The sequence below is a fragment of the Ischnura elegans genome, chromosome 2, assembly GCF_921293095.1.
Source record: "Ischnura elegans chromosome 2, ioIscEleg1.1, whole genome shotgun sequence".
Lineage (NCBI taxonomy): Eukaryota > Metazoa > Arthropoda > Insecta > Odonata > Coenagrionidae > Ischnura > Ischnura elegans.
The window spans coordinates 5,284,750-5,356,838 of record NC_060247.1 but is presented as its reverse complement, the minus strand read 5'-3'; the positions used below and the strand labels follow the sequence as shown (position 1 = coordinate 5,356,838).

General features: G+C 40.0%; 1 protein-coding gene and 1 long non-coding RNA gene across 2 annotated transcripts; one reads left to right on the top strand and one right to left on the bottom strand.

Annotated features, from left to right (window-relative positions):
- Nucleotides 1-7,069: 7,069 nt before the first annotated feature.
- On the bottom strand, nt 7,070-15,911 carry LOC124173991. The gene is made up of 3 exons (XR_006868820.1): nt 15,831-15,911; nt 7,506-7,685; nt 7,070-7,148 (listed from the first exon to the last, which is right to left on the bottom strand). It is a non-coding gene; the product is annotated as an uncharacterized LOC124173991 (long non-coding RNA).
- Nucleotides 15,912-42,339: 26,428 nt separating this feature from the next.
- On the top strand, nt 42,340-48,135 carry LOC124153342. Its single transcript, XM_046526448.1, has 2 exons — nt 42,340-43,381; nt 48,003-48,135. The coding sequence occupies exon 1, from the start codon at nt 42,429-42,431 to the stop codon at nt 43,353-43,355; it is 927 nt and encodes a 308-aa protein (XP_046382404.1). The 5' UTR covers nt 42,340-42,428; the 3' UTR covers nt 43,356-43,381; nt 48,003-48,135.
- Nucleotides 48,136-72,089: the final 23,954 nt, after the last annotated feature.

Here is a 72,089-nt window from a genome sequence, read left to right as displayed (position 1 = left end):
TGTTGCCACAGATAAGGGACGTACGGGATCAGAATGGTCACTGTACTGGGTGTAGTTATACGATTTTAATTTTTAATTACTTGTAGGTATTGCTACAGTAAATAAATTATTCCATTATGCTTGCGTTTTTTGGTATTTGAATTCCGGAACACATAAAATCCAACCAGTTAAAGGCCGTACTGACGAAGGAAAACTATTCTCGAGTATTTGACACAGTTCTGTTATGATTACGAATTTCAAGAACCTTGGGGAAATTAATATTATAATATTTAGGCCTTAACAATGTATTCATATCTTCCCGATGATAAGAAATGCGGTACCTATTTTTCAAATAAATTTATCAAAAGACCTGCAGTATTAGGAAAAATCAGTTAACATTCCCCACTGATTTATAATTTAAGAAATAGTTGCGTGCGTGATAGGGTGAAGGATTAAATATGATTTAAATCGTTAAGCGCGACTTTAAATAGAGTCATTCAATTAATGTCATGAAGTGCCGCGTACAATGCACCTTTTGTGTGTAGGTTCATCATTTTTCTAGCCGTCCTTGTTGTATTAGTTCATGTTCACCTAATTCCCCAGCGGCAGAGCGGTAGCTGTCTGATGGAAAATGCTCACTTCTGTCTGATTTAAGTGGCCTCGAAGAGTTCATATCAGTGCGGAAATCCTTACAGCTCCCATCTGTGGCTCAGTCGAGTCGTCTTCTTTTACGATCTAGAACTTATTTTCTATTATATCATGGCAATGATTTCGAAGACACAGTTAATCCAAATGCGACCCGTTGGCGTCTCGTGTGTTTACCACATATGAATCTTAGACTCAAGGAGATGGTCCGTGACGTCCTTTGTTTGCTTGAATGCCTTTGCTGACCTTAAATTCGTCCCTCAGCTGAATCAGCATTAGTGGACCACGACTTCTATCTCCCTTGAGTCGTCCTGATAGTAACGGCAAGACTCTCGGAAAGAACGGAGTGAAATGAGTTCAGACATCATTTTCGAGGAGTTAATTGTGCGCAATTGCCGATTACGAAGTTTCTTAGTGCTGTGTGTACATTCAAGAAGACAATTTTGAATTAATCAACAGTGCTCGTTTTTTTAAGGGAAATATAGGGAAAAATTGTCCCAATTCTGTGTCCAGGCACCTTGTTCTTTTTGGTCGTATTTTTCGTCGGCCTATTTTGTGTCGTCCCTTGTTTATTTATAGACTAGTGCCCATGCCATGTGTTCAATCAGAAAGAAATTGTTGTCCAGCGCTGATTTCAACGAACGTGTAATTGATCACTTCGCTGGACAAAATGAAAAGAAGGATGGACTTTTGCAATATAACTAAAGGCCTGTGAGTATTTCATATTTTGTTAAAAATGTGTAAGAAATGTTTAATTGTTGATTTTAAATCATACTGTATTCAAGAAGCAACGCGAACACCGACATCGAAGTTTACATCTGCAATAGCAAAGCGCGCGCATTCTAGTAGTGTTTGTTGCCTAGTGGAAGTCAGTGACACTCTCCTCCCCTCCTCAGGTGTTACAAGTGTCATTGCTACCTAAATCATTGCAAATTTTGTATAGATTTGACAAATAACGCATTATGATTGCAAAACGAATAACAGAAGTGTATTGCGGGCATATCCGCACGAAGAATGTAGACGCTAAAACCTAAAGTTACGTGTTTTCGTTTGTATTTGCAAAATATCGCAGCAAATATGTTTTTATTCTTCAAGATCATTGATCAGTATCATCGAGAGTCCGGACTAAGCCGATCCGTATGACCGAGAGTCTACTGCATTTAGTATTTATTAATCAAGCTTTATTAGGAAAACTAGGTATTTTTGTTGAAAAAAACGGAACGTATGGCATCAAGGAATTTAATTCCTAGATTGCCGTAAAAACTTAATAAAATACACGAAATATTAAAAAATTATGACCCCCCCCGGTGGAGTGCGCCCCCCCTAGCATTTGACTCACGAGCCGCCACTGGTTAACTCCTCGAAAATGATGTCTGAACTCATTTCACTCCGTTCCTTCCGAGAGTCTTGCCGTTACTATAAGGACGACTCAAGGGAGATAGAAGTCGTGGTCCACTAATGCTGATTCAGCTGACGGACGAATTTAAGGTCAGCAAAGGCATTCAAACAAACAAGGACGTCACGGACCATCTCCTTGAGTCTAAGATTCATATGTGGCAAACACACGAGACGCCAACGGGTCGCATTTGGAATAACCATGTCTTCGAAATCATTGCCATGATATAATAGAATATAAATTCTAGATCGTAAAAGACGACGACTCTGAGCCACAGATAGGAGTTGTAAGGATCTCCGCACTGATATGAACTCTTCGAAGCCATTTAAATCAGACCGAAGTGGACATTTTCCGTCAGACAGCTACCGCTCTGCCGCTGAGGATTTAGGTGAACATGAACTAAAAAAACAAGGACGGCTAGAAAAATGATGAACCTACACACAAAAGGTGCGTTGTACGCGGCACTTCTTGACAGTCATCGAATGACTCTATTTAAAGTCACGTTTTACGGGTTAAATCATGTTTAATCCTTCACCCTATCACGCACGTGCCTATTTCTTAAATTATAAATCAGTGGGGAATGTTAACTGATTTTTTCTAATACTGCAGGTCTTTTGATAAATTTATCTGAAAAATAGGTACCGCATTTATAAACATCGGGAAGATATGAATACATTGTTCAGGCCTAAACATTATAATATTAGTTTCCCCAAGGTTCTTGAAATCCGTAATCATAATAGAACTGTGGCAAATACTCGAGAATGGTTTTCCTACATCAATACGGCCTTTAACTGGTTGGATTTTATGTGTTCCGGAATTCAAACACCAAAAAACGCAAGCATAATGGGATAATTTATTTTCTGTAGCAATACCTACCAGTAATTAAAAATTAAAATCGTATAACTACACCCAGTACAGTGATCATTCTGATTCCGTACGTCCCTTTTCTGTGGCAACACCAAGTAGACGCCAGATTATACGCCCGCCGCGCCGGCCTGCGCAGCGATGTCAACTCACACGTCGCTCTGCGCATTTTCGGACGACGTCCCAAGACTTCCATAAGACACAACGTTAGACGCGTCATAGCACCAGCGGCCCCCACCACTACCACTCTCCATATAACTGCATGGGGATGGATTGGGACGTTCTGGCCAGCGCCCTACGGCTACAAATACGAACTTCTCGCGCTATTTCTTTTCGTATTTTTCCAACACTTTCGATGTATGGGACTGAAAAAACACTTTGATTAATCAGATGTATAATTATAAATTAATAGATTTTTATTATTTTTACTTTTTCAAATATTTGGGAGGGGCGGCGTCCGAGAGTCCTTATGGGCAAACCGCCACTGCGCTGAGGCAAGAGGTGATCCTGTTGAGGGCGGTTGGTTTATTTTTCATCTGTCTAATCCTAAGAAATAAGTTATTTGAAATCACTCCAAGGTCCGTGAAGGTTAGGCAAGAGAGAGTATGACTCGTTTGTAGTTGGGGTTGAGCAGTGACTGTTGAATTACCAAATGGCGATATGCAAATATATTACACTCTATCATCATTTGTTGGTTCCGTTCGTAAAGAAATAGGATATTTTAAATCCAATATGAGGTTTTCCATCTTGTTATAATTTTCATTCACTTGCAATACCTAAATATATTTCACCCAATCAAAATTGCATTCGCTTTTCACTCATTTAAATTACTCCTTGCTTCATATTTGTATCTCAATTTCTTCACTTTTTCCTCTAATATTGCCTTTAAATTTGGTTTATAATCCTACGTTCATATTCCATGGTAAGTGATTATCGTCTGCAACGAGCTCTGTTGCCAAATTTAGGTTTTCCGTGTGTTACCTCTTTCTCCAAGCGAAACCCATTTTTCTCGCAACCTTTCGTTACTTTGCTTCTCCCTGGAGATATATTCCACGAACGATGGTAGCGAAGATAGCATAAAGAGGTCCTCTCACAGCGGTCAAGAAGTGGAGGGGGAGGGGAGGCGGAGGAACTTGATAAGGAGAAGGAGGGAAAAGTGGAGGGGAGGGATGGAGACGACAATCCAAGTATTCCCCGCCAACCCCCATCCCACACAATCGTCCACAGCCGGCATGCGTCAGTAGGAAGGGGGAGCGCTTGCTACAAGGCACTCTCAGCTATTATCACAGTCAAATGGGATCCGGGCAAGAGAAGTGCGACGCAACAGCGTCCATTTTCCTCAAGTTGTGCTTGCTAATAGCGATTGGCATCTGGAAGGGAATCCAGGTGGCAGCACTAAATTAATTGTCATGGCAGAATAGAGGTGATCGGTTGCCTTAGTACGCTTGTTCGTGTGAAACAACCTTTCCTTCTGCCGCGAGTCATCCTTCACTCCTTTGCCTCCCTTCCGCAGCGCACACGCCCTCCCCTCAACAGTAACACCGCCAGCCGGCTAGTCACACGTTCTCTTAGCTGCTTCATTTTAAGATCTCATCGTCGTACTTTCTACTTGCGTTTTTTTTGCGGTGCGACGAAAGAGTCTAGCAAGCCCCGAGGGGAACGATGCCGTTGAAAAGAACAGAAGCCTTGGAAAAGGAAGACGTGCAACAAACAGTCTTTCTGGCGTGGTATCCAGTCCCCTTAAGTAACCATTGTTTTTCGCATCCAAGTGTGATTTTCAAGCAACCTAGCTGACATATATTGTTAAATTTTATTAACAATTAATTATGTTAGTTGAATATATTTCGCATAAGTAAATATCAAATGAGAAACCTCTCAATTTTTTGTTTGCCACCCGTTCTTCCCTTCTGTTTTGAAAACTGCGAGCGATGATATCTTCATTACGTATCGCCGGGCCCCGCAGACAGCACGTCACCAGCCGGCACAGGTGATAGGGAAGAAGAGAGAAGATTTAGTCCTACTGCCCTCCCAAACCCCCTTGTGGTGGCACCCCTGAAGAACAAGACGCTCTCGGCGAGCACACACCCTGCCCCTTGCCACCGCCCAGATCCCCGTATGCATTGCGATCCCGATGACCACCGAATTTTCCCTCCGTATCAACCGAGGACCAGGGAGAGAGGAGCGATTCCCCCATAGAAGCCGGTTATAATTTGCGCCCCCGCAAGTAGTGTAAGAAGAAGAAGATGGTGTGCTTCACCCTGTTAATTGTGTAGCCTATTGGCTGGGAGCCATCACGGCATACTTGTGGCATTATGGCCTAAGATGGGCATGTGATGGGGGTATCGAGTTGGGGTTGGGGTGTAAAGTGAATGGTTGTGATGGTTATTTTACCTCGTGAAGAACATTGGACTAATGTGTTAATATTGAAATGGCTTTTATTGTGTATTCCTTTTGTATTTTAACTGCAGAAGAAATTGTGGTGATGGTCTGAAAGAGTAATTTTGTGAATTTTGGATAAGGGTACATACGGGATTTATTTTCTTAATACATATTTTGCTGTGGGTGTTCGGTGGGTTTTGTGGGTTCATCGACAATTGACATTTTAAGATTGTTTCATGACTTAGAAAAATTTCCAGTATGTCAATTTTTCTCTTTGGGGGGGTGGGGGTGGGGAGTGATGTAATAACTGCTCTGTATTTTCCCCACCTCTCGCCGACTTCCATTCGTCGCTCGCTGTTGATGACTCGAAATCCCACGGTACGAGTGACCCCTAACCTTTGCGGGTGGGAGTGATGTGTCGGCATGCACGAGGCGACGACGGTTGGACGATCGGGGAGGCGCGTGGAGGAGGCGGCAGTCGGTTTGTAGAGCGGAATAAAGCATGTCGTAGAATGTACTACTGACTCCTTAATTCATCACCCCGTTCCCTTGATGCGTCTCCGACGAACTCCCAATAGTCACTCGATTTACAATAGCTCACTTTGGTAAATATTACTAATGATTATCATACTTTGGCAAACATTACTTAAAACAAGAATGATTAGCTTACTTTCTCAAATATTACATCAAAATAAAGAATGACTTGCTTACTTTAGCAAATAATAAGTAAAAATAAATGATACCTGCTTACCTCTGCAAATGATACATTAAAATAAATATCTATTTCCAAAGATGTGATTTTATCTTGAAAAGAAAAAAGGGCATTAATTAATGAAAATGTTTCCACATTTCCATGAACTACCAAAATGCAGGGATGCCTGGTGTTTTGGGGTATGTTGATGGCACCCATATGGCCAGAAAAGCTCCAAGGGAGGAATAGCACTTATATGTGAACAGAAAGCTATTCCATTTGATTAATGCGCAAATATGTAGTAAGTTACATCCTTTTGGAATAGACAAATGAACATGTTATCGTGCTTGGGTGGCTGACTTATTTCACATGTGGAACATCCCCCACTTTCAGGTTATCAACTCAGATCTCAAAATTTATAATATTTCGGCGAGATACCCGGGTGGCAGCCATGACTATTTTGTGTGGGCTAATTCTGCCATTCGCCGGAAGCGGGCAGAATTTTGTGCTAAGGCTGAGAGATGTTGGTTGTTAGGTTAGTATTTCTCAAATTAAGTTTGTCATGAAAATTTCTCCAAAAATGCATCTCTAATTTCTGTGTAAAATTATTCCATAGGTGATTCTGGCTATCCACATGAGCCATGGCCCCAATTTTGGATGCAGCAGAGGGCACACCGGATGCACTCGTCTTCGTGTGAAGGCACGTTCAGCAGTGGAACGATGCATTGGATTGTTGAAGGGAAGGTTTAAATGCCATCTCGAAGCCAGGGAAATGGAGAATGACCCTGGCAAAGTATGCCAATTCGTCAATGCATTCAGCGCCCTGCACAACATGTGTATGCTGGGTGGAGTTCAGTATGGAGATGATGTATTCCATATGGAGGATGAAAATGAAAGACCACCGCCAGTGGAACAAGGGGCTAGGCCCCTGCTTCTAGAAGCAAGAGCCGTGAGGGGAGACATTAACAGACGCCTTCAACATTAGACCAGCTTTGTTTCTATGAAAGGTTGTTTAGTAGTCTAACTGCACTACTTACATCTCCTTAACAGAAGAGGTGAGGCTCTCCAAGAATTTCCTCGTCTCCTCCGAATTCCTCGCTGCAACCTCTACAGCTGATGCTATTCCCTTCATAGTATCCGCCATCCTCTCCCTTGCAGCCAAGGCCCTCACCTACTCTTCATCGAGATCAGCATCTAAAGAGAAGGAAAATGAAATTCTCACATGAGCAACCTTATCACTGAAGCTGCTGTCAGGCGATTTACCCAAATATTGACTCTAATCAAAGCGTATCAATAAAATGGTTAATGACATAATTTTTAGAAGCCTTCATGCAGATGGTTTCATTTTTACAGAAGGAGGGGTTCCTGAGGTGGAAGGGGTGGAAGCATTTCCTACGTCTCCCTCCTTGATTGCGAAGGGCAAGCTGCCATCAGGCAGAACTGTGACGATCTGTGATGTGATAAAGCAAGCAAACTTAGACCATAAAGTATCAATTGGAATACTTCATATGCCAACCATATTACCTTCACTACTGCAATATAGTACCTCACCTCAAGTGGGTCCATGATTCCAGGAATGCCACAGACTGCCATTTCCCCAATAAAAGCAATTAGCTTCTCCTCTAGGGCAGTCAGTGGCATGACAGAAGGTGGCCCTCCCCCTGTTTCCTGGGCTGACCTCCTTATCTTAACGGCCTTCTGTTTTACATCTCACCACCGGTCCATCCATGACTATGATAAAACAGGAAATATGTATCATTAAATAGGTACCTTTACATGGTGATAGTCGATGTCTTTCCGGGAATTAGCGACCATTTAGTCGTGTGTGCATATCTCAAATGGGAAGAAGCCCAGGGTGAGGACAAACAAAAGAAAATGATAATATGGCAATATGGTCGTGGGGATAGTATTGGATTCCAGTCTTTTTTTAGGAATAGGTACCCTGAGTGGGTGGGCGGTGGTCAAAACGTAGAAGAATTCTGGGGCGATTTCAAGAAGATAATGGAAGAAAGATTAAAACTCTTTGTTCCAAAAAAGCTATCAAAGCAAGTACTGATACCAAATATTACAACAAAACTATCAGATCACTAAAGAGATAAGTTAGGATTATAGTCATAAAAAACGGAATGAAAGCTCGGATTAACTAAAAAAGTACAAAATGCTGATACGCGCATTAAATAGGGAAAAGAAAATTGCCAAAGAAAATTTTTTTGCAAAACACAATTTCTAAAGATAATGGCAACATGTTTTTTAAATACATGAGGAAGAGGAGAGATAATAAGGGAACAAGAGGAGTTTTAAAAAAAGAAAAAGGAACCATAATCACAAATGACAAAGGGAAGGCCAGTGCTCTCAATAATTGGTACGCTAGTGTTTTTTCAAGGATGGAAACCAGAACGGACAAAATTACTGATGTAACCCCAACAACAAGAAAACAGGAAGACAACGATTTAGTTATTTCGAGACTGATTAAAACTTTGAGGCCAGAAATTTTCGGCAACATTAGAAAAATGAGAAAAAATAAGTCAGTGGGACCCGATGGAGTTTCTATTGATTTATTGAAATTGGGTGGCTTAGCCATTTCAAATTACATATACCATTTATTCAATGTTACAATGAACAACAATGACTTACCAAGTAACTGGAAGAAGGCCAGAGTAATACCAATATTCAAAGGAGGAGATAAAGTTCTTGTGGAAAACTATAGACCGGTAAGCCTAACTTGTGTAGTATGCAAATTGTTAGAAAAGATCATAGCAAATTACCTTTTGGATTTATGGGAATGTGAGAACTGGTTGTATAACCGCCAACGTGGACATAGAAAAGGCCACTTGCCTGAAATATCGTGGGCGAAAAGCGCTAACTGAGTTTCGCACGATCTGCTTTTCCTGAATCCATGTTCAGTTCCCATTAATAAGTTTTGCGCGTCTAGGTGTTTCATTACCGAGCTGACTACGATGTGTTCAAGAACTTTTCAAGAGATGGACGTTAAAGATATCGGCCTGAAATTAGATGGCTGTTCCTTGTCTCCACTTGCTCCCTCACCTGACTTTCCAAAACCCCATTCTATTGAAATTAGGTAATCAGGCATACTTTTTAGAGTAAAGGTTCACTCTAATACTCAGATACTTCTAAAGTATATAGGGCTCCCTCAAAACTTAAATTAAGAATCATATTTGCAATGTGGATGGATGAATAAAATCAATGGGCTTAAATAAGTTGGGCAGCTTAAGCTTAAATAAGAGTGACATCTACATAATACCCTGCGAGCCACCTCTAGGGTGTTTGGCAGGGCGTGATCAATCACCGGCATGCAGCATGCACCACATACAATTCACCGGTTCCCACGTACAATTCACCTTAGAGGTGGCTCGCATGGTATTACATATATGTCGATGCAGAACTTACTGATAGGTTTGTGCCTGCATGAGCAGTTGGCAAATTTTTCCTTTGCATGAATGCATAACATTTTCCGATTACCAGGTCAGAACAGGGTTTGTCATTCTCGGGCGTCAAGGGCTTTGGGTCGGAGAGGACTTTCGCTACCCAGCCCACAGTTGATGGCTGCAGCGTTGCCAAGTCAGAAGGGGGCTTCTATCGCAGATTGAACAAAATTCTTCAAAATCATCGTAGAAAGACGATCAAAAAACGCCCGTATTCCTGGTGTGATCAAGAAGATGATAAAGCCAATAAATTGTTGATAGCACTAAAAGAATTGTAAAATGCAAAATGTACTACACGTGGTCCAGATGGGTGGGGGCCCTCCCGGTGTTTTGGGTCCTTCCCTCGCGAGCTCGGGTGCCCGGGAAAGGGTCGGATTAGGCTCGGAGGCGAGGGTGAACCCTCATTAGCGCGACTGACCGTCGGTCGTCCCCACGAGAGCGACATTAACCACGTAAACTAAATCAAACGTATATATCCATTGTTCCGAAAACATGATTCTATTGTTGAGTGTAAAATGTAATTATGTTCTCGACTATGTATGCATACTTGGATTAAAAGGAGAGTTATGACCCTAAAACCAAAATTCGATCGTACGCAGCGTTGAAGTTTACCCTTGACCACTTCTCAGAGGTTTTACTCCCTCCAGTTAAGCAGGAATTGAGAAGATCCGCTAGTTCCCTCCACAGCTCTGTCTAATGCGGCCTCGAGCCAGGGCAACATGCTCCAGCATAAAGTCAAGGCTCCATCACCTCCCTTTGTTGTATGGAAATCTTCTTAGCACATGAAAAACACATCAAGTGCAAGAAAATAGATGCAAGGGACACCCATATTTTTTACCGAAAACAGGAGAACGATGTACGCAAACTCACCATTCGACTTTAAACCTTAAAGTCTTAACCTCTGTGCATTCCGTCATGAAATGGGTCGCAACTATTCCCTCTTATCTCCCTCCACTCAACCTTTGGGAGACAAACTTAACTATGAGCAGCGGAGTTTAGATTAATTTAGTTTCCTTCCTGAGAGTAATGTTTCGTCCCGGGTCGAAACTAAACTCTTTGGTGATTTTAATTTCGTGCGGGAACGAAACTAAACCTATGCCTCGTATTTTCGTTTCCCTCCGTATAGAAACGACACATTTTCGATTCACTTGCCATCTTGCCGACTTTAACTCCATAAACCGAAGCGAAAAGCGAAGGCGGACGGGCGGGAGAATCAGAGCACTCGGTAAATTCACAAATTAGACAGATTCACATCAGCGGTTATCTATCCCAGGGGCGCAGCCAGGAAGTAAGGCTGGGGGGGGGGGGTTTAGGTGCAACTAATACCGGTGTGTGTGGGGGTATGGAATACCCACAAGGATAAGCGTTAAGTGCCAGATTAATAAATTGCAGAATTTCAAGATAAATGGCACAAAATGGTGAGTTTTACGGCTTTCTGAGGGATATTTTATTGATTCTTACACTATTCTATTAGTAATATCAATCCAATTAAGTAAAATGGATTAAACTTAAGCATTCCTCTTAGCTCTGGGGGGGGGGTTTAACCCCTAAAAGCTCGCTGCGCCACTGATATATCCCACAGTCAATACACCTGAGATTAATTGAGTCAGAATAACACCATACCCCAATTCAGCACCAGACGTTAATAAAGGATTAAAAACAAATCAAAGTGATGAGTTTAGGCAACAAAATGATTCACCGTGGAAACGACGCTCTTCCGATCTATAAGAGTCAATCATTTCCTAATTTTCTCTTTCAAATAGGATAAGCAAGCTAGAATTCTCTAATTATTAAAAATTATCGAACAAATTATATGATATATTATTGCAACTTTAGTAATTCTATGAATGCAATCACCAATGAGATAAGTTTATGGGTTATTTTAGGCAGTATTCATAATACTACAATTTCCAATTAACACAATAAATCATCAATAAAGTTGGAAAATAAAGCAATGAAAATAATTTTTCTTCAAATCCAAGGTTCCACTGCCCAGGGCAGCCCTAGGAAGAGCATACTTCTGGTCATTACACACCATATTCTATTATGTAATAGTAAATTGTAGGAAATGATGCGAGTATCACATAATAGTAAAACAGTAAGCCACTGGCACTCAATTAAATCAAACTCAGGAAAGGAACACCCACACACAGGGACAAATGCATCTGGAGCTTTCGAAGCGCATGGCTCCTTTCTCAGTTGGTGAGGGATGAATGAGTATGAGTCGCATGAAGGGAGAGGAGGTGGGAGGGGGAAATGACCCTTATTCTCTTTCCGTCCGTAGACTCAGGGCCTGCAGTAACCCTCCCTGATGATCTTCAGAATTTTATCTCTAAATTACACCCCCCCCGTAACCTCAGAATAAATAGTCATCGCGCCTCCTGCTGTCCGTCATCCCCCCACTCCCTAAATGATCCCTAAATATGGGGATGCAGTAACTGATACTTGTTTTAAAGTATCAGATATTGCATCCCCCTCCACTCAACCTCCACACCCTCGAATTAGCGTTCATTTGGCGCCTACGTGCATTTGGCGCCCCCGTGTTGAATGCTAACCCCCTGATGACCCCCTCTCCCCCTCCCTTTCTCCGCAGCCCTTCATACGACTCGTACTCAGTCATCCCTCACTAACTGTTGTGAGAGAGGAGCCATGCGCTTCGAAAGCTCCAGATGCATTTGTCCTTGCGTGTGAGTGTTCCATATGTGTGTTTAATTTCATTGAGTGCCAGTGACTTGCTGTTTATATTACATATAAATACATATGAGGGTGTGCAAATATTAAGTGTATATAAAGAACCAGAAAGAACCAGCGTAGGAAGCGGAGCCTAGAACCGAATCGCAATTGGCATGGAGGAAAGAGTGGAGTGGAATGAATGTGAATAAACATGACTCCTGCACGTCAAATGGAAGCCAATGAGATCCCTGAAAAGAGACACGCACCGTTGAGTAAAATGGTCCAAACAGGTGTCAAAGGATAGGCGGGGGAGGGGAGGGGATCCTAATCGCTGCACTGCGATATTTGCCCCCACCCACCCTTGGAGCCATGGCAACGGCAACACAGGCCAAAGATAAAGGTGGGAGGGAAGGGGCGTGAAGAGCAATGGTCGCCTTCACGCTCGGTGGGCCTCGGTTCAAATCCCGGCGGTCGAGGGACTTTATTTTGTGACATTTTGTGGAGGGCGCTGCCTGCAGTCCAGTGGGTCTTTTGCCAAGAGCAAGCTATCGCCGGCCTCCTCCTCCCTCAACGCATTAATGACCAGAGCCGTCGCTCGTCTCATCCAAATACATACCAGAATAAATAGCTCCCGAATCACGGGTTAAAGATTGTTAGGGTGGTGCTCAATGAATGCATCTTCAAAAGTGGGATTCTTAATAGAGGAGGTCAAGTATTGGCCCCTACTTCACAACTCGACGTGCGTTCACTCTCATTTGATTGACAGCGGCTGAAATTGACGCGGATGAGGAGAAAGTAGTAGCGCGCCAAATGACAGATGCAATTGGCTTTTTCAGGTCGTTCTCCTATTATTAATGCTCGCAAGTTACGTTTAGCATCTAATTGTTCGCCACTTGATGAGTTCTGCGACATCTCGAAGAATGCTCACGAGTCAGTGGCAATGATTTCCTATGCAGTTCCCAAAGCTGTGATTTTTAATGCTCACAATGGCAATGCAAGTGAAATTTGAGTAATCGCCCGCGTGAAATGGCCAAATCACTGCAACCACGCAACACGGACTCACTCGTCCACTCGCCTCAATCACACGCGGATGGTGGGTCACTCCATCATCGGGACGGTTTGCGAGTGAGTTGGGACACGGCTTAAATCATGGAATTAGAACATGGCGTGAATCATGAATACACTCTCGAGACGAAAAATGCTTTGTAGTAAGTAATATATTTCATAGGTACACTAGAACTGTAAAATGCATCCACTGACACGGCCAAACACTATCCACCACCATAAGTCGCGAAAGGAGGATTAGATACGCTAGCGCCATAGGATAATTATTTCTTCCTCCGTAAGAGAGCACCTTGTCCAAATCAAAGCCTTATGCTCTAAATTTCTCACGCATAGAGCAGAAAACTAATCTTTTCCAGAGGGAAAACAAATTTTATAAAAAGATTAATTTAACTCGTACCGCGGCATTGGAGTGGCTCTTATAAAGTACAATATTCTAGGAATTTGTATCATAGCCTAGACTCATTAAAATCAAGTTCGTTTTTAACAAAACTGAATTTGCAAAGGATCATTGATTTTAAAAGTTCCTATCATGAATAATCTCCACGCCCACAGCAATAACTTACACGGCTACTTATTCCACGCGCTTCAAAAATTGGTAAAATTATGATTGAACTATCTGCCACCGACAGGCAATTAACAAAAACACCGCAAACAAAGACACAAAAGTCAACACATTAACTCTCCAACAAATGTATTCTCCATTATTTATTCATCGCACGTTCATCCGTAAGATTTTCAGTGTCCACTTGAACGGGATAAGTGAAAAAGGTGCATGGCTCAGCTCCTTGGTATGTCCCGCGGTGCAAAACCAGCTTTCTGCCAAGGCGAGATGTTATTACAGAATGACAGGGGCTTTATTTCAGTTTAAGAATATGGGGTGGTAACGTGTCCCACCTAGGCCCACTGGTACTAACCCGAATGTTTATCCCAAAACTAGAGTTAAAACGTCACCTTTATTGGAGCAATGAGCTTTTCGCTGTGTTTTATCGCCTTCAATCATAGCCTTATAATTTCTGTTTCACTCACATAATTCATTTCATCACAATATTTTTGGACTACAAAAAATAAGAGTGGAAAATTTAGCGATGACAACTGCCACCCCCGAAGTGCATCAAATATCACAATAGCAAGTACAGTTTACTCCGCTTTCTTACATTCCAAAACTCGAAATGTCCAAAAAGCACTATGTACAGGTGTTCCGAAGCAGTTGAACCCACCATATAGTGCGCATGGGCTGACCTCATCATATCATCACGGAAGTAAAGGGACAGACAGCATTCCAAAAAACAAATTAGCCATTCGTGATCCGCGGGAGGCGCTGTCAGCAGCACAGAATACATTCCGGAAGAGGCGAGAGATATTCGCGGTGAGCGCGGCCAAATTGTGGCCTCGCCCGAATCGAATAGTAGCCTCAATCAGACCACACTTGCTATCGCTACACTTGCATTACAAAAGTCATTCACCCAAGAATTTCGAGTCGGAGGTGCAAGGAAAAAATGAGGTTCCCTGCCGCGGTAAAGGGTGGAAGAGCGAGAAAATGCGTCTAGCAATCGGGATAAGCAAGTAATGACTAGTGTCGCAGTCGCAGTGGAAGGTATACCAGATGTGATTCACTATGATATGATGCTTATGCTATGATGAAGTCTCTTCGGGTCCTCCACCACACCATTCTATTCGTTTCTGCCGACACGACGTTTCGATACACGAGTCTTCTATCCTCATCAAGGTCAGTGGCGGATACAGAAAAAAACTCAAGCGGGGGGCGCAACATATCTCGAGTTGTCTTTACTTTTATCGTAATAAAAGATCACAGTCAAGTCACAGCCAAAGTATAAGAAAATTTTATTTAAAATGATTGTAAACTTGTAAAATATAATGCCATCTTATGATACAAAAAAGTTACAATTGTGGTTTTGCAATGTTCGGCAATACTGGCGGACCCGATAGGGTCCCCTGCGCCCCCCATCTGTATCCGCCACTGATCAAGGTATGCCATTGATACTCATTATCTGCTTCAGGTGACAAATTACGAAACTCTTTACGCCTGGCTTAAAAGAAAACGACAAACCCTTTTGGTGACTGGTATGGCGACAAATACGCAACAATGAAGATGAGTTCGCAAGAATAGTGCATTCTTGAGGAATTTTCAGTGGACCACACTAAAAAAAAATTGCATTGGACCCCTACGCCGCCGAATTCAACCCCATCACCAGAAAATGTTATTTCTTATGTCTCAGGGAAAGTGTCAACTTTTTTGCTGATGTTTGTAAAACGAATACGAGTTTTTTCCTTTATTTGCCGGAACCAAGTTCCGACTGCCACTTGACGATGGCGAAATTCTCGACTTTAATTTTATGCACTGAATAAGGAAGGAGAGGGATAGCTGCAGTTTTGAGGACTCTTTGCGTAATTTCCACCCGTGTATAAATTAAACTGTTCAAAACCGATTTCCTTTATTAGATTGCTAAAAAAAGGTATTTTTTGTCTCTTTAGCAATATAGAATGAGAAATTCGCCGCTTAAGTGCGAGTATGGACCTTTCCTGTCGCCGGTATCAAGTGCTGTCATTGGACGACGAAATATTGCAGTCACCAGGCGAAATTCGTGTCAGCACTTCGTTTTCGACACCATGAGAGAAAAATAGGAGGTGCAGCCACAGAATGGTCGCAGCGAGATGGAATGGTCACTGTTCCTACCTTTCTATCTCTGCCGGTGCGACGGTGGCGGTTCGGTAGGGACCTAATAATCCGACCACGGGGCGCGAGGAGGCGCTGCACTCACACACTCGCCAGTCCCACGTTGCCCACGTTTGACGAAGACTGCGCCCGCCGTCGCCTTCTCTGCTCGACGAAGACGACACCGCGCCCGCCACCGAGTTAGCAGAGTGACCGCCAGGGTGCAGGATCGTCTGGAGAAGCAGCGGCGAATGCAGCGAATGCAGCGCGAAGTCAGCAAATTATGGATCCAAATTACGAAAGTGTTCACTAATGGAGACCCCTTCAAATTTGAATGTTCACCTTCCCCGAAACTTAACGACGCACTTTTATTACAAGAAATTACCCTAATTGCGAATTCCAAACAAATTAGAATACCTTTCCTCGATTGCTGCATTTTTTTGCAGAATAAAACACAATCACATTTTGATGCATTGCATCAATTTTGCCAACATCAACACCATGTTTATCTCTTCGTCCATTCCTATTGGCACTTATTGACTAATTTTTTGTTTCCTTTTCTGTCCTTCTGTGTAATTACAGAATGAAAGATTTGTCGTCACAATTAAAAATTGATTTTTTTTATATTCAACAATCCCTAAATAAAATTTCCTCCCTGTCTGGCCAAAAAGATCAATTTTTAAATCTTGACGACAAATCTAGGTTTGCAAAATATTCAAATACTTGTGACCATTCATCAGATTTTATCTTTGAAATTTTACATGCATTTGACAAAGGTAAAAATCTGGAGTTTATGGAAACCTTTGACATAGGAGTGCTTACTAAGTTCTTTGGAGAAACTGTGGTCAAAGAGATGGTGCGGATGATAAACTCACCTTTCCTTAAGGTGAGAGTCCCTCCTCCCCTTAAAAACCTTGTCCAATGACCCTGAATAGACATCCTGCAGATGAGTACCCACCCATCCTCAACCCCTCCCCCGTTCATACTTTATAAAACAGTGTGTAAAATTATTAAAGCTGTTTGTATCATTACTCCTCATACCGTCTAGTTCAAAAAATGTTTTCCTCCCACGCTGGGCTAAGTTGGATAGAGGCTCCCTTCTCATGGAGGAGGTCTCTCCCTATTTCCACGTTCTCTGCCACTCGACAAGAGGATGAGAATGAGGTTGCTCTCTTACTCAACCTCACTGCCCTCTCGCATACACCATCCATTCATTCCCACCAGACCAGCTTCTCTCTTACCCACCCAATTATCCACCATCCTAATTTTCAGCCTGGCTCGTCCTGCTTTGCCACCCCACAACAACTTCACCTTGGAGTCACCGACTCCTCAATTCTGAAGCACTTCCTTATCTTCACATTCCCTCTCTTGCTGCGCAGCCCTTCGTTCATTCCCCACACAACCATCTGCCTATCTCCGCCTCCACTTCCTTCTATCCTCTCTCTATTTCCCCATTCATTCCTCCCGTTAACTCTTTCCTTCTCCTCCACACACATCCAAGAAACTTCTCTACCGCTCTTCTATTCCAGTTTTCATGCTCTACAGTGCAGTGGCGGTTTGCCCATAAGGGCTCTCGGACGCCGCCCCTCCCAAATATTTGAAAAAGTAAAAAAATAAATATCCATTAATTTATAATTATACATCTGATTAATCAAAGCGTTTTTTCAGTCCCATACATCGAAAGTGTTGGAAAAACACGAAAATAAATAGCGCGAGAAGTTCGTATTTGTAGCCGTGGGGCGCTGGCCAGAACGTCCCAATCCATCCCCATGCAGTTATATGGAGAGTGGTAGTGGTGGGGGCCGCTGGTGCTATGACGCGTCTAACATTGTGTCTTATGGAAGTAGTGATGGGTCGGTCATGAACGATCGAATCATGTGACCAGGGTCATCTCCGAGATTGATCGGTGAACGGGATCATTCAGATGACCGAGAGGGTCATTTCCTCCCGTCGGTCGTTCGTGACGGTGGACGTTCTCCATCAGTCGCGATCGTCGGTCATTCATGATTGTTCTAGACGCAGGTCATTCGTGATCGTGGTCGTTCTCCGTCAATCGCCAACCATTGGGTCATTCGTGATTGTTCGCTGCATAGGTCATTCTCAAACACCGTCCAATCGCTATCATTCTTCGAAGATGTCGCGGTTGATGATCGCCACTCGCGACCTGAATTGACCGTTTTTGACTGCTCTTTCACTCGTGGTGATGAATGGCATGGTATTGCAATCACTTTTGGGGGCAATGTTCGTAATAATTGTAAAGTTTTCTATAATCGACATTTTAGGGTACCTATGGCCTTCGTATCTCAGGTGATAGGTATGCCGAAAATCTTGAGAGAGTCCAGTTTTCTCTCATGCCTTTCAATCAGTTCCATTATTTATATTGATTTTCCATAATAAAATATTGATCACTAACCCTATGCCCCACGAATGATTGGAAATCATCATTGATTCTGTATCTTGAAAAACAATAAAAGGAGTGTAATAAACAACATTTAAGGCACATTCTGTATTTGTAAATGTTTTGGAAGTAATTAAGATAAAAATTTACTAGTTTCTGGTTTTAATAAATGAAAAAACTGTATAGATTAATAATAATAACAACTCATCTCTCGTTTAACAAGCTACATAGATATTGCCCTTAAGAAGAGAGCGATCAGCTGGTCATTGATTGACAACAGGGTAGTGATTGCCCCCATGATCATGATTGTCTATGCGGTCGTGATTGCCGTCCACTTTCCACAATCATGACCCATTCAATCATGACCTCCCGTTCATGACAGAGTCTCTCAAATGAATGGTCACCGTGATTGGGATCACGAGAATGACCGACTAAGTCCATCACTATATGGAAGTCTAGGGACGTCGTCCGAAAATGGGCAGAGCGACGAGTGAGTTGACATTGCTGCGCAGGCCGGCGGGCGTATAATCTGGCGTCTACTTGGTGCTGCCACAGAAAAGGGACGTACGGAATCAGAATGGTCACTGTAATGGGTGTAGTTATACGATTTTAATTTTTAATTACTGGTAGGTATTGCTACAGTAAATAAATTATCCCATTATGCTTGCGTTTTTTGGTGTTTGAATTCCGGAACACATAAAATCCAACCAGTAAAAGGCCGTATTGACGAAGGAAAACTATTCTCGAGTATTTGACACAGTTCTGTTATGATTACGAATTTCAAGAACCTTGGGGAAACTAATATTATAATATTTAGGCCTTAACAATGTATTCATATCTTCCCGATGATTAGAAATGCGGTACTTATTTTTCAGATAAATTCATCAAAAGACCTGCAGTATTAGGAAAAATCAGTTTCCACTGATCAACATTTCCCACTGATTTATAATTTAAGAAATAGTTGCGTGCGTGATAGGGTGAAGGATTAAATATGATTTAAATCGTTAAGCGCGACTTTAAATAGAGTCATTCAATTAATGTCATGAAGTGCCGCGTGCAATGCACCTTTTGTGTGTAGGTTCAACATTTTTCTAGCCGTCCTTGTTCTATTAGTTCATGTTCACCTAATTCCTCAGCGGCAGAGCGGTAGCTGTCTGACGGATAATGCCCACTTGGGTCTGATTTAAGTGGCCTCGAAGAGTTCATATCAGTGCGGAGATCCTTACAGCTCCCATCTGTGGCTCAGTCGAGTCGTCTTCTTTTACGATCTAGAACTTATTTTCTATTATATCATGGCAATGATTTCGAAGACACGGTTATTCCAAATGCGACCCGTTGGCATCTCGTGTGTTTACCACATATGAATCTTAGACTCAAGGAGATGGTCGGTGACGTCCTTTGCTTGCTTGAATGCCTTTTCTGACCTTAAATTCGTCCCTCAGCTGAATCAGCATTAGTGGACCACGACTTCTATCTCCCTTGAGTCTTCCTTATAGTAGAGGTGGGATTTTCGGTTCATTTCCGTGATTCGATTCATTGGGTTCTATTCTTGTGAATGAACTGTTCTTTCATGTCGTTCATAAAGAATCACATGAACCGAATGAACAACGTGAACCTAATGAACTCTGCGAACTAAATGAACAACGTGAACTAAATGAATTCTGCGAACTAAACGAACAATGTGAACTCAATGAACTCTGCGAGCTAAACGAACAATGTGAATCAAATGATTGCAATGAAGCGAAATAATCCAGAGTTCACCGAAAACAATTTAAGGCTGTACTCATGAACTTACATAATTATGTATGTAATTATTAGTAAGAATATCTTCATGAATATATGCATACATAGGCGGATCCGGGGGGGGGGGGGGGCCCGGGGGCACGTAAAAATCAAAAATAAGCAAGATTTTTAATACGTTCCCATTATCATTGCATTCGTTTTGTATTACGGGGTATCCTTGTGCCCCACCCAGAACAAAATCCTGGATACGGCCTTGCTTGTGCCCCTCCCAGAAAAAAAATCCTGGATCCGCCCCTGTATGCATATAAAATTTTAAGGTAATAATCGAGATATACGACTAAACATGTTTCCTTCGTATTCGGTGATTCATTATTAAATTAGATTCTATTAATTGGCGTTACACCATAAAGAAATTTTCCCTTAAAACAGACAGAGTTATCGGGAGCAAAGTGGTCATGAAATTATTCCGGGTAACTCACGCAACACCTCTGACAGCGGTGTTAGCAATATTGTTAGGCATCATGGCGCACGCGACCCCTACAACATACGGGTAAAACGGCATAACATTTGTCATATTAACGATATTACCTCTAGGAAAAGTGTGATTTTATGAAAAATTCAGCGACGAACCTTAAGCTACTCAAAGAAAGAATTAAAGCCCGAGCCACCTGGCATTATGCGTCAGTCTCTCAGAGGGCTTTTAACCTTTTAGCATCAAAAGAGAATGATCATGATGCTACCGCAATGAAATCAATTATGCTACAAAAAATTAGTAAATGAAACCGTAGTGACATAGAAAATAAAATAAATGTTTCATAGGTTCCATATAATAAGCGAGAAATTCATGGAATATTCACTCTCAACCAGTGCAGGTGGATTCAAAATTGTGACAAGAAGGGGGCTAGGTACCTGGGGTAACGTAGGCAACGTGGGGGGGGGGGGGAATGGGAGTAAACCTTCCCCGACAACTGAACAAAATTATTATTTTCTTTAACTCTAAATATAATGGTGCATTAAAAAACTCAAGATATAATGGTAATATTTAGAGGCTCTCTGGATCCCCCACTGCTCTTAAATGACTAGAAAGACCTACTGTCATCCGCGGCCCGCGAAGTAATTCAAGACCTTTATATTTCTACTACTCCGACGATTGTTCAAATGATTCTTCGATTCTTACACGATTCTTCAATTCTTATGATTCTTCGGTTCTTAAACGAATCTGCGATTCTTAAATGATTCTTCGATTCTAAATGATTCTTCGATTCTAAATGATTCTTCGATTCTTCATGAACCACACGATTCTTTATGAACCCTTTGAACGAGGAGCGTATTTCGATTCATTCGGTTCATGCCAATGAACCGTTCAAAATGAACGATTCATTCATGAACGACACAGCTCTACCTTATAGTAACGGCAAGGCTCTCGGAAAGAACGGAGTGAAATGAGTTCAGACATCATTTTCGAGGAGTTAACTGTGCGTAATTGCCGATTAAGAAGTTTCTTAGTGCTGTGTGTACATTCAAGAAGGCAATTTTGAATTAATCAACAGTGCTCGTTTTTGTTTTAGGGAAATATAGGGAAAAATTGTCCCATTTCTGTGTCCAGGCACCTTGTTCTTTTTGGTCGAATTTTTCGTCGGCCTATTTTGTGTCGTCCCTTGTTTATTTATAGACTAGTGCCCTTGCCATGTGCTCAATCAGAAAGAAATTGTTGTCCAGCGCTGATTTCAACGAATGTGTAATTGATCACTTTGCTGGACAAAAGGAAAGTATGTACTTTTGCAATATAACTAAAGGCATGTGAGTATTTCATATTTTGTTAAAAATGTGTGAGAAATGTTTAATTGTTGATTTTAAATCATACTGTATTCAAGAAGCAACGCGAACACCGCCATCAAAGTTTACATCTGCAATAGCAAAGCGCGCGCATTCTAGTAGTGTTTGTTGCCTAGTGGAAGTCAGTGACACTCTCCTCCCTCCTCAGGTGTTACAAGTGTCATTGCTACCTAAGTCATTGCAAATGTTGAATAGATTTGACAAATAACGCCTTATGATTGCAAAACGAACAACATAAGTGTATTGCGGACATATCCGCACGAAGAATGTATGCGCTAAAGCCTAAAGTTATGTATTTTAGTTTGTATTTGCAAAATATCGCAGCAAATATATTTTTATCCTTCAAGATCATTGATCAGTATCATCGAGAGTCCGGACTAAGCCGATCCGTATGACCGAGAGTCTACTGCATTTAGTATTTATTAATCAAGCTTTATTAGGAAAACTAGGTATTTTTGTTGAAAAAAACGGAACATATGGCATCACAGAATTTAATTCCTAGATTGCCGTAAAAACATAATAAAATACACGAAATATTAAAAAATGATGACCCCCCGGTGGAGTGCGCCCCCCGTAGCATTTGACTCACGAGCCGCCACTGCTCTACAGTCTTCACGTTCCCCATCTTCTCTTACTTTTACGTTCCTCTCCTTTGCACTTCGAATTCGTCTTTTGAACATTGCCCAACAATTATTAGGATTACAGGGAGGTCAATAAATTATCAAACTGAAAGTGTCCGTCTTTCCAGGCTACTTTCTCAGTTTCCCAGATGGTCTAATACATGCATTTTATAATAATTTTAGTCTTTACTAATGAAAAATATATTATTACAATGACGCCATTTCCAAAATATAATCAGATTAAATAAGTTTATGATTTAAAAATGAAACATTAACAGTGGTATTTTTCATTTATTTTGCTCTTCGAACAATTCTGTTGATCCATGCAACTCCGAGAACCAGAAAAGCCAATGGCCATATGCCAATCCCATATAGCACGGGTGCGTACGGGGGATTTTTGTATCAGGCGACAAAAGAGATACAGGAACTCTCACATTTTATGTTTGCATTAAAATTATGGGGATAATTCGCAGTCTTTGATTAAAGAATTATCATTTATTGAAAGAAGAAACATGCACATTTCGAATATAATAGCAATCGATGTACAAGGCATCTATTTTTTCTATTAATGACCAAATTAAGAGACAAGATAAAAGGTATCCATTCCAATGGTATACTAGTATCTCGTTTTGCCTTGGCTCGTACACGGAACTATTTTTTGTCGGTAACGGGGTAGCGGCAGCCGGGGAGGCTCACCTTATCTACTGGTCTCACCCCTTCGTGGTTGCCTATGCTTCTGTGCGTGTCGATGCGTGCCGAATTTCTGGTGGTTCATACTCATCATTCGATTGTTCATTTAAGAGCAATCATTATTATTATCATACATTTTCACTATCATCATCCAAAATTTAATAGTGCATACCTAAGTAACACCGTTGCAGCAGTCTGAGCCACGACCCTTGGAGGTGGATACGTTAATTGTAAGTTGATCTTATCGACGGCACCTCATTAATTCATGTAATTAGAACAATCTTGATGTTTTCTAATGTCCGCTATGCGTTTATACACAATAACATCATCCACTTATTCGTAGGTACTGGAAAATTCGTCGTTCAGGACTGCCTGTGCTTGTGTTACATGGTGAATGCCACTGAAAACAACTTTTGCTCGCTGATTGGAGATTTCTACTTACGTCTTCTGTGGAAAAATATTGTTATTTACAACATGACACCTCCCGTTAATCTAATGCTAATTATCAGAGTGCCAGTGGTTGCAATGCACAAAGTTTGACAAGATTGCAAAATATCGGCGAAGAGTTATTAGTGTTCCATCGTGATTGAATAGGGTAGTTTCCTTCATCAAAGAAAACGAAAGGCATTGATTGCGATTCGTTACCCACCATTAGTGTATTCATAATACACAAATTATTTGGTTTTTGAAATACCGGTTTAGACGAATGGCAAGGGTCAAATTTTATCCTCATTTGAAAAAGGCCAGATTGGCGCCCATGCGATTCCACTCCGCATGACGTCACAGGGACCTAGTTTCTACACGAGAGGATAGGAGTTATACATCGTCTGAGGTTACCAATGCATGCATGAGGCACAGAGCTCAGGGAAACATGTCTTAATAATCACCTATTAAAACTGGCTAAGTTCGGAAAGTTTTATTCGTTTGATAAGGCATTAATAAACCTTTTTTAAGCCAAGCGCTACCATTCAGCAAGGTACTCAGCTATCCGCTAGCATCCTGCGACGTATCAGCGCTAAGCCTCGCTTCAAGGTCACCTCACCGGGCGGGAGGGGGAACCAGAAATACGACGTACGGAGATATATCCCGGCATTCATACTTAAGCGTCGCGTTTTCGCGCGCTTGAAAATTTTCACTTTTCATTTAATCGCGAAAAATAGATGTCATTTAAAAATCTAAAAGCGTGAAATACGTACTCCAGGAGTAATAATCTTTCGATTAAAGCAATAAAAAAATAATAGGAAACCATCCTATTGTAAAAAAAAAGCTATTACGCTATCGATAAATGTCTAACAGTAATGTAAAAATTGTCAGTGAAGTGTTCACCTCCGTTATTCACCGTAGATATGACATTTCACGATCAAGCTATCAAGATTAAAACTGTGTGTGAAGATTTTTTTCTACAACATCAACGAATAGTACTGAGAAATGTCACCCATGTCACTTGCGTGGGCTAATTTATGGCTTTAAATCATTGAATAAATAGTTGTTTTCATCATAGCGAGCTCTGTTATTGTTGGTTGCACGCAATGAATATTAGATAATGATAGTGACTTCCAGTTTTTGACAGTTTTATTTGCCTATTTCCCGCTAAATTTTTGTGGTATGGGCTGGTATATCGTTTATGGATTTACCAATATTATTGAAATAGGTTGTAGCTTGTGTGTGTATTGGCAGCGGACCCGATTCGCGATTTCACATGTGGATAGTGTGCAGGTTGTTTTGCTGTGAATTCGAATTCGTGAAACCAGTGAAATGGTAACTAATTTTCATGACATAAAATTTCTTTTAAGAATAAACGCATTGCTCGTGTTTCTTTATCTGCCCATTGCTTTTCATAGATAATTGGCTAAAATTTATTTTTCATCATTAAGGAAAGTGATTCTCTTGTGCTCTTTGAATTGGCAATAGCTTTCTCCAAAACCCTCTTCTAACTTAAGTAAGAGAGCTTCTAACAGTATCACGTTCTCCCTAGCAACGACGCGCCCTTTCGCGCCAAAGCTCGAATCCACAATGTCCATGCCGCGACTCGCATTTCGTGTGAGAGTTTTTTTTTTTTAAGGACAATGAAGGACCGACTGTCGCAAAAGATATCATCGCGTATGGAAAAGTGATCAAGTAATATGCGCTTAGGCTATAAATTTCGTTTGGATAATGACATTTATAGACTGTTGATATATATTGCATTTCATCACGTGTATAATAACAGAATGGACGATAACTATTTGACACCCAACAATTTTCTACTTTATACCCCTTTATGTACCTCTATATAACTTTACAAAAAAGGAATACAGTTATAAAAATTTCTCAAATATATATTTTTTATAATGTGAAATTCACATATTTCATATTACATTTTAAACCAATTTTTCTAAAAATACATATGTATTCCAGAAGAGGCGCAGCTAACAATTAAGGCTAGAGGGGGTTTTAGGGTGTTTATTTAACTAATAATGGGGGGTCTGGGAGGTATGGTATGCCCGCCAGGATAACCGAGAGGTGCGGGGGCTCTCCCCCAGAAACTTTGTAAGATTAGTGGTTCAAAACGGTGGGTTTTATGGCTATCCGAGGGATATTTTATTAATCCTTGTACTATTCTATTTGTCATTTAAATCCAATTCATTAAAATGGAGTAAACTTAAAGATTTCTGTGAGTTCTAGGGGGGGTTTAATTCTCCGAACATCCCCTCGCTGCGCCCCAATATTTTTATTATTTATTGGTTTTAATTCCATTGCATACGGCCACTTTTACCATTCATTACCAGAGTCATATTTTACGCGTATTTAATTATTCATTTACTTATTCAATAGTAAGTGCTTAATAAATAAAAAAACTATTACATGTACAAAAACCGTGGTTTCCTGATGATACTGATGCAAATGGTGGACGGAGGAAGTAATTCCATTGGCCGTGGATCGATTGGAATGGATCGACTCCACCAGCTACAAAGCGAAGAGAAATTGGCCTACTTGCCAAATACCTCAGCTGATGTGTACTAATACCCGATTCAAATGAAAACTAAAACTCTAACAGATCAGTGGCCCAGAGGAATAGGGGGCCGGATTGTGTCTCACCTGGGCCAGGTAGAATAAACCCTAAGTCTAGTCTAATCTACAAAATGTCTGTAACTTTTATGATTTACCTTATTACCTTAGCATTTATTCGCTTACCTTCAGACTTCTGTGCATTTGTATAATAACTCCAGATCATAGTACTTACATATAGAGATAACTCCCTCATTCACGCTAATTTTACATGCCATCATTCACACAAAAATATTCACAAACTTAAGCAAACTCATTTCTTAACCCAAGCAGTCTTAGCGAGGCCCCCCAAAACCCTCGCGAAGGTTTCTTCATAGTTGAACGAGTGTTAGTGAAGGGTTTCCTGCAGAGAGGCTGGGGTTGGTCAATGCTGCGAATCTTACCGTTCCAACATACCAACGCAGGTTTAGTTTATACCTGCGACGAGGTCCCCTGCTACGGCCATTGGAGTTTTTTCATTTCCAGTTGACCTTGGGGCCGTAGAGCTCACCTTTTTTATCTAAACTCATTCTCACTTAATTATAGCGTTTCATTCATGTTAAACAACACTCAGCGCACTACATTCAATACTCTCATTCAAACTTAATTACATGCTCTCAGGCACAAAATAAAAACAATATACTCTTAAATTCCACATACCCTTAATTACACTAAACTACATGCTCACATCACACTCAATTAAGAACACTCATTCAAATAATAAATAGTATATAACCTCATCTCACTGACTTGCATTCATCCATTCACTCTTTTATTTATCATTCATACTAAACAACAGTCTCTTCGCACTAAATTACGAGCCTCCATTCACACTAAACAAATGTATATACTCTGATATCAGAAACTTATGCATACTCATTCACACTTCATGTAATCTCCTTCATGGTAAATAATAGCACACATCGCACTAAAATACATACACTCATTCAGAAAAAACATATAATATAATCTAAATGACAAACTTGCAGTGATTTACAATTATTCATACATTCATGCATAGCAACGCTCTAATCACCATTAATAACATGCTGCAATTCGCACTAACAAATATACTGCCATTTTCCTCACTTTCATACACTCATATTCAAACTACATTACTTATATTCATTGCATACTCATAAGAAAAAATATTCCATTGGTCGAGGCTAATATATAATATAGTAGTATAGTAAATTATAGATAATAATAATGCGAACTTATGAGATTTTATTTCTCGCAGAAACGCTTATAATTGATATAAAAACATTATGAGTGAAATACAATGAAATTTACAAGATCTTCAAATTAAACAATGACAAAACGTTTCATGAACTGTAAAATATATTAAATTTACAATTCTTATTTCCCACTCTAGCAAATGAAATATGCAGATTTTTAAAGTTATAGTTGGATGTATATGTTTCATTGAAAATAACAACACCCAAACGTATATATTAAAAAATACAATATTTTCGCAAAGCAGATTTAAAGAAAAGGTTATTTAAAATTATAACCACCCTCGTTAGACGTGCAGTAAACAAATTTTGAAATAAGATATTGGCGCATCATTGAATTATATTGATAAAAACATGGAAATCACTGACATTTAATAATAACAAGTACATTGGTTTTGGTGCGCGAAGATAATCGGTTAAAAGAAGACAATTTAAAATTATGTATTTCTTAATTAAACACATGAATTAAGTAGATATAATTACAGCAGTATATTTTGGCTGTTTTATTGTTTAATTGAAGATAATACAATGCTTATTAAACAGAAAAATATGCATGCAATGCTTCTTTGTGAGAGGCTTACATGATATATAAATAGGTAGTTTTAATTTTTTTCCGCAGCAGCGAAACAAGTAGAGAAATATCAAAGTGAAATGTTGGTAAATCATGTAATTTATTGAGAATGATAAGGTTTACACTTTCAAATAAATTGATTTCACATTGAATTCAAGCACATTATATTACGATATAATTTAGCAAAAAATAATGAGAATTTATTAATGAATGGAATTCAATTGATTTAATAAAAAAACTGAAACATTTACAATTGTGAAATATAGAAATAAATTCGTGCGTACACTCCAATACATAAGTCACCAACTGCATTAGCCAGCGGAAAGTCATGCTTAGAATCAAGTTCACCGGCTTTACTTTTTGCAACCATCGATGTAGTTTGCGAGAAATCAAAGTACTCGACAATTTCTATGAAAGAAAAATTAGCAGGAAAACTGCCGATCAAAATTTGAAATTTTGGTGTAAATCGCTATGGTAACCTCGTTGTAATATGACTGTCCGCTGTTACACCCCCTCTCCACGTTGAGGACGCAGTTGGATTTGAGGGGGACATGCACTACACTACCATCTACTATCTACGCTACCAATTTTCTACGATAAAAAAACAAGCACTACTTCAGCCATCCAATAAAATGGCTTCCTCCAATGAAAACTAAATGGTACTGTCATTCACACCAAATCTTAAACCTTCATTCACACGTACTAACAAAAGGTCATTCGCAATAAACAACTTACCATCAATCAAACATATAGCAATTATACATGCTTAATTATAATAAGCAATCCCCTCACATTCACATTTAATAACGAACTCTTACTCACACTAAAATTACGTAACAATAATCGCACTTATGTGCATTCCACATTCACACTAAATATCATACCATCATTCATACGAAGTAATACCTTATTATCACGAATAAAATACCTCATTCAGACTAAATAATATACCTTGTTCACAGGAATAACATACTCATTCAGACAAATTCATACACCCTCATTCAGTTTGAATAATATACCCTCATTTACACAATAAAACATACCTCTATCACACGAATATAATACTTCATTCAGACTAAACGATATGCCCTCATTCACACGAAACAACATACCTCATTCACACGATTAGCACACCTCATTCACACGAAATAGCATACCTCATTAAGACTAAATAATATACCCTCATTTTTATGAAAAAACATAACTCATTCACACGAAAAAGCATACCTCATTCGCACGAATAAAATACCTCATTCACACGATTGGCATACCTCATTCACACGAAATAGCATACCTCATGAAGACTAAATAATATACCCTCATTTTTATGAAAAAAACATATCTCATTCACACGAAAAAGCATACCTCATTCGCACGAATAAAATACCTCATTCAGACTAAATGATATGCTCTAATACACACGAAAAAACATACCTCATTCATACGAAATATCATGCCACAAAGAGTAAATATTATGCCCTCATTTATATGAAAAAACATCTCATTCACACGAAAAAGCATACTTCATTCACACGAAAAAGCATACCTCATTAAAACTAAATAATATACCCTCATTCATAGGAAAACACTTATCTCATTCACACGATAAAGCAAACCTCATTCAGACTGAATAATATACCTCGTTTACACGAAGAAACATATCTCATTTACATCATGTTACATTCAACATTCACTCGAAATAATATACCTAATTCACGTCTTATTAAATTCCACATTCACACAAAATATCTTGCATCATTCACTTAAAAAAAAACATATTATTCACACAATATTATTCACACATTTTAGACTATATTATACATCCTCATTCACACAAAAAAACATACCTCATTCACACCAAATAGCATACTTCATTCACAATAAATACCACGCACTCATTCACTCTGAAGCACGTTACCTAACGCACACTGAATCAATTACTCTTATACATATATTCTAAATAAATACCATTCTCACATTCACACATTCTCACACACCTACTAAATCTCATTCATTCATTGACAAAAATTAAATCACATTAATCAAAAATATAAAAAGGCAAATACAATTTAAATAGACACAAAATATGAAAAAAATTATGATCTAAGTCTTCAGTCTTCGGATCACCGCCATTCTTCATCTCTTGAGTCTTCAAATGGGTAATGTTCATATAGTGTCTTCAACTCTTCACGCTTCTGCTCTTCACTTCTTAATCTATGCAATTCGATTCCTTCTTCATAATTGCGGAGTTCCTGAGTCACTTCAATTAGTCAATGTAGAGGCATTCCACGTTTATTACACTTCTAAAGCAGCTTCTTCAAGGTCCACCATTGCAAGCTGCCGCTCTCTCCCTGTTGATAAAACAAATATCCAATGCACTCATCAATAAGATAGAAAGGTCTCCTTGTACGGCACAAAAGTTATTATTCTTGAAATAACCAAGGAGAAAAAAGAATACAATAGAAAATAAAAAATGTTTTGACTCACAAGATTTAAGTTCTATAAATAACGGAATTGGATGGAAACTTAAAAAAAAAACTTATTCAATGTCGTTGCTGAATATTAGGTCCTTGCTACAAAATTCATTATCTGAAAGGATTAATTTATCATCCTTGAAAAACCAAGCAAAAAGAAGACAACTGCATGTAAGGATAACAAAAATTAATTGAAAAACTGTAATTTTCATGCATTGGGGTTTACAGGATATCTGCTTAGTAACGTAAAAAATAAATATCCCCAGGAATAAATGAAAATGGATGGTATCATTGGACGGGAAATTCGGCGTTAATATTCATAGATTCGCCAAGCCTTTGGTGCCCATATAGAGAGATAGCCAATAAAATTGACGAACTTAAAGACTAATTGACATTTGAATAGCTTGAAAAAAGGAAGAATTTGCACTGTTCAAAGTCCTTAACCACGAAATGTAGGAGCGTACCGATTGGAAAAATTAAGATCACTGATACACATTGGAAAATATATAGAAATCAATGCATTCTGATGATATAATAACAGAAAATTCAAATTTAAATTTAAAAACGAATAAAACAAAATAAAGTGAACATCCTGATGCTTCCAAATTTTACTTGCAGTCTCGTGAATCGCGCAAGAGTCATTAAAATCAAATGAGATTTTGTGCACGAAAAATCATTTCTTCCTCAGAAAATATGGCATAAATGTTCATCTTGGCTCGAGCGGATTTGGAAAATATGGCTGTATTGGAAATTAATATTAATTTTCATTTTCCAGCCACAATGTTAGTATTCTTATAATTAATTAAAAATATCTTGAAATTATAAGGTCCCCGAAAAAAAATCCGCCGTTGCCTGGAGCTCTTTGTGTCTCGTTCCAAAGGTTCCTAGCAGATCAAATGCACTATAACACTACGAACAAGTCTAAGAAAAATACTATTACTGCATTTAAACAGAATATCAATATTTTCTTCTACTTTTTTTAAAGCTATTCGCAATAACACATTGTTTAAATAATGAATAGACATGCGGAAAAAAGTAATATAATGATTTTCTTGCCGTTTGGTGTGGTCAGCACATTATGAACATAACACATTTTGATTTCGCCAAAAATTAGATGTTGTATAGGTGTTAAAAAAAACAATATTGTCCAATATTTTAGGAAATAATATTAATTTGTATAATTAATTTCCAGTTCCATCGAACATAGTTATGTAGCCTTCATGTGATGAAGAAAATTTTTATTGTCATACTTCTTTTTTATACACTAAATTATGCGCATTTATGGCACCATTAAAGAATTTGACAATAACTAGTCTTTGAAAATTGAGGAAGTGATTAGGTTTCCGAACAAAAATCCGAAATTGCTTGGAGCTGTTTATGTCTCGTTCCAAATTTATCTGATCAATTGCAATATAACGCGATGAACTAGTCAAAAAAATGATATTACTGGATTCACCCAGAATAAAAATATTTCTTCCACTTTTTTAAGAAAACACATTTGGGCAGGGGGATTCACGATCTTAGCAGCAAGACAGTGCAGAAGGCAGGAGACGGCCACCCCTTCCACGATGGCTGGACTGGTGGAATTTAGCTTTGGCAAGTTCCTTGGTTGAGGTAAGGCAGGAAGATTAATTGAAGGAAGAGAGAGAGTTTGGTTGAGACCCAGTTAAGTATTAGCGAAAGCCACTTGAAGGGAATCTTTGTTAAGCGAATGATGTCTCTATGGTGAACTTCTCAATCAGAACTACTTCTCTGGTGATATACAGGATATTTTTACAGAGTGTGTCAATGGAATGGTGAGTGATAAGTCGCGACCCCTATGTTGAGGGAGCTTGAGTTGAGCCCAAGCTTGAGTTGAGGGAGTTGAGCTCAAGTGCAAGATATCCGAATAGCAATAAAAATTTCGGGCGAATACCGCAGTCTGCGTGCAAAACGTTCCCGCATTCTTAGTGGTTAAATTAAAGAACAGAAATGCAGAATGATAGAATGATTTTCTTACCGTTTGTCTTGGTCAGTACAACGTCAGAACCCGGATCAGCGCAATTTATCCACCAGCTTACTGCCCACATCCTCCAAGATGACATGAAGCTGAAGAGAGAAACAGGAATTGAATTTCCTCCGTGGATTCACATTAACTCCGTAAAAATACACTGATATTGACTGAGATGCGAGAAATTACTTAATATACAGCCATGCGCTAATTGTAATTGTATATAAAGCGCTAGTGCTTCCTATTCACGGAAAGTTGAAAAGGTGATTCTTTTAGACCGGGAGGAATGGGAATAAAAATCTAATTTTTAAAAGAATATTGAGGAATTTCTTCAGAGTGGTTAAAGAAGTAATAGAATAAATGTGATCTCAAACATGAAGATAACTTACACTTAATATGATTTATGCTTTAAATTAAGTTCTGTGTAAAATTAATTTCAAAGTATTTCCGTTGAATAGGTAGTTGAGTAGGCACCAATACAAGCGTTAGAAATTTTTTTGGGAAAGAGTCGAATTCATCGATAAGGTATGGAAAAAGATAAAAAGAATAAATGATTCCCCAGAAATATGGAGTGATTGCGTATGCAACAACGTTGAAAACAACTGATTACATGCGGGGATCAGGACGTATCCGTGTGAAGCGAGGGTACTTTAAAAAAAGGAATGAATTTAAATTTGTTTTCAAGCACAGAAATAAGAATATATCGTCGATTATTGGTGCATTAAAAAGAAGAAATAAGGGATATTTTATAAATAGTAGAATATTCATGATGGATTGAAAGAAATATGAACTAAATCGGATACAGTAATAAAATGCGTTGAAAGATAGCAAAACGTATTGAATATTAATTTAAACAGTAATTGGAAGTCAAGAACTCATAAAGAGAAAACACATTTTGTAATGTAAGCGTCGATTTATAGGGCGAATAATGTTAAAAAGTTACAAATATAAGAAAATACAAAAAGATCGAATTAACATTGCTTAAGAAACTAAGTACTTCAATAGTAATTGGTAAACTTTAAAGCTTCTACCCGTACACAAAACATAAAATCATCAATCTGACGGTCTAATAAAATATTAAAACCGAAAAATATAAAAAAACCCTGGCGTAAAGTATATTTTTAAAATATATTCTTACCGTTTTCTGCGAGAAGAATTTCTTGGTTGACTTTTTTCACGTTCCATCATCATTTAACTGATAAAACATATGTTCAGACGTCTTTTCGAAGTTCCGATGTCTTGAGCCTGGGGAGAGAGTACATACAGGGAAAATAAATGACCCTTCCCCCAAGGAATCGCATACGCCCCACTACAATGCACGGGAAATCACCATGACACAAGGAGGAAATTATCACTTTTCCATCCAAGTGACACAGTTTCATCCACGTACACTGCAATGCTTTACAGCGCTTGCAAAACCTCGGTTCGACACTAAAAAAAACTAAAATTAACGCAAGCTAAAAATCCTAGCCTTACTCGACGCAATGATCACGGCCCTAAAGACCCAAAAGCTAACCTAGTTTTGAAGCTGGGGTCCTCTTCACGTGAAGTTCTGATGACCTATATCCTGGGGAGAGAGGGAGAGAATACATACAAGGAAAATAATTCACCCTTCCCCCGAGGAATCGCATACGCCCCAGTGCAATGCACGGGAAGTCACCGTGACACAAGGAGGAAATTACCACTTTTCCATCCAAGTGACACAGTTTCATCCACGTACACTGCAATGGTTTACAGCGCATGCTAAACCTCGGTTCGACATTAAAAAAACTAAAATTAACGCAAGCTAAAAGTCCTAGCCTTATTCTACGCAATGATCATGGCCCTAAAGGCCCAAAAGCAAATCTAATTCACTTGCTTTCTTCTAGTTGTGGTCCTCTTCTCTTGTTGACTTCTTTCTTCTCCTCCTTAATTTGGAGGGCACACGACTCGCACTCATCTTATCGCCGTTCGTACGATAAAAACGCAATTTTCGCTCAGTTCCGCAACGCATCGGATAAAACGTAATGTATACAACACGCATTTCGCTTTTTTCTTCGGGATTTCATCGTTGTCTCCTCTGTTCTATTTCACACTGTTAAATGTTATGTTAGTACACAAGAATATGAAATACGAGTAATACAGTCACGCAAAAAATTGCATCACATATTAAACAAATCATAATCACACAACTAATTACTCAACGCGGTACATTTATGCATGTAAATTTAAATTTTGTATGCAAGACCTTGTATGTTAACATTTTGATACCTATTTGCATGTTTGGCGCCTTTTGAATTTGTAGATTTTTTTCACCATGTGTTTTTGCGAGTTTCCTGTTCTCGAGAATTCTCATATTAAGACCCATTTACTCTATGAGTCTACACCATATAATAACCGCATCGGATCATATTTTACCAAGAGGATTGAATTCAACTAATACCCTAATACACCACTTTGTCATTCTAATAACGAATGTCAAAGAGATACCTTGTGTAACAACCTTGTACCTTGATATATACATCATACCAACTTAAATTTTGTATTTTAGGCCTAGTTTGTGCACATTGTGATACCTTTTTCTATGTTTGGCGCCTATTGAATTTCTGAATTTTCTTAACCATTTGATTTTTGAACTTTCCGTTCACGAGAATTCTCATAAGTAGACACACTTGCTTTATGAGTCTATACCATAAAATAACCTCATCGGATCCGATTTTACCAAGAGAATTGAATTCAACTCATACCTCATAATACCAGCTGGTACCTCTTGAAACACACTCATCAAAGAGATACCTCATGTTACCATCATACCGCGGTATATACCACGCTAATTAGCTTTTACTCTGATGTAATCTGTTGGGAAAGACACAACATTTCAACAGCATTTGTCACTGAATTATATAAAAATAAACTCTCAGCAATGTGCAGCGTTCTGCTCATCACTGAAAACCTCTACTTAATAGGAGATCCATCTGCCGCAAACACGTCTTCCGTAGTCATAGAATCATTTAGTATCTTCTTGATCGTGTCAGCATTCTTGTTGCTTGAGATAACCGCACGATCTTCTCATTCCTGGCAAACGGCTTTCTTTGTTCACCCTACAACAAATAAAAATGATATTGTAATTTTTACGGTTATTTTTTTAAGTCTTTGAACATCAATATTAATCACTACGTTATAGTTATATGCCACTATTTGTTGCCATTTCATGCTATTTATCCGCACATTAATTTGTTTTCATTATTTGTTACGTGTTCTCGAAATTTTAATTTACTGAATGGATTGCTGTAATCCATCAAACGATGGAATAAGTCTGGACAATGGAGGACATTTTCAATGTCCAATTATACAAATATTTCATCTGTTGGCTTGTTATGATTCAATTTTCAACAGAACTTATAATGACGCCTAGTAATAATATAATAAAAGCACAAATTTTTACAACAGTTGTAAAATTTATCTCAGATAAAATAAAGGTTTATCCTATGATTTGTAAAAAAGAGATATTACCGTAAGTAATTTTTATAAGCCTATGTGTTATTAATCTCTTCATTGCGAAAAATTGTTAACTCTAATTATCATTCCAATTTAAAAGCCTTAATGATACGGTATAAGTAAAAAATAAATAGTATAGTATTTTGTATGCTATGTAATACTACATATAAAACTTTTTCCCTATAGTTGTAGAAGATTTCTCGGGGAAGATTAAGGTTATTTCTATATTCTGTAAAAAAATTACTGTATTTAATTTATAAAATTCTACGTGTAATTCAACCTTCCATTGCTAAAAATGATAAAGGCAAGGTAATTATGGTTTTAAATAAAAATGTTGCCACTAAAACCTTGGCATAGTAGTGTCACAGTTAAGGCATCAGAGGTGAAAAACAAAATTAGAGCATTAAGTTGATTAAGATTATCGCAAAAGGACATATTTGAGGTACAATCATGATTTCTAGTTCCTCCGTGATGATGACCTCACTTAGCACGTATACTGCGCTGATATAAATAGTTTAACGCGGAGAGATCGTCCACCGCCCGACTGGACAATACTCTTTTTCGTAATTAAGTAGGTAAATGGGAAAAATTATTGTTTTCCTCCAATAATTTACTTTGGGATATAAAGGGTGACCTCAAGTAAAATTCATTAAATACCATGTCAGGAGTGGAGGCATTCGTAACATTTTGTAGCAAGGTAAGAATGATGGCGATACAATACATTGACCTAGTGGGTAAAGAGGAGGAGTCGAGAAGAGAGGAGACAAGTCTTCTAAATACCCTCAGGCCCCTTTCGCATGGACGCGGACGGTCCGCGCTACGCGTTCCACTGACGTAAATGGAAGCTTAGTTAATACACATGAGTGGGGGCCGTGGAGGAGCCATCCGCCCCTCCGCTCCGCCCCGCGGACCATCCGCGCGCGTAATGGGCCACAGACAGTTGGTGCGGACGGACCAAGTAGATTTGTCGGTAGAATTAGAGCGAGCTTGGAGATAACAGTGCTTCTTCATGCTATGGATAGTCTAATTGACACTGGGAAAATAATTGAAAAAAATGATATTCATCAGCGCGTATTTCAGTGAATATGGTCACTAAAGCGGGTTTTAATGTTCTTCGTGCCACAATAGAGTTCACCCAAAACCTCCTATGACGGGCACTTTTATTCCCTTTTTTTCTACCCTCATATAAAGCAATCGCCCTTGGCTGAGTGACGATCTTCTACCTTGGTAAGCTACACACAGCTGACATTGTGCCGGAAGAGGACGGATTTCGTCCGTGCCTTTAGACGTCAATAGGTATGATGTCCTAAGTAATGAAGAAAACTGTGGGCGACAATTGACGGGTTGAAAGGTAATGGGCGACACCGAATTATGAAGGAAAAGTGGCTAATGTGACACCAAAACACGCTAAAAAATACCAATTACTTCACAAATACAAACACCAAAGCATGGTAAATGATCGGCAACGTCACAAAAGAGGATATTATGCAGAAGGGAAAGAAATGGTCGGTCATTCATGGATGACTCCTCTGAGGAAGGTTAACACATAGCAACGGTGAGCAGAAGTCATAAACATGGTCGCTCAATCCCTCACCGCCCTCATGCGTATGCTCTTTGATTTTCTTTATCTAAAAATTTTCTCCTGCAGATATTGTTTTTAAATCAATAGAAATTACTGTTTTTTGATGAATTTTTTCTTATCAATAAAATATCCATAGTGATCTTATGTCCTCAAGTTTTTTTATCGATGAAATTCTGTTTTAAAGCGGCGAGTCAATGTATTTGGTATTAAATATTAACTTCGACTGTGCTATCTTCTCCTAACTCCTGCCTATTCTGCTTATAGGACGCCAAGAGGGATCAGCCCCTTTACCATGATATACGATATCTTCCTTTTTATCTTTCTGGCCTCCATCTCATTTATCCTGATTTATCTGATTATCTGATATATCTGATTTCATCTGATTTTCCCTCGTGTGTCATCACCTCGAGCCCCAAGTGTATTTGGCTCGCCACGTGCGTCCAAAGCGAAGGGTTCATGTGCTTTGCTCTGATTTTTTTCTTTTTCTTGGATAGGAATCAACGAAGATAAGAGTCCTTCTAAACACTAGGCGTGCACTAGGGCCCCTTCGAGATATTCTCTTGATAGAGTTTCGAAACCACGTGTTTCAGTCCACTCTATCCATTCATGCCGCGTGGTGTTGTTTCAGGCAGTGAGTTGCAATCAGGGACGACAACAGAAACTGAGAGGAAGTCAAAAACAGTATAATAGTTTATTTCCCGAAAGCGGAATTTAGAAACGAAACGAAATGGATTTGAACACGGGGAGCTGTACTCGGGGAGTGATTTTTTGCCGTTTCCAAAAATAAAGAGAATCTCAGAATACCGTCTTTTTACAAACATAAAATGGCATTAAAAGAATCCACTGGCGGAGCTAAAGGCTATCCCAAACAATAAGTTTGACAAGCTTACAAAGGATTTGAAGAAGCGCTTGCACAAGTGTATTGTATTTCATGAGAACTATTTCGAAGGCGACCAACTTTATTGTAGACGAACAAATAAAAAAAAACTAATCTTTACCATTACATTCAGAATACACCTGGTATGTGTACGAATCGGCGTGTCACTCCGAACAACTGTAGCTGACGCAAAAATCATAACACCAACAAGACAAGGTAGTGGACCGGCATTATTTACAAAGGCATAAAAATAAGATGCTAGATATACTGTGAAAACAAAATGAGAGGAAAAAATAGTCTAGTCAGCACGACGAAAATCATGTTTTTTAGCAATCGTATTATTTTCCCGACCGTTGGGCACTCCAACCAAGGGTTAAGGGAAAGGTATTTAGTATTTCTAATTTTAGATTTCTTTTTTTCAAAGAAATTTCGAAAATTCGTCAAAATTTTTCCAACTCTGAACATCAAGAAACCACGCTGTTCCTTCCAAATCATAATAAAATACGTTCTCTTTCATGGTGCTGCCACCATACGGCATTTAATAAAGTAAAATAGCTCGCTTATGTCATGTAGCAAAACCCAATGAAGTTATTAGCAGGAGAGTAGAAGGTCAAGAAAATGTTGTTAGGCTTTGAGCCTACCATCAACATTGTCTCACGATTTTGAATGAAATTCACTGAACACTGAAAGGTAGAATCTTTAGTGAAAGTTTTCAATGTTGCATCCAAAGGAATAAGCTCCGAAAATTTGGCAAAAAAGCCAGAAGAAAAGTGCCACATTCCCACTAGCTTACAACAGGCAATATACTCTACTTTTCTACGAAAAAGCCTATCGCAAATTTAATATATATATTGAATATTAACTTTCGTTCAGAAAGTGCACACGCCCCCCTGCTAATTAGTAAAGCGGCATCAGTGTATGTAAGATGGTACTGTAAATTCTACTTAACTGGTTAAATTAAAGATTAGTGAGCTAAACTGAAAGATTATCGGATGAAGAAGTATATTAGAGGTGCAATTTCGCACGCAGGCGGCCACACCTTGAATATGTAACAAGCATGTGGGATCCGGAGCAGGAAGAATAAATCAGTGAACTGTATAAAATACCAAGGAAATCTCCGCGATTCGTCAACAACTGCTACAGGCGTTACCCAGATGTTAAGCGAATTAGGCAGGGAGCCGCTGGAGACTCGGAGGCTGCGCGCTAGGCTCAGTTCACTTGAACAACGTTGCATCAAATATTTTTCATCGAAGTAGCAAAGTTCATAGCAATTTTCACCAGGAATCCATAATGTTAATCAATCAAAATTCGCGTGAGCATTTGATTTTATCATTAAAGTGCATTTAAAACAGTGAAATCCGTCTGCAAACGCGAGGTTCTCTTGAAGGGAATGCTCTGATTGTTGGTGACGTCATTTCTCCCCACGGCGTTTTCGTTTTGCATGCGCGGCCGCAGAAGCTGCAATGATTCAGTCGTTGAGTAAGTGAATTTTTTTAAATAAATCGAAGTAAAAAAAGTTTCCGTATTTTTTAAATCCATGTTTTCTCTGAGAAATTTTATCACGTTATTTAGTCACGTCAAATATTTTTCATCCATTTTCTGTATTCGTAGAAAAAAAAATATATCGAATATATGCGAAATAGAAGACGGTTTCGTGAAAGGCTGTTGCGAAAATATTCCAAAGGTGGATTCCAAAATGATGGCATTATATTCTAAAAGTAACCTGGACTTTTTCGCTGCAGAGTTTAGAGAAGTGAAGGCTTCGCGTTAGGTTTTTCTAGTTTATTTTGTCATTACTGGACCAGCTTTTACGAATACAGAAGAAATAGCTGCTTGGCCTCTGTTGAAAATTTCTGCTTGAAATATTGATGGATACAGTTAGCGGAAATATTGTTTATAGGTAAGGTACGAGTTATGATTTTTTGCTTTCAGTATGTCATCAGCCTTTTCATTCAGTATGTAGTGAAATACTTTCTCTGCACATTTTAAGGTAATTTTCCGCACACATCATTATTAATCACATCAATAATACAAATCAAATCTGCGCATCATATTGTGTACAGCATTAGGTGTGTTCTGTGTGAATATTGTCTGAAATGTGCGCAGGTTTTGACAGGTTAAATGCTTTTGGAGCCACTTTTTAAATGAATGGTTAACGATAAACGTAAGATAATACAGATGCCTACAAAATAATCAAGTTATGTGGCAAACATATGACGAAATTCAATCATCTAGTGTTAAATAGCATTAGGTGCGCAAATGAGTTCTCGCTCTTTTTTAAATGAAAAATACAACTCCATTTTGAAAAAATGGTTTTCAATGAATCATACACAGTATTTTCCATCGCTGCCTGTAAATTTTCCCATCATGGAGGCAGAGCTTTAGAGTTGAGTCTTGGTTTCCTAATAACATAACCATAACGGGTAACCCAGTCTTTCCTGATAACTACTTGAAAATAAAATAATTTTCCCTTTCTACCCTTGAATACAACGCTGGCTTTTTTTCCGTCAAAATAAAAGTATACTTGGCCCTTTGGCTACATATCTCCCTGTCTGATTCAATGTCCGAGCTGCGACTACTGTCGCCAAAGTAGGAATGACTTATCACACTCTTCTTCCGTATTTAAATTGCTACTATCACTAGCTGCAATATTATCTAGCTTTTCGTGGCGAAAAATACTTCGTAGAAGAACTAGCAGCATTGGTTTTTTTCTCGGCAAACAGGGTTTTTTTCCTGAACACCAACAGTTTTTGATTCTGGTTTCTATTGGCAGGAATTTTTTCTGACCTCGACTTTCCACAACTTCTTCAGGCTATATTTCCTCCTGTAGCTCTAAGTCAGTTGATTGGAGGAGGTAGTGATTATATATCAGTGATTTTATTGCAAATTGTACAATCCTAGGTTGCAAATATGGTTTTGAGGGAGTTCAGATGGGAACACTATGCAAGCTGATCAACTGATTTCGGAGAGAGGGAGGGTAGCCTACTGTATGTACCCTTTAAGTATTCTTATCTAGATTAATCATTGATACATTAAAAAATACAATAATTATAAGACATCGGATACTGCGAGGGCCTTTTTTTCAACCTCTGAGAGCTCAGCATAAAACAAGCGGCAGGCGGGTACTGCGCGAACAGGGCAACTGCATGTCCTCCGCACCACACGCTCAAGTCATTTCTCAACATAATTCTGTCGTAATTACTTAAGGTAAAGTGATCTTCACGAACAAATCCCGTCGTTTTCGTCCACAGATCGTTCTTCCTCTTCATCGCCTTAACACACTTCTTTCTTCTCGCTTCATTATTCGACATAACGACGAATATTTTATTACAATTTCGTGATGAATTTGAACACGTAATCACCACGCAATACTTATAATTCGGTATTATAAACAGCACTTCACGTAGGTAAACACACCGTCTTCATGGCGTAAGAATACCGCAACAATCTCCAAACCCCACGCCTCGGACGTTTGTGGAGAAATGACGTCACACCTCTTGGACACACTACTTTCATTCTCACCCCCCACTCCTCTACTTCGACCTTTGATATCTCGAAAACTACCGCTAGTATTGAAATTTTCCGCGGTAGATATTATTTCTTGGAGGTTTACTACATATTGACAGAGTTTTCAAAAAATGTGAAAATTCCCCATTGTAAGTATCACGAAGATGGGACGTGACCTCCTTTTTCCACCTCTCGCCACCCACCACCCACGTGCCGCTGCATTGGCGGTTTGCTTCTCGTCTTATCACCCTTCCTGTCACGCACCCCACTCCACATCTCCTTAGGCGTGAGAACCGTGCAGCGTCAGCAGAAGGCAGCCTCTTGGGTGGCCGCGAATGGGAAATACAGATATCACGCGGAGAGGCGTGCTATGAGAACGGCCGTTGGAGTTGCGTCCACGAAGAGGACGAGAGTGTGTTTGGCGGCTGTAGAGTGCGGATGTGCCCAATAAACCTGCTTGAGTAATGGAGTTTTTCCTTTAAACTAATCCTGCCTTTCCCTGATGCTATCGATATACTGAACCTTACAGCTGGTGTCCGAAGTGGGGATCGATATGTATCAGGGGGCAGTACACGAGACGACCTAAGGCGAGATGGCGAGTCGGGTTAGTTTCGGCGGGCAAGAGGTGGACCTCCAACGGGTGATCGACGACTTCGCAGACAAACTTGAGCAGCTGGGTGCTGAGAACGAGCGTTTGAGAGCCGTCGTCGCCAGGGGAGAAGGGCAGGAGGTCGCTTCACCCGCGAGGGCAAAATTCACCCTCCTAAATTCCATAGAACCCTTTCATGGTCGCCCCGGCGATGACGTCGATGCCTACCTCGAGCGAGTCCAGCAGGTGGCGTCCCTGAGCGGATGGAGCGATGGGGAAACGCTCGCCGCCGCGCGGCTACGTCTGGGTGGGGAAGCCGCGGTGTACGAGCGCACGAGATCAGAATGTAAGACGGCGGCCACTTACTCGGCGTGGAAGAATATCATTCTCGACCGCTATCGCTCGAAGAAGACCGCTCGTTTCTACCGAGAGCTCCTAGCAGTCATTCACATGGAGCCGAAGGAGGACATCGAAGAGTTCGCGGATCGAGTCAGGCGGATCAACGCGCGGACGGCGGAAATCGGCGGAACTCCGGAGCGGATGGAGGCGATGAGATACGAGGCTGATCAGCGAGCCTTGGATGCCTTCTTGAGAGGCCTTTCGGGCGAATTGGGCAGGCTATGCCGACTCGCTATGCCCGAAAGTTTCGACGCCGCCGTCGCGACGGCAGTGAGAATCCGGGAGGCTGAGAGGACGCCGCGTAATCCATCGCCCAGTCGTCGAGCGTTCCAGGTGACGGCTCGTGAGTGCTACAATTGCGGGCGCACTGGCCATCTCGCCCGTGAGTGTCGCAGCCAACGCCGTGGGAAGTGCTACAGCTGCGGCGTGGAGGGTCATTTTGCTCGTGAGTGCAGGAAGGGGTCATCGAGCCGGGCGGCCAATTTAAACGGCAAAGGGGTCGACCGTCCCGCCGGCGCCGACCCCTGGTAAAGGAAGTGCTGATTCCAGCCGTCCAGGTGAGTGCGGGAGTGAAGGACTTAGTCGTGCGAGCGGTGGTTGAAGGGAAAATGTGCTCGTTTCTGTTAGACACTGGGGCCCAAGTGTCATTATTAGTGCGGGGATCGTGTAGAGGGAGCGGGATGAAGCCGTCACAATATCGCATCCGAGGCGTCGCGGGGCGGGTGCTGAAAAGCTATGGTGAGAAGCCGGTGTCTTTAGAAATAGGCGGTTATGTTTATCCAATCAATGTGCAAGTAGTTGAAACATTGGGTGGTTTTGAAGGGATTTTGGGGTTAGATTTTCTATGTAAATACGGATGTGTAATCAACCTTCCAGAAAGGGCAATGAAACTAGACGGGCGTGTAATTCCGCTGCACGGGGCTGATGGGGTAGAGAATGATCGTTCGGAAAAGACATTTAGTGCGTTCCGGATCACTACGGACAAGGACCATGCGGTAATTCTTTCAGATGAGGAGTACATACCGCCGCGGTCGGAAAAAAGGTTTCTAGTGACTGTACCACGCGCGGCGGTAGGGGGCGCAGAAATGGTTGTGATAGAACCCAGATTGATCGAAGTGGAAGGGTGCGCCGTTGCCCGGACCCTGAGTAGGGTGGATGAGGAAAACCGGGTAATAGTAATGATGTCTAATTGGAGTGACGAGGGAATTAGAATACGTCGAGGTACGACGATTGCCGCGGCAAACGGTGTGGAAATTAGTGAAGTTCCGGAAAGAGCAATTAGACGCGCGGAGAAGGACAAGTCGGGGTGGGATCTCACGGAAAAACTTGCACACCTTTCAGAGTCGGAAAGGAAACCTCTTCAGGAACTAATAGAAAGTTTTCGGGGACTATTTAGTGAAAAGGAATCCATCCCTGTTACTAATCTCGTCGAACATCATATTCCTACTGGTGACGCTCGTCCAATATACCGACGTCCGTATCGGATTCCTTTTCACCAGAAGCCCTTGGTTGAACAATTCGTCCAAGAGCAGTTAAAAACTGGGGTAATATCCCCTAGTTCCAGTCCTTGGGCGAGCCCAATTGTTATTGTTCCAAAAAAGTCTACCGATGGAAGGCCGGCGTACCGTTTTTGTGTAGACTTTAGGGCGCTTAATGCTGTCACAATTCCTGACGTGTACCCGCTACCTAACATAGTAGAAACTTTGGATTATTTAGGGGGGTGTCGATATTTCACTACTTTGGATATGACGAGTGGTTATCACCAGATACCCATGGCTAAAGACTCGCAGGAGAAAACCGCGTTTATTGTCGATAGTGGCCTGTATGAGTATAAACGCATGCCGTTCGGCCTTAGGAACGCGCCGGGAAGTTTTCAGCGGATGATGGACGGCGTACTTAGAGGCCTTAAGCCGGAACGTTGTCTCGTCTATTTAGACGATATTATCGTATTCAGTGACACGGTGGATGATCATGTTGACCGGTTACGCTCTGTTTTCCAGCGGCTAAGTGACGCTGGGTTGTCGTTAAAAATGGAGAAATGCAATTTTGCGGGAAGCAGCGTGAAGTATTTGGGTCATGTGATAAGTGGTGAAGGGGTGCGACCGGAATCAGAAAACATTCAAGCGGTGCGAGATTTTCCAACACCTACGAACGTCCGAGAGCTGCAGTCATTTCTCGGCCTGGCTAACTACTATCGGCGATTTGTAAAGGGATTCGCGTCGATTGCAAAGCCGCTCACAAACCTTCTTAAAAAGGGGAGGGCATTCGAGTGGGACGCTGAATGCGAGGCTGCGTTGAGTCAATTGAAATACTCTCTCACTTCCACCCCAGTGCTGGCATATCCTGATTTTCGGAAACCGTTCACGTTGTCTACCGATGCTAGTAATCACGCCCTCGGCGCCGTGTTATCACAAGAGATTGGTGGAGAAGAACATCCCGTCGCCTTTGCATCTCGTAGGCTTAATCAAGCGGAGCAAAATTATTCTGCCACTGAACGAGAATTACTCGCCGTCGTTTGGGCCGTAGGGTATTTCAGGTGTTACTTATATGGGCGAAAATTTAACATTATCACTGATCATGCGGCTCTTAAATGGTTATTTAGTCTGAAGGATCCTAATAGCCGGTTGATTCGTTGGACATTAAAATTGTCGGAATACGATTACGAGGTGTGTCATAAGCCGGGGAAATTGCATGGGAATGCCGATGGGTTGAGCCGCAAGGTAAGAAAAGTCGCTGCAGAGGAGGAACTGAATCTAAAGGAGGCGCAAGAAGCAGACGCAGAGTGCATCGGATGGATCGGGAAGAATAAGTTTGAATTTGCGGATGGCTTGCTGTGTCGAATTGAGGAAGGGGTGCACAAAGTAGTTGTTCCTGCTGGTTTGAGGAGGCAAATACTAACGCAGTGTCATGACCATAGGCTCGCTGGGCACATGGGTGTAAATTCCACGAAGTATCGCGTGGGCGGTCAGTATTGGTGGCCGGGATGGAAGAAAGACTGTACTGATTACGTCAGGGGGTGCGTGTCATGTCTACGTAGGTCGCCATATGGGAAGACAAAGGCGCCATTGCAGCCGCTGCCGGAGGCGGACCGACCATTCCAATTCATTGCACTAGACATCGTGGGGCCGCTCCCAAAAACGGAACGCGGAAATCGTTACGTATTATCCATCATAGATCATTTTTCACGGTATTTGGTGATGGCGCCCTTGGGGGATCAAACAGCGGAATCTGTGTCCGTTACTCTGGTGCGCGATTGGATACTTAAGTTCGGTGTCCCGGAAAAAAAACTTTCCGATCAGGGTAGTAATTTTACCTCGGAACTCTTCCAGAATGTGTGTCGGTTGTTGGGCATAGAGAAGTTACAAACCTCCCCATTCCACCCCCAATGTAACGGCAGGGTCGAGAGAGTACACCGTACAATAGCTCAGATCATCTCCCACTATGTTAATTGCAAAAGCAATGACTGGGATTTATGGGTAGGTTATGCAGTCTGTGCATACAATTCAAGCTGGCATAGAAGCGTACGTCGTTCCCCTCATGAAGTGATATTCGGGGAAAGACTAAAGACCCCCTTTGAGTGCGTGAAAAACGCCCCTGTTTCCGTGGACGATTTTGTGTCCCAGCTACAAAATAGACTGCAAGTGATTTGGAAAGATTGTAAACGGAATAATCGCAGAGCCCATGAGGAACAAGCTAAAGGATTAAAAAAACACTAAAAGGGGGAGAAATTATGTCGCGGGTGAGTATGTGTACTTGACGGACCCAGTTCTTAAACCGGGCAAAGTGCGAAAGTTTCACAGCCCCTGGAAAGGACCGTATAGGGTGATAGAAGTACTTTCCCCCTCCAATTTAAAATTGCAGCTTCAGCATAGGACTGTGATCGTACATAAGGATCGAGTGAAACCCCACCCTAGTCATCTTTCGATTCCTCCCCCACCCCACGGAGAAAGACGGCGTGGCAGACCGAGAAAGGTCGTATCCGATAGTGAATGGGAGGAATACATTGGCGAAAATCCGTTTGCGTGTGCTGATCGAGCGTGCAAAAAACAAAAGCGAGAAGCTGACTGTATTTTCCGCCCTGAGGTGTTTAGAAGGGGGAGGGGAAGACCAAGGAAAAATTTACTTTTTATGACTAATTCCACATGTCCTCCTCAAGAATCGCCGAATACGCGAATTGAAGCCCCCCCTTCCCAAAGTGAGCCCTCCCCCACCCCTAGTGTTGGTGAAATCCCTCAAGTTTCCCCCCCTGAGTCCACTGTCTCTCGAGAGGAAGCATCAAGCCCAGACTTGAATACGGAGTGTAACGAAGAATCGAGTGTTAACTCGGCGGCCGGCGAAGAAGAGTGTCAACAAACAGTGCGGCATCATCTGGGCGTTGAGCGTGAGATAGGCTGCATTCCTGCGAAGGTCGACACGCCGGCACTTCCGCGGAGACCCCCATATCATCTCCGCCCTCGACCGCGACGGCAGGACATCTCGCCGCCAGCTGAAGAAGACGTCATTGACGAGAAGACGCCCTTACCCTCCCCTGCCCCCCCCGACGAGGTCCCAGTGGGTGTGAGTGGTACCCGTGTCTACGACTTACGGCCGAGACGAGAAAAGTAATTCAAGGGCCAGTGTTTGTCCCGTAGCGTGAAATGTTCAGAGTGTGTGAATGATTTAAAATAAAACCGTTTGCCCTTCCCAACCCCCTTGCCCCGAAGAGCTTTTTCATGGCTGTCAGAGATCCTGAGAAAAGTGACGAAATTTTTATTGTGTATCGCGTAGAGTAAATGAAAGTGAGGAGAAGTGAAGTGAGAAGGAGAAAGACGCGTGAAAGCTTTGAATAATTTGTTTTCTTTCCTATTCTTTCTTTCACGGGGGCGTTTGAATTGTACTTTCATGGTTTGGTTTGTGCTTTTATTGTTGATGTACTGAGTTTGTTGATTTGTGTAATGGTAGAAGTGTAATTATTATTCCACGATGGTTTTGATGATGTTTATTTTTTATTATCTCTCAGAATTAATTTTTTTGGTGAACATTATTCCTTGAATGCTATGTTTTTTCTTTTATTTTGGGGACATGATTTACCATTACTGAGTGTTAATTTTTTTTTCTTTTGTATCGTGTGGGTAATCCCAATTGCTTGGATGTTTTTGGTTCTTTGGTATATAGTGTCCCTTATTAACCATTTTTCAGTTCCCGGCCATCCCCATTTAATCGGGGGATTAAATTTTGTTTGGAGGGAGGGTGATGTAAGTATCACGAAGATGGGACGTGACCTCCTTTTTCCACCTCTCGCCACCCACCACCCACGTGCCGCTGCATTGGCGGTTTGCTTCTCGTCTTATCACCCTTCCTGTCACGCACCCCACTCCACATCTCCTTAGGCGTGAGAACCGTGCAGCGTCAGCAGAAGGCAGCCTCTTGGGTGGCCGCGAATGGGAAATACAGATATCACGCGGAGTGGCGTGCTATGAGAACGGCCGTTGGAGTTGCGTCCACGAAGAGGACGAGAGTGTGTTTGGCGGCTGTAGAGTGCGGATGTGCCCAATAAACCTGCTAGAGTAATGGAGTTTTTCCTTTAAACTAATCCTGCCTTTCCCTGATGCTATCGATATACTGAACCTTACACCATTGAGAATGGATACATTTAAGAGTGACACGGAGAAAATAATATTAGAGCTCCACTATATTTCCAGGTCCGAAAGGAGCGATAAATTAAGAGAGATATTTTGCCAACTGTATAGATATGGATATTCATTTTTCCTTTATCAATAAAAGGCTTAAATAAATGCTAGGCGTAAGAGCATTCCTTTTTTACGTGCAAAAGGCTGGAGTCCTAACACCCCCTGCCAAACCCCTATTCATGCGTCATGTTAAATAAAAACTTTAGGGCTACGTCTCCGCGTCAATTTTTGGGTGAGTTTTCCTTTGAGAAAGCGACCAGAAATAGTCGTTTGGCATTTTTATGTAGAGCCAGTAGGATGGGAATTTGAATAGCATTCCCATTTCCGGTAATATTTTAATCACTACAACATTCAAGGAGAATTTACACGAGGTATGTCAAATTTTTAATACTACATGAATAATTGTGCTTTGCTTCGCTATATTTATTTAGCTTCATCCGCTTCATCTTGCGCCTGTTAACAAAACAAAAACTGTTGTTTATCAGAAGGTGCTTGACGCAAGACATTAAACCCGAATGTGTAGGGCTAACCGTGGTGCGTTTACGCATGCAGTACGTTTACGCAGTGCATTTTTTCCAAACAGAGATACTAAAACTGGCGCGCCTTAAGTCATTTAATGCGAATGCTGCTTCATAGGGGCTTTTCTTGCACGACTTTGAGCATCAGTCAAGCGTCGGTCTGGGGTTGTGTCAACCTGCCCCCTGAATGGGCCAAGTGTATGCAACAGACTTGGACCTAAAAACATTTTTTTACTGCTAATAACGCAAATAGCCAAAAACTGAATGCGTATAATTCTTATTTCATGAACTGCTTTATTAAACCACAATGCCCTAAATTTCTGAAGCTAAAACGTGAGAAAATTTGTTGAAAAAAATCCGCGTAAACGTGCTCCGATCCACCCTATGTAGATTCAATAAAGAAAATGTCTTTCTGGCAAGCAATTTTGGTACTCATTTACGTAGTTTTATTGAATTTGTATCCTCATTTTATTATAATAAATTAAACATGATTAAAAACGATACAGCCGCTCTTGATTTATAAATGGTGTAAGTAAACTGTAAGTTCAATGATTGTTAGGCGGTACGAAGTTCGCCGGGTCAGCTAGTTATCTTATAATTAACGCTATAGTCTTCTGACGGGACATAAAGAACTTAAAAAACACGCTAAATACTTGCCGCAATATCTCTTCCAATAATGTCGCTGTATGCTACGGTTATGTTGCATTTTTCAATACCAGAAGACTAGTTTGCTCGCGTGCGATGATTCAAGAAAATTTGCAATTGCATACAATGAATCTCATTGGCTGAGTTCGCGTAGTTGTAATGAGGGGGGATACCAAAAGCCAGAAGATGAGAGTAGAAGTTTGGACCTATCCGAGAGAAACCATTTTATTGATGTCACCAAATGGCATCATGACATGTTTCTCATCCACTTTATTGCATGTTAACCACTTCTTTCGTTACGAAATTTCTATAGCGAAAATTCAGTTTCGTTTACCTTAATAAACGGTATTCATTTTTGTCGAATTGTCTTTTTTCGCGAAGATTCTGGATACATTTTCATGCAGGTATTCTTCTGGATGAAGTTCTGTTTCGCATTACCCAAATGCTACCTGTCGCTTCAAACGATGCAAAAACATGGATAAGTATTGCCATCTTTTCTCTACCTCATAATTGAGCAGCCAACAATCAGTGCATTTATTTACTTTTGCTATTTACTGTTGTCTTCGTGTTTCTAATTCCGCAATCAAAGATAGTGCGCATAAAAACTCATCTATTCTACTTCGCAAAGCCCTAGCCCATCGCGTGCAGTGGCTAGTCCTTTCAATAAAAGGTTTCAATCGTATGTTTTGGGTGATACTCGTCGAATGCAATAAGTATTACTCTAGTTATATGCGACCAACACCATGGCCTTCGTTTTTCAACAACCACATCCCTCCTCTATTGTTGCTCTCATGGCTTTCAATGACTCTCACTACATACGCAAAAGCCTTTTTCATTTTGTGCGGTGAATACCCTTATACAATCACAAATTAGAGAAGACGAATATAACTGCCGACCCACTGGTCTAGCAATGGATACTGTCGTCGTTGAAATGATGTGCCGCTGTACTTGGAAAATGTATTTTTACAATCGACTCAATATGTAACTCAATAATGGAATGTACGTATATTAAATAACTCAATAATGAATGATGAATAAATTCAAGCGCGCAAGACGTGCAAGCGAGCAAGCGCGCAAATCGGCAATAGCTCACTCGGGTGTAATTAAATATAGTTCATTTATAATTTCCGCTACACATAAATCATGTATATTCAGTTCATGCAAAAATTACAAAAAAAGGAATGGTGTTTCCATCTGTTTTGTTCTTTACATTTACAGAGGCCTTATTCAGTGTTGACGGTAAATACCTATGTACCCGTAAAGTTATTTCTTATTTGGAGTCCCTTATTACGAATACAAGGATCAAGAACTTTGCTATTTCCACATAATATTTTATTAGCACCGACCATGGTTTCGTTACAGAGTAACATTATCAAGGTGAAGATTTAGGTAAATTGACAGTATATATATAGCAGGAGTCGTTGGTCTGGAGTCGTATATATATACTGTCAATTTACCTAAATCTTCACCTTGATAATGTTACTCTGTAACGAAACCATGGTCGGTGCTAATAAAATATTATGTGGAAATAGCAAAGTTCTTGATCCTTGTATTCGTGCTATTATGGATTTCCACCAAGTTACGCCCTCTACGATTAATCCCTTATTACATTAAATCCTACTAAAAACATGTTCCAAATGTTGATCTTTTTTTCCTTCCATCCCTCATTCATCCTGCACCATTTCCATCGTGATTTTCCCCCCACTCCTCGTACCACCCTATGAATACTAATAACTTTATTCGTTATTTGATAGCTATGTCCAACATTATTCTGTTCATTGTTGTTTACGCTTCGCTTACTATTTTTCAATTATTTTTTTGTTGCCGTGATTCCCTTGCAATTGGCATTGCCCTGTTTTTTGACTGCAATATAATCTCGTACGGCTATGACAGAGAAATCATTACTAAATGTCACAAAGTGACTATTAAATATTTTTCCTATCCGCTCTAATGTATATTGACCGCTACCGTCATTATAAAATGCTTATTTATTTTTTTACTGCAAAAATCGCTATTAACTTGCTTCGTCATCTGATTTCACGCATAATTAAAAATAAGCGAAGACGCTGCCACGAACGAAAACGCACTGATCTAGCATTTCCGATAGTTGTTTCCTAGGTCATTTTTTCTGTAGACAATTTTTTGTAAGTGTTTTAAGAAAGTGGGAACACCAAGATGTTTAATAAGAAGGGGAAACGGTGACCCGTGTGATAAAGGAATGGTTTCGGATGATGTAGATAGAATACATAGGCGAGCAGCAAGTTGAGTTAAACATTTCTACGATAAACATTGCAGTGTAATTGAATAAATTTGATATTTAGTATGGAGAAGTCTTACCGACCGAAAGGACGAATTTAGATTATTAAGTATACATCCCGTGCCACACACCTTAGTGTTGGCTTGTACGGTACCACGTAAACGTATATATTCGGGAGCGGTTGATTAACTATAATATAAATAAAGCCATTAAAATTATTTCTGGTGAGCAATATTCAGCATATTCTTCTCGGGCTATACACCACGTTGTTTCAGTCTTATTTTCAGACGTTTCGGGTGAAGACTTGTCTTCTATTTGCAAGGCGAGTCACTGCCTGAATAACGAAGTTCACACGGATTGTATCGGCCGTTTGGCGAGCACAATAATTAAGCTCAGGAGTCGTTTGATTGGCTGATGATCTTTTGAAATTCTTTTTATGCTCCCCTCGCCTTTTTATGTATAAATTACAGGTGTGTCCATGTATTGCTAAGCCGGTCTCGCGATTGAAATTTTTTGGATTGAGGCTTTGGATCTCGATGGCTTCCTTAATTACGCCGTCCCAGGAGTGGTGTGAATGGCTAAGAAGTTTTGCATATCTCCATCTAATGGCATGGTCTTCATTAATGCTGTATTCCGCGGCCACGGCCGACTTCTCTGGTTGCGCCTTCGGTGCACTTTCAGCCTTGTCTCGATCGTTCGGTCCTTCCACACGTATATTTCTTCCTTGAGAGAGGAAGAAAAGTCGTTCTCCAAAACGTAGGTCCAATACGACTGAATTAACCTGGTGTATAGCCCGAGAAGTGTTCTTGAATGCAATAGCAAGTGTTAAGGGTGGGGTGTTTGGCAGGGGGTGACCGATGACTTTCATGCAAGACAATCCTCAAATGCGTACCACACGGTCATGGATGCATTACGCGTAATAACATGAAGTAAGTGCGAGCACTGTCATGCAAAGGTACTCCGGACCTTAGTGTAGTTCAACATTCGGCCAAGGCAACTAAGTGTGTAGCGAGTATAACCTTTGAGCGTTGTAGGTCATTTTTCGGTGACTACTAAATAAAGGAGGAGTAGAGAAATATAAGCCGCGTGTTAGTAATTCATCATCCCGGGTTAATCACCCTAAAGGTGGATCGCAAGGTTATATGTAGATGTTAAAGCCATTCGAAATAGAGTGTGTTGCTCAAGGCAATAACGAAGCTTTTCCCAGGGCTTCTGAAACCATTCTTTTTGCCATTCATATCACTCAGAGTTAACAAGATTTTTTAAGACAAATGCGAGTGTTGGTATACAAGCAAGGCATCTTGTTTTTCTTAGGCTGAGATTCTATGGGTCACTCGACTGTCTTGTGAGTTCGAGGATCAAATCATAACCAAAGGCGAAGATTCGATAAAAAAATAAGTGTTCGTGCACGTACAATCGTTTTCAAAAGTATGTAGACACCCAGGAGTCCCACTTAACTAATGGTGCTGGGTCGGTGAAAACTTGTGAGGTTGGTAAGTGCATAAATCGACCTGCATCCCTCACTCGTATGCCACCAAGAGCCGAAGAGGACGGAGGCGGACGCGACCTAGCTACCTAAGGTGAAGTCAGGAGCATAAGCCCAATCGGAATTAAGATAAGCGGATGGAGTGTACTGGGTAACTCACGTCCACACTCACGCTGGGCGGTCTGAGTGTTTTATTTCGGGCTACGCGTCAGGGTTTTCCTCTCTTTAGATTCATATTTGGACTCACCGTTTATGACTTAGTAATACGTGGCTCCGTGGCCGAGTCTATATACTCTGCGCGGTAGTAGCGGTTAAGTTCTTGTAGATTCGAATCCGAAATTATTATACTTTTTTCACTTTTTAAATTAGACTTCCTGAACGTCAACATAATATATGTAGATGACTCAAGAAAAAGTTACTACTGAACATTTCAAGCGACTAAAGTTATTAAAATGATGACTTTATCTAACCTAACACATTTCTAAACAGATTAATTTACGGTGAAGAAATAATCAGGGGAGGTGAGAATAATTGTATGTTCGTGTCTTTTGGGCTAATTACTATCCAATCTCCTTTGAGTGTAATTCCTAAACATAGTCATTAAAATTCTCACAAAATAATTACATACACCCGTATTTTAAATGAATTTAATGACCCTATAGTTTAAAAAATTAATTCTATCGATAATCATAGTTTTTAAATTTGTAGTTCTTCGTCACAAAAAATATGGGAAATAACGTGATTAAAAGCACCGACGCTTTCCTTTCAGTGAGCGTGGGAACCGCTATTAGCATAAGGACCAGGTGGAAATAAAATGGTTTCATCTCATTTAACCCTTGGCAACTTAAACACCATAAAAAAACCACAAGTAAAACACCATAGTCGGCTCATTCATCCCACCTATATATATCGCCGCAAACTCCGGGGTGAGCGCCATTAATAAGTTTGAAGATAAGGGTGATAACAATTGCGTTCGTAAATGCAAAATTATTAACAGTATTTATTTATCATTTAATTGCATCAGCATCTACATAATACCCCGCGAGCCGCCTAAAAGGCGTGTGGCAGGGGGTGTTAGGACACCTGCCGTTTACACACAAAAAGAAATTTCGCCTAGCATTCATTAAGGTCCCTTATTGTGCGGGTGAAAAATGAATTCCCATACCTATCCGTTGGGCAAAATATCTCTCTTATTTATCGAGTGGGACCTGGAAACGTATTGAGGCCCTAATATGATGTTCCCCGCGTCGCTCATAAAGACATATCAGGGCTATTCTGTAAAAGATAGCGGCTGCGCTCTCATGACGAAGATGCTATTTTTGGCGCAATATTACCCCCCCCCCTGATTCACTATCTCAAAATAGCGGCCCCCAAGCGGAATTTGGGGTCGCTTTAGAAGCATCGACAATAACGCCATTTGGCTGGCGTTATATTCCGATTGCGGCCCCTACCAGGGGTGTAATTCTGTACACGTCCAATCATATTTTTCGTTTCTTTGCGATAAAAAAATGAGGCCATAGGATACTCGGCAGCCCGGGAAGAAGTTAAAAAGAGCTAATCACTGTTTTGTGAGAAATTTACGATGTTTAATAACACTGCGGACTCAATGTCTAACTCCAGTTGATACGATATGGCTTGTGTTTGGAGATTTGGCTGTTTTTCTATCAGATATTTTCTAGCCTAAGTAAATAAGCGTCTATATTCAAGGGTCTAAAAGTCGTCGATGAAAGAATATCGCCAATTTTTGTGCTTAATACATCGGAATTTACAAGTATAATAGTCATGAAGAGGACTTTGTCCGCTACGCACTATTCGTTCACCTACGCCTATAATGATAATATCCTTGTGATTAGCAGTGACAAAATTATTTTTATTAGTTTTAACGGCTTGTTTACATCGTTTGCCTCATTGTTCGCCGTAAGTCTACGATGTCCACAAGGGTAATTATTTAATTATAAAACATTTTTGTCGCTTGAAATCACATTTTGGGCCATTTAAAATACATTCGTTGAGGAAAACAGCTGTGTTCTATATTACGCTGATGAGAACTCGTGTGACATACTTTACGGTTTCTAATACCAATTTCTTGAGCAATGATTATGTAAGTGTTATCATGTTTGCATTTTGATACCATTTCCATGTAACTTCAAACAACTTGGCGTTGATATGACTCGGACTAAATATACTGGTACAGTTTAAATTTGTGACATGCCGCAGGAGGAATGCTGTTGAAATGCAATGTATGCAGTTTTATGATGAATAATTCATTAAATGTTTCCTTGTTTCGAGCAATCATTCTGTTTATTTGCCCCTTTCTTCCGTTGGGAATCACGGTACGTACTTATTAGTCTTATTAGTATATATTTGTATGCATTTTCAACTGCAGCGGTGCTGTCTAACACTAACTCGTCCAACTCTAACCATGTTCATGCAGTGGATGGTATTAACCTAAAGGCAACAAACGAAGTGAAGTACCTGGGAGTTACGATAACCTCGAACCTCTTGTGGGGAACACATGTAAGGAATATCTTTGGCAGGGCCCTGAAGAAATTACAATTCGTCAAGCGTATTGTGGGAAGATTTTCGGATGAGAAGGTGAAAGAAAGGTGCTATTTCGCTCTCGTCCGACCGCACCTTGAATATGCAGCGAACGTATGGGATCCCATGCAGAAAGACTTAATCCGCGAACTGAATAAAATTCAAAGGAAGGCTGCGCGTTTCGTCAAAAACTACTATGGGCGTACAGACGGCGTTACGCAGATGTTAAGCGAATTAGGCTGGGAGCCGTTGGAGACTCGGAGGCTGCGCGCTAGGCTTAGATTGCTTGAACAAATGAGAATGGATATTCGTGCGAAAGATCCACAGAGAAAAAATCATTTACCTTGACCGGGATTCGAACCCGGACCCCCCGATTTCCGGTCGAGTGCTTTAGCCAGTTAGGCTACCGAGGCGTCATCCCTGTGGATATTTTCGGACATTACCGGACAAGATGTGACCGGACAAGATATGACGCCTCGGTAGCTTAACTGGCTTAAGCAATCGACCGGAAATCGGGGGATCCGGGTTCGAATCCCGGTCAAGGCAAATGATTTTTTCTCTGTGGATCTTTCGCACGATTGTGCATTGCGGGTGACTCCCCGTAAAAGTTATCACCGCGGCTAGTCCCGATATACTATGAACGAGAATGGATATCTTTAAGAGCGACACAGAGAACATAATATTAGAGCCACAATATATTTCTAGGTCCGATAGAAACAATAAATTAAGAGAAATGTTTTTCCGAACGGATAGATATGCGAATTCGTTTTTCCCCCGAACCATAAAGGACTTTCATAAACGCTAGTCCCAACCTCGTTAGAGCACTTCATTTTTTTAGTTGTAAACGGCTGGTGTCCTAACACCCCCTGCCACACGCCTTTTAGGCGGCTCGCGGGGTATTATGTAGATGTAGATATTGGTATTCATTTTCAATTGAAGCGGTTCTGTCTGTGCCCATGATAGGATGCTCGCAAGGCCATTAATGAAGTTAGGAGAGATATTTTCACTATAAATCCCATTCTCTGCTGATGAGTTTGATCATAAATACTGTAATAAATTGATTTACGTCGTCTGCAATGCGCGGATCTGTTTTCGATCGTCATTTGTATCTTGCTCTCGGCGATCTTGGATTTGCAGGTAATATCATAAACTCTAAAATAGACTTTCGCTGACCGCTTGATAACGATGGAATAATTTAAAAATAATATATTTTAATCATTATTATGCCTAATATTTACATATTTATAAATAACTTAATGAATTATTCTACTTTTATTATTTACCCTACTCTAATTTTCATACTGACTACAGATTTCACGTGGGCTATATATTACGCCCCCAAAATCGGCATAATATAACGCGATGCAATTTGAATAATCAAAATCGATGCTATTTGAATGAGGGAAATAGCGGCGGCGCTATAATGCGCCCTCAAGTTACAGAATAGCCCTGATATTCTCCATTGCTCATGCAATCTAAGTAAGCCTACCGCGCAGCCTCCGAGTCTCTTGCGGCTCCCAACCTTCATAATTCGTTTATCATCTGTGTAAGGCTTTCTTTACGCCCGTAGCAGTTTTTGAGTGCTAAATAGCACCTATATTTCACTTTGTCGTCCGAGAATATTCTCACAGTAGGTACGCTTGACTAATTCTAACTTCTTCCATAGAGTAAGAATATACTTACTCTATGCTTCTTCAGAACTCTTCCTTCAATTTACATGCCGCTTTTATGTTGAAACTATCCACCGTACATACATGGAGATAGCTGGACGAACTCCTCAAGAAATGTAGCGCCATGGATAATTTATGTATATAATGAATAAGTCTTGCCTAGTCTAGTAATGATAAACAAAAAGGACCTTTGAGTAAGTTGTTCAGTTTTCTCCGTTTCTTAAGGAACCTCCCAACATCGTTGCTGTACCAGCGAGGTTATTTAACTATCAAACTTGAGTTTATACTGAATATATTAGTTGATTAGTTGGCGTAATATTTCTAAGAAGTATATCTATGATACTTCAGTGTTATTATTATCTTCTTTAATTACGAATTTCGTGAACGATTCGTCAAGCTTCTCGCCAAATTTAATGAAGTTGCACGTATCAAATAAATAAATATTCCGTTTTGGTTTTACGAATGAGCCTGCTCCAATTTTTAAGGTTGTAACAATTACTCTGTGATCACTCAAACCGTCAATAATATTGATTTGTTATATAAACTTATGATGGCTTACTGCTAAAAGGCATTATGCTTCATTTCCTCCCATAGACTTGTCCACTACTTGTGTGAGTGAATTACTAGTGTGTTAATTAAGATCACGCTAATTTCCCTTCTCTTTGAATTCAGTTTGTACTGTAAGCATACCAATTTGGAAATGGGATATTAAAATTTCCCCTAATAATTTTTACATCTTTGCTGTCTCTCAAAGTAAATGCGAATATTTTTGTCTAATTGGTGAATAATATCAACTTCGAAGTTTAGAGGTCTATAAAAAGAGCAAACATGTATACTCCTCTTGTTTTGTTGTTTAATTGTAGACCATACTCTTTCAATTTCATTGCCGGTAATTTCGTAGGCAGTGCTTTGTAAATGTGAATTAACTGATAGAAAAAATCCGCCACCAGTCGTATCGCGTCGATCACATCTGTAAGTTATATATATGCTGGAGGAAAAGATTCGCTGTCGCTTTTATATCCTCTGTAATCCAAATCTCTGTTCCTATGAACATGTCCGCGTCCTGAAATTTTTGCTCTATTTTTGCGCCCTTGTTTTTCATGCTACGGCAATTAACTACGGCAAACTTGATGTCTGACTTTCGATTGATTCTTTTCCACGCTTATGCTCTAGGTGGGCGAATTACACTGGAATTGCCTATTACATTCATTTAATTGCTTTCCCGGGAATACGCATTTTGGAATTTTTGTTTTTTTCCTCCTTAAAGCTTTAATACCTATGATAATACGCTATTCAATCATTGTCTTTGATACACCAGCCTACGGATAACATTGCAATTTAAAACAGAAAAAAAACAGAGAAATGAACGTACACAAAAATAAAACGTTATCGACATCGCAAATAAAGAAAACAAAATCATTTTTACCAACCTATCTTTTATGTAAGGCCTGTTTAAGAATATTTCAACCGCAAATGTGTATTGGTATAAACAATAGAGGAATGACGGACCGTTCGGTAGATAACGAAACATTTAGTAAATTCTATCAAACCGAATTTGCATAGCAATGTAGAGTTTGATAATTTTTACCAAACAAGCAAGCACCTTCGTAAAATTAATCATAGCTTCGATAAAAGTTACCAAATTCTGAATCGTATGGAATTAATTCAGTTATTTTTACCAAGCTCTTACGTACAATTGACCAAATTTTGGGATATCAAAATTTTTGATGACATATATCAAGAGCGTTTGGTAAAAGAAATCAAGTGCTTAATAATTTACATTAAATTTTAACTTTTAATTAAAAATTTAACAAAAATACTCCCTATCACACCATTTTGATGGTTTTAATCAAATCTTTTTACCCGCGTACCATTAAGTTCACTGTTTTTCTCATATATGCATTTCCTGATTCTGACACCATCTCTTCCATTTAATTTCGTACATATTTTTCTAAATTTCTTTCTTAATCCTGTTTTTGGCTCTATTTTAAGTTTATTAAAAAACTTATGCATAAATATTTCCCAATGAAATTTCAGGTTTGCAGCTACATAGCATCCTATTGAAATGTAGGAAGCAAATATCTAATGCTAAAAACATTTATGTGACGACATATAATTCTATCAGGTTGCATTTTGCATCTAATGAGTATAGTTGTAAAGCACTTAGTACATTTTAAATAGATTTTGTATGGAAATACGTGAAGAAGTGGAAATAATGCCCAAAAAAATTAAAAATAGATCAGATTAGATTCCTAATATTGATGGAAAATGGCTCAAGAGAGTATTTGATTTTTCGAAAAACTTTCTTGAGTACTTGCAAAGTACATCATTCTTATCCAGTGAGTTAATTAAGTTGATATCCTTGATTTTTAGGTATCTATAACTATTCCTAATTCGATATAATGTACATGTTGCTTTAGTTTAGCCAGTGCAGGTGGACGTCTAGTCGTACGCTTTCAGGGTTGTGACGAGAGAACGAAAATGAGGAAAGCGAAAGGCCTTATATTTTCAGCAGCAATGAATTTAAGGGAAGAAGGCAATGAGGCTCCCTCCAAGCTACTAAAGGAAGCTTCAATGAGCACACGTTCGGAGGTCAAGAAGGACCCTTGCCAAGTGGAGAAAATGTAACCCCGACCTTATAAGCTGTCTGATGAGGAGGCCACAATGGTCATAATATGTATTCCAGTTATGAGAGAGTGAGGAGAGCATACGCTTACATTTACCCGATTGAAATTATTGTTGCAGAGGATATATATGAAGTTACCCAAAGTCTCCTAGATCATACTGCACCTCGAATCAATACTTGCATTTCTACAGATCCAAGTCTCTCGTCGCATTTTAAGTACACTTTAATTTTCAAATATGGCTTCGACAGCAGTTAGATAATGCGCAATATAACCATATGTGGAAACGAGAACCTATGTCTCATGATTTCTTGTTCGTGAGCTTTCTTGTGGCTATTCGTCCGGTAAAGGATGACACAGGTACCTAATAATCAAAAGTCATCACAATTATTCTAGATACCCTCTCTAAATAGCTGTCACTGACCCTTAAAAAAATTAATTGTATGCCACCGATCACACACAAAGTCTTCATCCACGGAGCTGATATTGCACAACAGTCCATTCTTCCCAGGGGACAACCGTCAGAGGAAGCAATAGAGGTAGAATTTTCGCTAAATTTGTTCAGATTTGACCTCGAATATATTGCTAACGTGAAGGCATAGGATAGAAATAATGTGGAAAGTTATGCACAATTTAATTGAGAATATGCATGCGAAGTTTCAACTTCCTAGCTCCAAAAAATCGATTTTTAGATTTTGGCCAGCTTTTTTCGATTCTAGCCCACTGTGCAACGGTCCCAACTCCGAGGAATTGAGGTACTATTGTTTTTATTTACAAATAGACATGCTCTAGGCTCATTGAAATGATTACAACTACGAATTTAAATGGCTATTGATGAAGTATTTTCCATAATATGAACAGGAATTTCACTCTACTAAGGGTAATTAGGTGCAACGACACGTAGTAACAACCACTGCCAATTCCCCTGCTTATTTTGGGTCAGCGAATGAATCAGCCTAGAAATGAACGCTGACGCAGATAATAATAACCGTTAATTTTTATAAATTTAATGGTTTAAAATAATTCGGTATTAACTTTTTATAGAGTTCACTTTACGTACTGTGTTGATGTTAAGAACGATTCTTTTACGCATTGAAAATAATGGGGAACTTGCATGAATTTTTTTTATTTCATAGGCGGACAGAAAATTATTTTCTGAATACAACAAAGAAAACCGCATGTAAATCTGAGTTTTCCTTCGCGAGTTATTTAATGATAAATATAACGAATTTTAAAGCGCGGGAAAAACTCCCTCACCTCCCAAGCCACTGCCGACGAAGCCTTGATGACGTCAAAGGTGCCTAAACATCACGCGAAGCTATTGTTGTGATTGTTTGTAATAGTTGCCAGCAGTTGTGAGAGCTTCGTTTGTTAGACGTGTTGATTATTTTATATTTAAAGATAAATATCCGACGATAGAGGCTCGGAAGCCCTCGTATTTTGCATTATTTATAATATTAATATCTGAGTAAGGGCATAAAATATAAAACTGGAGCAGTTAAACCAAAAATTTGATAATACCTAAATAACATCGTTGTAGGAGTCTGAGCCACGGCCATTGGAAGGGGGATACGTTAAATGTAAGTTGATGTTATCGACGGCATATCATTCATTTTAGTATGTAATTAGAACGATTTTGATGTTTACTAATGTCCGCTTAGCTTTTATATACAATAACTTCATCCGTTTATTCGTAGGTGCCGGAGAATTCGTCGTTTAGGACTGTCTGTGCTTGTATTATGGGGTGAATTTCAGTCAATGCAACTTTTCCTCGCTGATTGGAGACATCTAGGAACATTTTTGTGCCAGTATAGTGTTATTTTTAACGTGACATCTCCCGTTAAGCTACTGCTAATAATCACAGTGCCAGTGGTTGTAATGCACAAAGTTTGACAAGGTTGAAAAATATCGGCCAAGAGTTATCAGTGTTCCATCGTGATTGAATTGTAAAAAGTGCTATTACGCTATCGATAAATGTCTAACGGTAGTGTAAAAATTGTCAGTGGCGTGCTAATCTCCGTTGTTCACCGTAGATATGACATTTCACGATCACGCTATTGAAATAAAAACTGGGTGTGAAGTTTGTTATTCCATTATTTCAACAAATAGTAGTGAGAAATGTCACTTGTGTGGGCTAATTTAAGGGTTTAAATCAGTGAATAAATAAGTCTATCATCATAACGAGTTCTGTTATTGTAAGTTGTACGTGATGAATATAAGAATGTGATAGTGACATCCAGTTTTTGATAAGAGTATTTGCCTATTTCCCACTATATATTTATGGTATATGCTAGTATATTGTTTATAGATTTACCTATATCATTGAAATCGGTTGTAGCTTGTGTGTGTGTTGGCAGCGGAACCGATTCGCGATCTCACATGTGGATTGTGTGCAGACTGTTTTGCTGTGAATTCGTACCGTAGGACGGATAGGACTACCTTCTCCGTTAATCCGGCGTTGCCAAATTCAACAGCACAGCTTACTCTAATGTCAACAGCACAGCTTACTCTAATGTCAACAGCGCAGCTTACGATCGTTTTCCTCCAGTATTACAAGTTTCTTTTACAACTCGATTTGCCGCCGACGTATAGCAATAATTCGTCTTAACAAATTCCATGAGGGTCGTAGCATCAATTTTTGGTGTCCTAACACCCCATGCCACACGCCTTTTAGCGGGGTATTATGTAGACGTAGATGAATTTCAGGTGTACTATTCGAACGAGTGGCAACGTTATCATCCATTTTTCTGATAACCAAAACACACGAAGTGAAACGCTTGTACTTCATCATCCCGATGCCGCATTATTAATATCCCAAGTAATAATCTAGGCACAATAGCAATAGGAAAACTTGCCCAAGAATAACAGAACAAAATAAAGTGACGATGAGCGGCTAAATACTCCCTCAAAACAAATTTTACAGCATGCGCTCAGCGTATTTCCCTACTCCCTACGGTTGTTTAGGCACCTATGACGTCACGCCTGGCCTCGGCAACGCTCGGGTGTCTTCGCGCAGTGGTCGGCTCAGAGAAATTTTTCTCGATTTTAAATGCAATTTTTTTATTTCTTTTGCTGTTGAACGGAGAAACTGAAGGTATTTTTGCGAGGTAATGTATCCATTTCACTTATTCAAAATAGTTTTTAGAGCAATCTACGACCCATGCAAGTTCCTCATTGCTTACATCTACATAATACCCTGCGAGCCACCTCTAAGGTGTTTGGCATGGGTCCTTGGTAGGATTACTTCGGATTCAAATCCAACCAGGGGCCGTATTCTGTAACTCCAAACCGATCGGTGCGGCACCGATTCGTCGGGTGCGACGTCACACCGACTCCCGGTAAGAAGTCGTGCGATTCTGTACGAACCCGATCGGTGCGGCACCGACGTGAGGGCGAGAGATCGTCGGTACCCGTACCGACAGCAAAAAGGTGTCGGTACGGCCACCGACTAGTGGGTTTCATCAACTCCCCGGTGCGCATTGTACGTTTTATTTTGTTTTTATCTCATCACCGAGTAAATAATGAGGTTTGCTGCAATGCTATCTTTTTCTGCCCCTTCGAATAGGCCACTATAATTCACTTTGTCAACATCTATATTGATTACCTTGACATAAATATAAGATATTGGTTAATAAACATGAGGTTTGCCACTATACAATGACTTTCTCTCATTTATGTTACCACTTTCACTCGCTTGTAATAGGATTTCTTTCACTCTATCATCATTTATTTGCTCATTTGACATAAAAAAGATATTTTTGATTAAATATGAGTTTTGCCGCAATGTTATCACTTTGTCTCACTCTGAATAGGCAACTATTGTTTCACTCAATCATCATTTGGCGTTTCTCTCGGCATAGAAATAAGATCTTTTTATTTAAGTATGAAGTTTGCCACAACGGTATCAGTTTCTTTCACTTGTAACAGGCAACTATATTTCATTTTATCGTCAGCCATTGATTCCCTTGACGATAAAAGAAGATATTTGTTAATAAGTATGAGGTTTACCGCAATATTATCATTTTCTCTCACTTGGAATGCGCAACTTAAACATATGTATTTCACCCAATCACAATTTCTTTACTTCCTCGTCATTACACTTCTTTTAATTACACCCAGTTCCATATTTTTATAACAATTTCCTAACTTGTTCCTCTAATATGACATTTACATTTGCTTTTGAATCCTACGTTCACGTTCCATGGTATGTTATTTTCGTCTGCTACGGTGCCAATGGCATAACCTTCCGTTGATAACATTTAGACGGAACTTACTTAATAACAACTATATTACCAAATCATGAATAAATAGCAATATACGGAACCAATATTTAAAAAAAGAAACTACGATCTCAAGGATAGTTTCAATAATTCATTCCAGCAACAACAATCTCCATCACTTACAAACTTTATTGTGATGTTGTAATATTGTTTCCTTCGATTCTGTAGGTACAGCATTACTACCACACATTATATCAGCATTGTTAACAACTTATCCAATATCGTTTATCTTAATCTAGTAATAAGTCGTAATTTCCGCAAATAAAAAGATTGAGAATGACGACAACAAACTGTGCCAATGAGTCTTCACTTGTTTTTACCCTTCTTTCATTGGTGGAGATACGTTAGATGACTTCCAACTTCGGATATATTCGGATTTTCCCTATTTGAGAAGGAGGGGGAACCGTACCGACTGGTTTGATACCGACGACCATACTGAATCGCTGAATTAGCCGTCGTCGGTATGGAAACCGTCGTCGGTACGGAATGATGTGCTGTCGGTGGGCTGGGAAGGGAAACCGACCGGTGCGGTACCGACGAAATACAGAATACGGCCCCAGAACTGCGTATGGAATACACCTACTCATTTTCTGCGACGGAGCCACGTCTTCATAATGTGTAAACAGTGAGTCCAACTATGAATACATAGAGAAAAAAAATACGAGGGCCGTTTCTTTTTTTTAACCTCCGCTTTCTCATCAAAAGCACCAGAATACAAGCGACAGGCGGGTACTGCGCGGGTAGGGCTATTGCACGTCCTCTGCACCACACGCTTGAGTCATTTCTAAATGTAAGTTGTCAGTTTAAGGTAAGTAGCAATCTCATTAAGTACATACACTGCCTCAATTGATTTTCCCGCCAAGTGCGGAGCGACAGCCAGAAAACTCGCCAAATGGCTTCAGCATCGACTTGTCTTGAACTAAATGCCGATAAAAGAGAATTTTAACGTTAATGCACTGAGGCTAGAGCTTGGAACTGCGTGAAACATTACGCCGATTCCGACTCTAAACGGCACAGGTGACTTCTGGAAGCGATCCGATCCGTGACAACGCCCGTCATCTCAGCGCTGATGCAGCCCAACTTTTCTCCCTGAGCAACTTCAATGGCACAATTTCGATCACCCGCCGTGCAATGCTGACCTATTGCCGTGTGACTTTCATCTTTACGCTGTGTTGAAGATATGGCTACAAAGGAAGCATTTTCAAACGGGCGATGATCATCAAGACAAAGGTAAAATTCATTGAAATTCATGGGCGGCAACATCCTATGAAGAAGGTATAGTGAAGTTTGTCTACAGGCACGACCAATTCCTCAATCGACGAGGCGATTATGTCGAAAGGATACCACAGTTATTAAGAAAGGCCCTTAAGAATCGCGGTCTCAGGCTTGGATACCGAAAGGGAAAAAGCGAGGATACTAGTCAAACAGAAGGACAATTTGGCAGGCATAGGAAATCGGATGCACCACCAACATTCTAGATACCAGAGCGAATTAAGTTGATAGCGTGTGGACATTTTCTGTCAAAATCTTCGTTCTTGAAAGAAGGCCTCATTTGAAATTCCCGAATTTCATTCCTATAGGCCTGTTTACACGGTGCAGCAGCCCAAACGAGGCAATGTCTAAAAGATCGAATGCATGAGCGAACACGAAAATGAATCGTGTGGATAACCACCCAACTTGTGTGAATGCATTATCACAAAATAGAACCTCTTCTAGTTTGGTTCATGCATTCGGCGAAGTGCTTTCATTCTCAGACGACGTGAATCATATCTTTTGTTTACCTTGTTACTATGGTAGACGCGACCATGGGAAGAAAATGCAGGAAATAGACTGAAAATAAGAGGCATTAAAATTTTCTTTCTTTCCTCATACTGTTGAAGATAGCAACAGTGTCTCGATAAATAAAATTAATGGTCAATATGATGACTCATCGAATGTTTATCTATTTTTCTAACGTTGTACGATTATACTACCTGAACAAATAACAGTTTATATTGTATTTCTTTTGCGTGACTGCGGATTTCCATTTTGTTATAATGCGAAATATTTTATTACCCTTGTGGTGTGCTTGTGGAGATCTCTAGCATGGTGAATATTAGCGATTGGTCCAATAATAATCAATAACCGAAATAAATTCAGCTTGGATCTCGTGGACAGGGGGTTATTCAGTCACATCCTTGGCAGACGAAAGACGACTTCTTTTGAATGCCCTTCATCTCTTTCCTGATAGAAATACCGTCAGAAGGGAAATCTACCGATTTTACTACAGAGCGATAGTGGTGGCACGAATTTTGCTGCGATACTTTGTTTGCCACAATCGTACGCATCATATAATGCCGCCACAGGAGGTGATAATGAGAAAGTGTTAAGAGAAGTTGGAAATAAGAGAAGTCTTTTAAAAACCTTAAGGAGAAGATTGAATAATATTACCTGCCTCACCACGAGGGATGATGGCCTGATAAAGACAATCGTCGAAGGACAAGTGGAAGAAAATAAAAGGAAAGGAAGGTCTCGAATGAGTTACGTAAGGCAAGTACCTAATTACGAGAGTATAAGTGACGATTTACGTAAATATATGAATTGAATTATTACACAAGCGCAGTAGATAATTGAGTGAAAATAATCTTTGGATCCCTATTGATTGTTCACAGCGATACTTTCTTAAGCCTGAATCACACGATCATTTTTTTCGTCGCGAAAGTGATCACTATCGCGATCACCAGGCGAAATGATCGTCGCCGGCAATTGTTTTTCGCGTTCGCGATGAGGATTCCCATCGCTATTTTTCATCACTCGTCCGGTCGCTTTTTCCGTCGCTAAAACCGTCCGTAAAACCCCATATCAGCCAATCGGGACGCATACCCGTATGGAGCGATTGCAGCGCAACGTTTGACAATTGTGGGAACGACATAGATAAACAAACACGCTATATATTTTCGTGATGCGGGTCCTATGACAACGAGGTGTGATATCGGAAATGATGCGAAAAGCGACGGCGGGAGTGGCCGTGTGATTCAGAAAATTAATCACTAGAGCGATCGCTTTTCGCGACGGGAAAAGTGATCGCGATAGTTATCACTTTTCGCGACGAAAAAAAATGATCGTGTGATTCAGGCTTACAGGCAGGCTTAAATACGTAAATATGAATTGAATCATTAGACAAGTAAGCGCAGTAGAGAATTGAGTAAAACTAATTCTTGGATCCCTATTAATTGTTCACAGCAATACTTTCTAATACATAAAAGTCTCGTGTCACAGTTTTTTGTAGCCCAACTCCTCCAAAACGGCTGGACCGATTCGAATGAAATTTTGTGTGTATATTCCAACAGATGTGTCGATGTATGTGGGTAAACTGTCCAGTTGAATAGAATAAAGATGGAATCGCTATAAATATCGTGCCCTTTACTTCACAAAGTGACTGTTGAGATTTTTTTTATTATCATAATTTGTGATAGAGATGTAATTTGAAATATATTAATACTAAAAGTAGAATGAATTTAAACAATGAATGCTCCATTCCACTTGCAGCCACACTCCACATCCGCACACAATTACAATGAATTAATTGTTTCTTATTTGACGAAGAAAGTATTCACTAGAAAGCATTTACATGGCAATTAAAAACGTTTGCCTGGTCATCTGGTACTATATAAATGCTCGTTGATGATGAACTGGTAATGCTTTTTGAGGTATTCAGAATAATTCTTCATCCTTCCGTTTGCTTCAAGGGAAATGCGCAAGAATAGATCAGAAACCAATCAGTTAACATGTCGCATGAAGGACTATCCAATCTTACGAATAAATGCCTACCAAAAATCATTTCTCATTACGGCATCTAAATTTTGGGATTCTATCCATGAGGGCTTAAGACAGAAAGGTTCCAATCATACTTTGAAATATAAATTACACAAGGTTCTCATCAGTGCGGGGCTACTTTAAACTCTCCTTAATAAAATACAGCCTACAGGTCACGCATGTAGCTAAATTATAATCCTCGTTTCTTGGTTATCTCATCCACATTTCTGTAACATACTGTTATAACGTAATTACTTCCACGGGTTCTTCCGAGAGTTTTTACAGCTAAATGGGGTAGTTTCCTTCATCAAAGGAAACGTACGGCATTGATTGCGATTCGTTACCCGCCATTAGTCTATTCATAATAAACAATTTATTTGGTTTTAGAAATCCCAGTTTAGACGAATGTTGGTGGTCAATTTTAAACTCATTTGAAAAAGTCCAGATTGGCGCCCATGCGATGCCACTCCACGTGACGTCACAGGGACCTAGATGCTATACGAGTAGTCAGGAGTTTTACTTCGTCTTAAATTATCAATGCATGCATGAGGCAAATAGCTCAGGGAAACATCTCTTAATAATCACCTATTAAATTGCCTCTGGTCGAAAAGCTTCCTTCGTTTGATAGGGTATTAATAATCCTTATTTAAGCCAAGTGCTACCTGCTAGCAGGGTACTCTGCTACCTGCTAGCTGCCTGCATCGTAGCGGCGCTCATAGCCTCGCACCAAGGCGGCCTCATACGGCGGCAGCCGGAACCAGAATGACGTCACAAAGGCTTTTCCCAGCATTTATACTTAGACGTCGCATTTTCGCGCGCTTGAAACTGTTCATTTTTCATTTAACCGCGAAAAATAGATATCGTCATTTAACAATGTAAAAGCGTGAAATACGTACTCCGGGAGTAGTAATCTTTCGATTTAGGTAATTAAAAAATAACAGGAAACCACCCCATTAAATAAAATACTTCAATAACAACACCTAGTTCGTTGCCATGAGCACTCTAATGCCGCTGAACCATAGCCACCTAGGTGGCTGTGGCTGAACGTGGCTGTGGCTGAACCCCCAATGTCTGTTTATTTATTTCAAACAGAATGACTTGCGTAGAAACAGTGCAAAATGACCAATATAAAATGCAAAAACAATAAAAATATTGAAAAATGAAACCAAATCTATATAAACGTAATTAGCACGCCACACTTGTGATTGATTATTGATGTACATAATGAGCTTTTAGTGAGCCTATGATTTTAAATTGAGTTTTGCTCCAAGGGTGATGGACGGTAAAAAAATATTCTATATTCTATTCTATGCTCAAAGAGACTCATCGCTATCGCTATCATCGGTATAGAGACTTCTTTTTTTCGTCTTCGAAAACTTTCAGAGTCGAGATAGGGGAGGAGTGGTGTTGGACTAGGACCGCATTCGCACGAAAGAAATGAGAAAGCATCGAAAGATATAAGTAATGTGATAAATCGATGAATTGGAAGTCGGATAGAACGCCTCTTTCACCAAGCACATCGACAGCACCTCTATTGCACCAACTATACCACGAATTCAGCTTGGAGTGGGTGGGCAGGTGTTATTCCGTCGAAAACTTGGTGGCTGAAAGAAGACCGCGTTTGAATTTTTTTCACCTCGATTCTTAGAAGGAAATAGTGTGTGAAGGGAAACCAATTTTCGCCATAGCGAAAGCGGTGGCGCGAATATTGTTGAGATACTTCTTTTCCGCAATAGTCCATAGTATATAAGGCCGCCGCTGAGATGGAAGTGTAGCGATCGCTCAAGGATAATAATAATAATAATAAACGTTTTTATTGGGCGAGATTGGGACTAGAAAGTCCCATCTTCCATCTAACCCCTCGTCAAACATGAAATATATGCAGTTAAATACATTGTCAGGTTGCTCATGAAATTAAATGCAGATAAATTACAAAAAAATAAATAGGAGTTCCATTTTCAATCAAAAATTATAAGTTAACAAGTTAAGTTACCATTGACCTAGTGTAAAAAGATGTTAGTGAACGTGGGAAAAACCTAAGGATATTGACTGTCGTCCTTATTGGAAAAAAACCCACTGCAGGAAAACGCCCACGCAAGAAGGGGGGCATGAAAAACCTGCGAAAACCTACTGAGAGAGCTAATGTAAACCTGAGTATCTAAAAATACAATGAATTACATGGAAAATGCCACCCAGTACCTATAAAGAAAAGAAAATTAGATGAAGCCGGAGGAGATAGGAGAGGCGATGAGTCTTTCCTACTGTTCCCATGATGTTACATGTCTCATTGTTGTTCTCGAAGAAGTTTTACGTGTAGTGCCTTTTTGAAGGAGGCAAGTGATGATGATTTACGTAGCGGCAGGTCAATGTTGTTCCATTCGCGGCATGCAGTAGCAATGAATGATTTATTGAATCTGACTGTCCGGTGGTGAGGTATAATGAGTTTTTCATTTCCCCTCGTATTTGAGTCGTGTACTCTACTAAGTGTTTGAAATTCGTCTCTGAGATACGCTGGTGTATTTGTCTGTAAGATTTGATAGAGAAGACAAAGGTTATGCAGCCGGCGTCGAGAACTAGGTTTTAACTGACTAGGTTTTAACCAGTTAAGATCGTTTATATGATTGGTGGTATGATCTGATATTTGTAAATTAAATATGAACCTAATGCAGGCGTTGAAGGAGCGGTGAAGTTTATTCGACAGCACCTTAGATATGTCTTGAAAGGCAACATCGGCATAGTCAAAGTGGGGAAGTATCAAAGTCGAAATTAATTGCTTCTTTAAGGAGAGAGGAATAATGTTTCTGAAACGAATCAATGGAAATAATGACTTATTCACTGCTTTACATATCTTAGTTACATGAGATGACCAAGACAGATTTTCATCAATGATCAATCCTAGATTAGAAACTTCGTCGCAGTACTTTATGGGAGAATCAGAGATGCGCAGTTGCGGTAATTGATCCCTGTCAATTGACTTGAGTATTTTAGGATATCCAACTATAATAGCTTGCGACTTACTAGGGTTAGTGCTTAGGAAGTTGGATTTGGTCCAATTGTTTATATTTTCTAGGTCATTATTTAGATTGCATATTCCATTGAACAGGCTTTAAACATTTGAATTTAGGTACAATTGGTGCATAAAGATGATATTTAGAATGATTGATCACTGAAGGGCAATCATTAATGCACAGAGAGAATAGCAGAGGTCCGAGAATAGAGCCTTGGGGCGCACCTCTTGCTGTTTCGATCCACCTTGAGCAGAAATCATTTGTAATTACTCGCTGATGCCGGCCTGATAAGTATGATGTTATCCAATGGACTACCGTCGGAGAAAAACCCATGCCTCTCATTTTTGCTGCTAGGATATCTTTGTCTAAGGAATCAAAAGCTTTCGAAAAATCAAGCAAAACGAGTACTGAAACTTCTTTTTGATCCAATGGAGCGTCTCGAGTCATCGGTGATTTTAGCTAATGCGATGGGTGTGCTGTGTCGGAAGCCCGACTGAAATTTATCGAGAATATTGTTGCATTTTAAGAAATGTGTAATCTGCTCATATACAAGTTTTTCTAGAACTTTGGACAGGATGGGAAGAAAGGATATTGGACGGAATTCCTTTCCCCTAGGAAATTATTCTTTTTTGGAATAGTCCTGAGGTATGACATTCGAAAGAATATATAATTTATATTCTCCACTAGAGGATTAACTGATCTAGATTAAGGCGACTCCTGTATGAATAAAGCCGATTTGAAGGTTCTGCAGTAAAAAAACAAGAAGAAATGAAAG

Excerpts from the sequence above, each read along its gene's own strand:
- LOC124153342 (XM_046526448.1), top strand. The coding sequence starts at position 42,429 with ATGGCGAGTCGGGTTAGTTTCGGCGGGCAAGAGGTGGACCTCCAACGG.